The 61,394-nt window shown below is 42.6% G+C and overlaps 1 protein-coding gene across 1 annotated transcript; it reads left to right on the forward strand.

The window, feature by feature from the left end:
* The first annotated feature begins 15,043 nt into the window (after window positions 1-15,043).
* On the forward strand, window positions 15,044-58,640 carry smad3a (SMAD family member 3a). The gene is made up of 8 exons (XM_054732313.2): window positions 15,044-15,472; window positions 47,706-47,899; window positions 48,004-48,138; window positions 48,585-48,707; window positions 49,525-49,737; window positions 49,823-49,960; window positions 56,161-56,305; window positions 58,295-58,640. Exons 1-8 carry the CDS (start codon window positions 15,270-15,272, stop codon window positions 58,416-58,418), a joined length of 1,275 nt encoding a protein of 424 aa, XP_054588288.1. The 5' UTR covers window positions 15,044-15,269; the 3' UTR covers window positions 58,419-58,640.
* The last annotated feature ends 2,754 nt before the right edge of the window (window positions 58,641-61,394 follow it).

Genomic DNA, 61,394 nt, shown 5'->3' on the forward strand with positions numbered 1-61,394 from the left:
AGCTACTTCTACCCTCTCTCTCAAAATGTCAAAATATGACAGATCCAGGGTAAAGTTTTTGAGCTATAGTTTTTTTGACACAACTTGTGAAGTAGAAATCTCCCTTTCAGTGACAAACAACTAAAACAAAACCAGTAATCTTCACCCAAAGCCTGCCTTTCTTGTCTAAATATCTTTACAAATGTTTAAACACCAAAGTTGTAAATTACAGAAAAAGAAAAAAAAAACATTATTAACTAATGAACACATGTTAGCGTCGCGCTTAGGAAGTATGAGATTCAGCTGCTGTTGCAGACTAAATAAAAATGGTACTTTTCTACTAACATAAACTGAATTAGTTGTCATTTGGTGCAGAAAATGTTTAAAATGTAAACATATATGATAGGAGATATGAGATGTTAGTAACCTTAAATGTCTTATTTTTTTTAATGAGGGGAACACAGCACATATCAGTATCTGTTTATATTGGGATCAAAAATTAACAATCGATGAAAGTCAATATCGAGAATCCTTGTGAGTAAGTGCAGACACAAACAAAATAAGACTATTTATCCCACACTTCAGTTTCATCTTACTCAAAGTGTCTTGCCACACAATGATTGTAACATCCTACCAATCTGCAAAATCAGATTTGTCTTGTCTTTAAATGGTGAGTTTTTTGGACTACCATTAGCTTGTTTGGACCTAAAGCACACATCCACTTTATAAAGGACACAACTATACAGTTATTTACACAAATATTACCACTGTCAGTCACATTTACTGACATATTCCTGAGGCCCATCCGGGTTTATTATGTTGGTGTAAATCGTGTAATTATGATGCAGCTTAGCTGCTCATAGGTGTTATAAAACTGAGGTTTCTGCTGCCATCCTGTGGAAACACATGAGAAATTTAGACATATTTAAGTTTGAGTAGAAATATGTTGACGCAGAGAGAATGAATGAATTACTTTTCGTGCAACAGTCTGAAACTGCTTCACAAGTGTGTCAAAATACATATTTGCTTCTGTTTTCCTGTGATCTCCCAACTCTTCTGCTTTGTCAGACTTTTGAGAATTTTCAGCTTTTTGCCACTTTTTATTATTTAAATATTTTGCACTCATCTAATTTATAAGAAACTTTCATTGACTAATTTTAGACAATGAGAAGTGAATTCTTGAGTTTTTTTAGAATTAGGAGCAGCGTTATCTGATACTATGACAGAAAGGGGTGGAATAAAGGAAGATGCGTTGTTCAAATATGAACATCTCATTTCCATTAGGCGGATCACTCAGGCCTCGTTATGATGAGCCTCAGCTCTTAGAGTCTGATAACAACTCCAACGACAACAACACGTTCCCCTCAGTCACTTTGTTCAAGCTAAAAATGACAACTGTAGCTCAGGGACATTATTTGCATGCTGTCAAAGAGAGTGTGTGTGAATGAGGTTTAGGAGGATGAGTGATTATATCAGACACAAAGGAAAGCAATGGTGTGTGACCAAACACTCATTCTGCTCTCTGAAACTGAAGGGTTTGGTTGTCATGAAAAAGCTAATGGAGGACGAGTGTAAAAGATATATTGTGCAATTAACAATAAAATACCATTTTCGTCTTCTTAAAACTGTGCACTTCAGCAGACTGGATCATAAAAATGTGATTTGGGATATAATTTATGTCAAGTGGTTGGTGTCTCATAGGTTGATGAGGTCGTTGATCTCTTTCTCAAGAAAAAAAGGACTCAGAACAAGAACGGTCCCTGTTTGAACCTCTACATGAGTTTTCCTTTTTCTTTCATGTTTGCTTGTTAGAGTTTAGAATTTGTCCTTAGGGATTTTCAGTGTTCTAGAATGTATTTGTTCTTCTCCACTTCAATGACCTGTAAACTGTGCGTGGATGTGTATAAATGTCACATTTCATAGATATGAAGTCATCCTGTTCGTTTTAGTAAAATCATCTGTGTGTGTGTGTGTGTGTGTGTGTGTGTGTGTGTGTGTGTGTGTGTGTGTGTGTGTGTGTGTGTGTGTGTGTGTGTGTGTGTGTGTGTGTGTGTGTTTTCATCCTAGTTTAGAGCCCAGTGAAAGACTGTGAATGGTTCAAACTCCCTGGAAAGAGGTTGGGGAAAGCAGATGAATTTGTTCCACCTTTTAATTTATCATCTAGAGGAATTTAAACAGATTTGCAATGAGGCAACATCACCTCTAGGTGGCGAAATCTAACTGTGATCTTATTTCCTCACTTGTGATCTTATTTCCTCACTTTGAAACCTAAACTTGTAAAATATGTTAAAAGTCACTCAAATGCAAAAATAAATAAATAAATAGAAATAAAAATCTATGGGAATTTATTTGTATCTACTGAGGTGCCAAAATACAATTTTTATGAATGCAAATGAGCAAATTACTTGCACTGGAGTTTCAGTGACATCAAAAATCACTTAGTTTATTTTTATTAAATAATATATTCAATTTGAATAATAATAATAATAATTATTATTATTATTATTATTATTATTATTATTATTAATCTTTCTGGCTCATATAAACTCAAGATGATGATGAAAATTGTCTATAAAAATGTTCAATTGAATGACTAAACACGTTTGGTGTATGTATGATATTTTCCGAATCTCATACAGCAGTGTGTGCTTATGTTTTACAGGAAACAAAGAAGATGTTGCAACCATTTTTCTGGGGATTGCATTGATCATGTGAAAACCTTTCTTATTCTTGCTCCTTGTGTATTTATTGTGTAACTCTGCTCATCAGTCACAAGTGAGTCTTCTATTGTAATGTTATGTCATGTTAGGGTTTAGGCTGCACTTTCACAGTCACCCCAAAGACTGCTTCAGATCAACGGCTGTGATACAAGAACTGCCACTGATCTGGATGAACACTTGTGTGTCATGCAATCCATCATTCATTGGTTCCACCTTACTTAGTTACATGTTAGCATGAAAATGACCAACGATTGGATAATGGAATGTCTTATCCATCTGAGATCATAATCTGTAACTGCTTTGTGAAACAAGAACTTTATTTTGACAAGGTTTGACAGCACCAATTAGTTCATGTTGTCCTCAGTGGTGCCCCCAAGGGGTGGCCAGGGGGGACCATGGCCACCCTTAGAAAACCCCAACCCTAACCCCAGGAAATACCACCACCCACCCCCCTCAACACAAAACCATGCATTCATCTTAATCAAGACATAAATGTTAACACCTTTTATTATAATTTGATATGTAATATTTTGAACCTGTTTAACCCTAATGCCCCCCAATTGGGGGCCTCTACAGTTTCATGTCCCAAACATTTACAACTGTCCACATTCTCCAAACACAACTAAAACCACAATCAAACAGCCCAGATGGGAAACAAGGCCATTATAAATTGTAACAAATTAAGATATAATGATATTTGAACTTTGTTTTAGAAGAGCATCTGACCTGCATCTCTGGTGTCTGCTGGAAAAGAAAACCTTGAACAAATTTAGTTGAGGACCCCTGGAATGAATAAAACAATTGACTAAATTTCCTGAATGGAATTTGAACTCACAACCTCCATCCTGTCAGCTCTTTCACACAGGGCAGCTCTTCTAAAATAAAGTTCAAGTTTTATTTTATTTTAATGTATCAATAACCAAAAATTGCTTTGTTTACAATCCAAACTGTTTTGATTGTAGATGTTGCTGTGTTCGGGGAATGCAAACACTCTGACACAGGGGCGCCGTAAAGTGGTGAAAGATTAGGAAGATTCTAAGGGCCCACAGCTGTCAGGAGCCCAAAAATGTTTCAAAGTTGAATTAAAAAAATTAAGATTTAAAATCACAAGTACTTTACTTTACAGTATTTTTTCCTCATTTAAGACATTAAACAAACAATCTTTTAGTCTTTATGAAATGTATATTTATTCAGAGGTCCCTACTTTATTTCGACTAACTAATTTGAACCCAACCCCCCCCCCCCCCCCCCCCACCCACACACACACACACACACACACACACCACCACCACCACCACCACCACCACGGCATAAAATGGTACAGTCCACCTGGCCGGTGGGCGCGTAGCAAGCGGCTAGCTCTTGCAGCAGTCACTCAGACAGCAGAGTGCGTCAAGGCTGCAGTAAAAATATGTCTGCAAAAATAAAGTCTGGGTCACAGAAAAGGAAAGAAAGAAAGGTGAAAGAGGACAGGCAGAAGAGAGGGCATCAGGATGTCAAACAGTTTTTCTCAAAGAAAGGTGGGTTTAGTCAGTGAGTGGTTAAATTCAACCTGTTTGCTAGCTCTGATATACACAGTGAGAGGAACTATGTTTCATCTAATTATGGTAAATGGGTTGTTGTCCTTGTCCCTACCAGAATCAGCAGCTGATGATAGATATGTCAGCAGGTCTCCCCTCACAACCCAATGAACCTCAAGAAGGTGAGCGATGTAGCGTGTTAGCTAGCAGCCTCATTTAAGGGGGTCTGTGGGAATCACTTTAGGCTCTCTTCTCTATCAGTACTATTACAAAGGAATATAAAAAGGCTATTTTTGGTGATGAACACATTGCTTTTCCACATAAGGATAATTATATATATCAATCAGTAAAGATGTATAGATTGTTTTGGATGCTGGGCAGGTTGAAGCATTGTTATTTAGTCTGTTAATGTACGTAACATAAATTACTGTGAGATTATTACTGTGAAGCACCTTTTTGAAGGCACCATACAAGAAAAAAAAACCTCATCATCTACTAAATACCTTGAAATGAAATGTTTTGAATCTGACTTAATTATGGGAGGTTTTTCAAGATGTAATTTGTTTATATAGCTTTTAGATTACAAACCAAAATCAGTAATTTCCAAATAATTCATCAGAGAGCAAAAATGAAACAAAAGCTATTAATAATTGTAATAAATAAACTTAATATAACATTGAACACAATAAAATATTAAATCTAGTATTGATCGTTATCGAGCATTATTAATGATATCACTGTAAATAATAAATCTTGCTGTGTACAATCAAGTCTGAATATATTTTTAGCTGTTTTTTTTTTGTTGTTGAGAAAAATGGGTTTCTACAGATTCGTAAATTTTTATGTAACCCTATCTGACTCCGGTTTGAACTGTGTGCTTATTCATTTTGTGTCTGAAGCCATGGAGACTTAATAAAGAAGTCACCTTGTGAGCAGTGAATCCTTAATTTTTGTCAGTCACACAGAAATACTTGATTTCAAGAGGAAAGACAGCTGAAAATGAAGTTATGTAAAGCTTTGACACAACATGGAAATTTAATTAGATATCCAAATTTGAAATTTATCATCAAATAAAATCTTAGAATAAATAAACACATTTTAAGGGAGTGATAGGGAAAAGGAGATCAACACCTTTCAGCATGTGCATTTCCTGCTTTTTCCAGCAGTGATATTGCTAATTCTGTTGAAGGAAATTCACTGTTTAATGAGAGACAGCTGGTGAAAATGACATGTAAATAAGTAAGAATGCATGTAGACCTACATAATTAAGAAAAACTGAAACACTAATATAAAGTATATATATATATATGTATATATTTTCTCCCTTTGAATCTGGGAGGGTGGAACCCCAGCTCCAGCTGTGGACGAGCCCCCAGGGGGCCCAACTTGATATTTTTTCATGGGGCCCAAAATCTCTGGCAGCCCCCCTGCTCTGACACTTGGGACTTGAAACTCCAAACGCCCTCAATTGGGAGGCGCCAGGGCCCAAAGCAAAAAGACCTAGGGCCTAAATCCCAATTTACATGTAAATATACATTTAAAATATGTATGTATATTACTGAGACTCAACATAAAAAAACTGTAAAAACCTCAATAGTTTTGGACAAATTAAACAATTTTAAAATTCTTAAAACATTTTTTTAATCAATAACCAAAATAGACCCAAACACATAGTGAGGGTCTGCTGGGAACACCTGGCAGAAGAACCTGTCAAGACGGTCTTCAACTCCCACCTCCGGCAGAGCTTTGACCGCATCCCGAGAGCAGTGGGGGACATTGACTCCGAGTGGGCCTTGTTCCACTCTGTGATTGTTGAGGCGGCTGTTGCTAGCTGTGGTTGCTAGGTGACCTGTGCCAGTCGTGGTGGCAACCCCCGTACCTGCTGGTGGACACCAGAGGTTCTGGGAGCCGTCAGGCTGAAGAAGGAGGCCTACAGGGCGTGGCTGGTCTGTGAGTCTCCGGAGGCAGCAGACATGTACCGGATAGCCAAGCGGGGTGCAACAGTGGTAGATGCCAAGGCAAAATCTCGGGCATGGGAGGAGTTTGGTGAGGCCATGGAGAAAGACTATCGATCAGCTCCAAAGAGGTTCTGGCAAACTGTCTGGCGCCTCAGGAGAGGAAGGCAGCAACTCGCTCACACTGTTTACAGTGGGGATGGGGAGCTGCTGACGTCAACTGGGGCTATAGTCGGACGGTGGAAGGAATACTTTTAGGAGCTCCTCAATCCCACCTACTTGCATTCCGACGAGGAACCAGAGCCGGGAGACCTGGGGATGAACTGTCCAATCTCGGGGGCAGAAGTTGCTGAGGCAGTCAAACAACTACACAGCGGCGGAGCCCCAGGGGCGGATGAGATTCGTCCTGGGTATCTCAAGGCTATGGATGTTGTAGGGCTGTCGTGGTTGACACATCTCTGCAACATTGCGTGGTCATCGGGGCCAGTTCCTGTGGAGTGGCAGGCCGGGGAGGTGGTCCCCATCTTTAAGAATGGTGACCTGAGGGTGTGTTCCTACTATAGGGGGATCACACTCCTCAGCCTCCCTGGAAAGGTCTACTCCAAGGTACTGGAGAGGAGGGTCTGATCGATAGTTGAATCTGAGATTGAGGAGGAGCAATGTGGTTTTCGTCCTGGCCATGGAACTGTGGACCAGCTCTATACCCTTGCAAGGGTGATGGAAGGGGCATGGGAGTTTGCCCAACCAATCCACATGTGTTTTGTGGATTTGGAGAAGGCTTATGACCGTGTCCCCAGGGGCACCCTGTGGGGAACGCTCCAGGAGTATGGGGTGGGTGGCTTTCTGTTAAGGGCCATTCAGTCCCCTTACCAGAGGAGCGTGAGTTTGGTCCGCATAGCCGGTAGTAAGTCGGACCTGTTCCCAGTGAGGGTTGGACTCTACCAGGGCTGCCCTTTGTCACCGGTTCTGTTCATTACCTTTATGGACAGAATTTCTAGGTGCAGCCGTGGTGTGGAGTGTGTCGAGTTTGGTGGCAGGAGAATCTCGTCTCTGCTTTTGCGGATGATGTGGTCCTCCTAGCTTCATCCAGCTCTGACCTTCAGCTCTTGCTGGGTAGGTTCGCAGCCGAGTGTGAAGCAGCTGGGATGATGATTAGCACCTCCAAATCTGAGACCATGGTTCTCGACCGGAAAAGTGTGGCTTGCCAATTCCGGGTCGGGAGAGAGGCCCTACCTCAAGTGGAGGAGTTTAAGTATCTCAGAGTCTTGTTCACGAGTGAGGGTAGGAGGGATCGGGAGTTCGACAGGCGGATTGGTTCAGCGTCTGCAGTGATGCGGACGCTGAGCTGATCTGTTGTGGTGAAGAGGGAGCTGAGCAAGAAAGCCAGGCTCTCGATTTACTGGTCGATCTACGTCCCAATCCTCACCTTTGGTCATGAGCTTTGGGTAATGACCGAAAGAACGAGATTGCCGATACAAGTGGCCAAAATGAGTTTCCTCCGTAGGGTGGCCGGGCTCAGCCTTAGAGATAGGGTGAGGAGCTCGGACATTCGGGAGGGACTCAGAGTAGAACCGCTGCTCCTCCAGATCGAAAGGAGTCAGTTGAGGTGGTTTGGGCATCTGGTCAGGATGCCTCCTGGACGCCTCCCCGGGAGGTGTTTTGGGCATGTCCTGCCGGCAGGTGGCCTCCGGGTCGGCCCAAGACACGTTGGAGAGGTTACATCTCCAATCTGGTCCGGGAACGTCTTGGGGTCCTGCCGGAGGAGCTGGTGGAGGTGGCTGGGGAGAGGATGGTCTGGAGCTCCCTAGTTGGGATGCTGCCCCCGCGATCCGGACCCGGATAAGCAGAGGAAGACGACGACAGTTTGAAATTTTGTCTTTTCTTTCAAATGTTTATGTTTCTAAAATTGGAGGTAAATGTGTTGGATGCATAGCCTTATTAAGACGGAGCACTGCACAGTTGCAGGCTACGCTCTCCCAGAGTTGCCACAGGGACCAGGTTTCCATTGGCCCCACCTGGCCCCCACTATGAATTTTTTCTGGTAGCACCACTGAGTCTGAGTGAGCGTGTGCAGTTAAATGATTCCAACTAACATTGCTTCATAGTTGCAGACCCCAGCTCAATATCCTGTGTTTTATCAATGAGATTAGACAGGAACGCTAACAACAGGAAATTAGCTCCCACAGGGATTGACCAACCATAGTTTAGTGACTCATAGGAAAATCAGACTCTGCTGTAAACTAAACCTAGACTTTTATAACATGGGAATGTCAGGCTATCACTGGGATTATTATCATTCCAAAGTGAGTCGTTATTCCAGATAAGATTAACTGTAAATTGAAAGACGATGTTCCATTTGACCAAACGAGTAAAAACAAACCACTGGCTGAGCTGTGAGTCATGTGTTGGTCCACCCGTTTGGACTCATGCTGCATCAGGGAGAAGTGGCATCTGCAGACTCACACACCACTGCTGAGTAATAAACACCCGCAGCAACGACACACAATAACCCTTGTTATGTTTAAGGTGGTAATCTTGATTTAGTTGGTTTACTGGTATCCATTGCCTTTGTTCAGCTCCTGTTACTTTTCCTGGCTTGTCCTGTCTCTGTGACACGTTTAGTCACTTTTATCTTGTTCCTAGAATACCTGTTACTCAACACTCACCTGTGTGCACTGACTTAATCACTCCTCACATATACGCTCCTTGGTTTTCATTGTTCACTGTCAGGTCTTCTGTTCATGCTCGGTCAGTCAGAAATGTTTTTCCTCCTTCAAATGATTTTTTCTTTGTTCCAGTTGGTAAATTTTATAGTTGAAATAAAAATCTTTCTAATCTGCCTGCACTGTGGACCTTTAGTTTTAACATATAAACCTTCAGTGTATAAATGGATCCTGAGGTATTATTGCACCTTATTTTATTATTGCATTTTATTTATCATTTAGAGTACATGTGTTGCCTAAATGTAATTATAAATAATCCACTTCCCTTAAAGGTGGACTTTTCAGGGTTTCGTTCCCGACCCTTTTTCATTTGTGCTGTTTTGCTGTGCTATACCATTTACAATTGTTCACTGATGTACCTTTTTGCTGATTTTCAGATTTCCACAACTTTATATCTCACGGTTTGAGCCACAAATGTGTTTTAATGTAGGAAATACAGGTTGTTGGATACCCTTTTCCAACAGTAGTAAGACAAAACTGAAGTTTTTATTTGTGCCCAATCTCTCACTTCGAGTAACTTAGTTCACTTTCCTCTGACCTTAAACCCATGACAGAAAATTTGGGGGAGACTTATGGTTGCTATCTCTTATTAGACCCATGTTTCTAACATGTACCTTTTATTTCACTTAAAAACTTTTCTGCTTCAGAGTAGAAAATTGTCACATGTGATTTTCAAGTTTTTATTATAACTTTAATCATAATTTCCTGAGTAAAACTTCTCTGTATCACCTGAGTGGATCCTCCAGGCGCTCCATGTTACACCTCTGCTGATCCTTCCTTTACGCCCGGTTTAATTGTTCAGTGCAGAGTTCAGTTTGAGATTATCATCCTGACGTTTAAAGTTCTGAACAGGGATGATTCTTCATACATTTTTATCTACTCCAACTCTGTATGACCACCAAGACCCTGAGGCGTGCTGATGGAACGATATTTCCTTCTCTTTTTAAACTCATGACTCATCCATTTTCACTCTCTGAACTCAGTTAACTTATTTGTCTTTTATTTGATTGCACTTGAGCTTATTTTGCTATGGTGAGTTCTTTTTTTATATCTGGAAGAGGCCTTTGTCTTTATGCTTTTTTACTATTGTTATTTTTAATTATGGGGGTGTGTTGTAAAAATAAATGAACATCCCTATTTATATAATCAAAACAACACAAAAACACTCAAACATGTACCTACTGATTTATTTTGGTTTAGATTAAAATGTTTAAATTGAAGTTATCTTTGACAGTTTCTCATTTCCCCTGCAGACTGTCATTTATGTTTCTTTTTAAAATCTGCGCTGTTTGACTTAATCTAAATGAATGAGAAAAATTCATGAGCACATAGTCAGATTATGTTTGGATGCACTCGTAGGTTGTTTATATCTTATTTTGCATCTATGTCAACATTTTTTGATGATGTGGGGTTTTTGCATGCATCAGAAAAAAGGTTTTCTCCAGAAAGTCATCTGTTTTTCTGATGAATGTTTGCGAATGTGGTCATGTCCACCATTTGTTGGCTTGAGCTTGTGCAGGTGTCTCTATGTACTTTGCTGTTTGACAGGCAATTGCACTCAGAAGAAAACTAACTTTCTTCCTGTTATTCATAGAGCAGAGCGTTGTGCAACGGCCTGAAGTTTCAAAAGATTTGTCAGCGTGGACTCAAGCAGAGAAGCGTTTCCTGTGCTCAAGTGGATTCTCTGACATGAGCATTGGTCAAGCACACACACTAATTTCAAGGAGGATCATATATAATATATATGATAATAATATATTATAATAAAATAAATATATTATATGGATTCAAAAATATTTGTGAAAGGGGAGCATGCAAAAGCAATAGAGCCAGAAGGAAGGACAAACTGTCATTTACAGAATACTGAAGTGAAAAAGGAGGGGTTTTGTGTGTGTGTGTGTGTGTGGGGGGGGGGGGGGGGGGGGTGCGTGTGTGTGTGTGTGTGTGTGTGTGTGTGTGTGTGTGTGTGTGTGTGTGTGTGTGTGTGGGTGTGTTGAAGTCAAAGACCGATATGATGAGGAGCCTCTGGCACACTATGTACTCCAACATGGCTGGAGGAGCTTTCAGGAGCTGCTGAGCGATTGATGGCAGTCTCAGAGAGAAAACCCAGTGTTCTGTCATTTAAGCAGCTCTGTGAAAACACTTTTACACACTCGTCAGCAGTTTGCCCTGAGCTCCTGTCACTCACAAACACCTACAGTTCAAGCTCAGGCAAATACATTCACATTTCTATTTATACACAAACGTGAGAAGAAAAAGATTTCTTACCTTTGACTTTTATTTTTAGCGATGACATGCTGATTTACTTCAGAATGTTTAAACTAGAGTTTTTGTGACACCTGAAATTTATCACTTAGTGAGAGAAAACACATGTGAATGTTTGTGCTTCTGCTTATTTATTTTTTTACACATTATTTTGTCATTTAAATTAAATTATTGTCATGTTTAGACTGAAAGCTCATAGCCTCAAGGAATTTTTCGGGAAATAAACTGGATGTTGTCACAGAGCAGGATGTTTTTGATACTTTTCAATCACAAGGCAGATATGAATGGTTATCTGTGGTTGTTTTTATGCAAAATGTTGGAAAATGGAGATACAAGATTTGTGTCGGGTGATGACAAAGTTCCTAATTGTGGTAGAAAATAAACTAAAGGAAAATTAGGAATGTTATGATTAATATCTAGATTTTGCTTTCATTTAAATTCCATTTCACCGCACACATTTTGACTTGCAGGGCTAGAGAAAACACAGGTGTGTTAACGAGGACCACATGAGAAGTTCTGCTCGTTAGCAGCCCTCATTAACACACTTGTGTTTCACTATTGTTGTTGTTTAACCATTAAACCTCATACCAAGCAGCTTTCATGTGGATTCGTAGTCGACTTTTTGTTTTTTTTGGAGGTGTGGTTGACTGAAAAAACAGTTTTCAATTTTTATTTTTGATTATAATCGAACACTCTGTTTCTCATGCAGGCTGAATATGAAAACAGTCTCCTACACCTATCTCCTGCGTTAGCTTCTGATAGAAAATGCTAGGATTTGAAAGTCCTCACATATCTATGTCACACTCTGTGGTCTCGCCCATCTTGGCTCGTGCCCGCCCACAGGAAGGCTTTTTTTTTTTTTGCAGTGAGGAGAGAGAGCCGAAAGTGTCATGGTGATAGTGACTTTGCAAATTTGCAGAAAATGTTTTATTAGCCAATCAGAAGTGAGGTGTGTGCATATCATTAATAATAATGAGTAATCCTGCAGTTTTCAGCCCACCTGTTCACCAGCAATCTTCTGCATCTCAGAACAGGATTATCATAGTTTTTTAATTTTTAATTATTGATTTATTTCCCCGTTTCGTGAGAAAATTTGAACTGTCTTATCATCGAAAATGTTAAAACACATCTATTGTGTATTATAAAGCATGTGTGTTCACATATGTGGACATTAAGTTCTTGCACTATATTTTATTCTTTTCAACTTTTTAAAATTCACTTGACATTGACTTTAAGTTATTTTTCCCTTTCTTTTTTCAGAAGTTAGTCAAATATTAAATTAATTTATTCATTTAGTTTTGTTTTTTTTAATATTGTGTTTTTTCTTGTTGTTCATAGTTATGAGAGTGAACTAATCTGTAATGGCAAGGATTGTTTTTTCTCTTAAATCCCACAAAATACAAATTCGGGTCCTGAGAGGATAATTTTTATTTGGCTTTTAAAAAAGTTAAATTTTTTTTTTCAATGTACATTTCATTCAATTTATTAATTGCTAAAAAATGTTTAATCGTTTCACGGAGTGGAGTTCTGTAAGAGGTATCTCTAAAAATACTTTAACATCAGTTTGAAGATAATTAGGGTAAAAAATTGCAATGGATTATGTGTGATTGGTTCAAAACAAGCATGTTTTGTTTTTGCTGTAAAGCGGTCGTCTGTTTCCTTATCACATCTATCCAGCATGCTGGAGTTTTTATTTCTCTGTGACCTTTATTCTCTATTGGGACAAACACACATGCACACACTCCCACCCACCCACACACACACACACACACACACACAGGACTAAGTCCCCTGAGGTTCAAACTGGCACAATATCATTATCATCCATTGGATTGTGCGTGGTCACTGCTCATTCAGCCTTCCTGACGTGCCTTTTATGCTCAGTAATTCTTCTCACAGCCGCCCCCATCCTCCAGTTCCCTTAAACTCTGCCCCTCTCCCCCTCTTCTGCAGCCCATTTGTGACCCTTCCCCCCACCCTGCACCCCTATATCGCCTTGTCTGGATCTACACTCCTCCAAAACAACCCAGCTGGCCGGTCGTGTCCCTGGGGGTGTAAACAGGTGTCGAGAGGGCCGCTGGGCCTTTGTATATGACACATGGCAGCACGCTCCTCCAGGCTTCTGTTGCAACCTGCCAACACAGCACAGACAGAGAGAGTGGTGTGTATTCAGCTGGAGACTAGATTTATACTGCAGATGAGGGGCTGCTGGGGATTTGTGGTGCAAAATGTCCTACTTTTAAATCTTGTGTGAAATTATTATTTAACTTAGCTTTTTGGTTTTTTTTGGGGGGGGGGGGGGGCACTGAACTTTAATTCTTTAACACGACAAAGCAAAAATAACGTTAAAACAATGAGTTTATTTTTCCTAACTCAGCACATGTAGAGTGAACTTCTTTTGGCTGATATAAAAATAAACACTGGTCAACCAGAATAGATGAAAGGAAAGGCATTTGTCCTGCTGGACCTTAAGTATTTTTAGCACAAACTAAGCTCTGTGTGCTGTGGAGAGGGGCTGCTGGACACAAGTCAGTGCTCCTGTACACGCATACCAAAACCACAAGTCAATGCTACTATTTTAATAAGGCTATGATCTGAAAGCAGAGGCAATTGATCCGCATGCCTGATGATCACAAGTCCCATTTGTGCTCTTGGTACAGACATTATTCCTCTTTTCTGAGTGATAAAAACCCACAGAGGACCACCTTCTTCGTTGAAATGCATTTATGGCTACCCACTATCACTGTCTGAGCTCAGCTCTACTCCACACTCAGTCGTACATCTGGCACTTGACTCTTTGACATTCAGTGCATGAAGGAGGGGGTGTTTATGCATATGAGAGTGTGTGCATGTGCTTGACTATAGCTGTAATTTAAAGGCTGAACCAAGCAATAAACTAAATTGCCACCTTGAGGAGTAGCAGCACTCATCTGAAGGCCTAACAAGCCGAGGCAAGAAAGTGTGCAAACTCATGCATGCGTGCAGCTACTTCTATTACCTTCTGTCTTACAGCAGCTCCAGTGTTATTCAGTCGTGTGAAGGTAGAACAACCCAGAGAGCATTACTGGAAAGTTCTGTGTTAGAGATCTCAAGCCCCAGGTGTTTACACAACAAACACACACTGGACATATTTTACACTACACCTTAACCTTTAGACACTTGAGCATATGACGATTTCTAAAAACATAACATATGAGCAAAAAATGAATGTATTCTCCTGGTAAATCAGAAAAAAATGTTAGTGTTGAGTGGGAAGAAACAAAAATGTGATATTACAGTTTGAACTGTGTTACATAAAGTTAACTGAGATAAAGTCATTTAAATAAACATCAAAGCTTCTTTGTTCCTCTGAAGAAAAAAACATACATTTTTAAGTGCACTAGTGTGGACAAAAAATAAATAAACTGGTTGGTGTTACATAACTGAATCAAGTGCTGCGTATGACCGCTTTTATAGACCGCAGCAGTTTGCTAGCATGAGGAGAGGCAGTGATTGTGCAACATCAGCACGGCCCCTTTGGCCAGCTGCTGTGACAGAGCTGCTACAGGTCTGCAGCAGTCTGAAGCCTGAATAGAGTCTGAGCAGCAACTCCTGCATTTGCATCTGATGCAGACTTCAAGCAGATTTCAGCCGGCGGACTACACACCGCGGAGGGTTCTGAACTTCACAAAACTTTGCGCTTCGAGGATTAGAACAGTCAATAAAACACACCACTAGCGTTACTCCTTTATTTTTTAACGTTTTATTCATAGTTTTAAATCGTATTTTAATTCAGGTTGGAGTTATTTAAATAACATTTGCTTGAGTAGGTGCAGACGGACTAGTTGGTCTTGCGGAGCAGCACTAAATCCACAGCACCAAAGAATACCGGTGCACAATCCGCCGTTTACCTCCTCGAGCCAGGGTAAACGAGTTCGCTAAAACTGAGAAGTTTGGCCCTGGGATGCTCCTGTGTAGCTCTAGATAAAAAACAATAACTTTTTAGCGAAGACTTGCTCTCTTCGTCACTGCGTAGACCGCCACAAAGGTAGTCGTTTTCGTATAACGTCCAGAAGAAAAAAAACCCAGCAGACTTCTCGAGACAGGACGGACTTGACTGAACTCAAGATGTCAATTTTGCCTTTCACTCCCCCCATCGTCAAAAGACTTTTGGGCTGGAAGAAGGGAGAGCAGAACGGCCAGGAGGAGAAGTGGTGCGAAAAGGCGGTGAAAAGTCTAGTGAAGAAGCTGAAGAAGACGGGACAGCTGGATGAACTGGAGAAAGCCATCACCACGCAGAATATCAACACAAAATGCATCACCATACCGAGGTAAGGAGAGCTAGCAGGTTGGTTTGATGCTGACCGTAAAGTTAGCATCTCACGCGCTGTTTTATCCGTTTATTACAGCTTTATAACAAATTATACCAATCTGCCACTGCTTTTACTGTCTATTGCACGTTAAAGGCACCACTTCTTGTGTGAGAAGCAAATATTTCCAGATATTTTCTCGCGTTAATATTTCAAACTCAGTTATTTAGCGTTTATTAAACATCAAAGTTTTAGCTAAGGAAACAGTTCACCAGCTAATCTGTAAATTACGGCTCAAATGTATTATTGTCTGTTATCTATGTGTCATCATATTGCTATTTTGCACTTCAAGTGAATTGAAACAACTCCTAGCAGCTTGGTATGACCCAGATTATGTTGTCAAAAACACGTTTTAAGCATAACGAGCCAATAGCACACATGCAATGTGCACTGGTAGTTATATAACTTGGCCTTAATCTGGAACGTTTTCTAGCGTTGTTAGTGCGTAGGCGAGTCTAGATGGGCTCTCTATCTTCTCTCAATGCCTCTATACAGACATATATCAGCATTTTTATTTAATACAAGTAAATCCACTGCAGGTTACTATGTGTAACAGGTGCTTTCATAGCGTGGGCAGAATTGGAGGCAATGCAACAGCAAACACGAGAAAATATGTAAAAAAAAAACGCAAATAAAGGTGTTTATCATTTGACAAAATATATTAGAGACAAAAATGCTCTCATGGGATGAAAAGTTAACATTTAACACTCTAAATTAATTAATTCAAACGATCTCCTTGGAACAGTAAATAATTCAGCTGTGTTTGGTTTTCAGTGGTCAGATGAATAAATTATGAATAGTGGTTTGGCTTATTGATTTCATTTTTTTTCTCTGCAAGGAGGAGGGAAACATAGCTGTCAGCTGGATTAATAAATGCCATTTTTAGCTCTGACAATTCTAAAGGCTGTATTATTTAACCATCAGTGTGTGCACTTTGGGATGAAACAGTGCTTCACGATTACTGATGGCAACTTTTTCATTAGGTAACAAGTTGGTATTCACTGAACCAAGCAGGAGTAATGTGCAAACGGCCAAGAAGCAAACCGCTAATGAAAAATGCTTAAAAATTTTAAAAGATTTTACCATCTTAAGGTGGCAACGTGTAGTTTCCTGGTGCCAGGGGGCAGTACATACATTTCAGGGTAGTTTTACACCATATTGCTGTGACTGTCGCTAGTTAAAAAAAAAAAACATTACCGTAAATGTTGTTACCTGTGGAACAGAAAGCATGCAACCTTGGCGTGTCTCCTCAAACTTTGATTGTTCTTCAGGTATTTCCATAGAGAGAATGCAATGCAGATGCTAATTTTCTGGTGCTGTACTTTCCAGAGCTGCTCAGGGGTCCTGCGCTTGCCAATGATGTAGTGGTGGGCAGTATAAACTATATAAGGTAGAAACGATATAAAATTGGGTAATGATAGAGTTTTTGGCTCTATCATGGTAACACATGGTGTCAATAAATGTGCACTCTCCCTGACATTGGGACAACAGAATGGCAGTGACTGCAAGTATGGAGAGGGCAGAGGAGGAGGAGCATTCTACTTTTTGGACGTCTTTATTCTGCTGCAATATATTTGCCAAATGTGGATTTTTAAAAGCATGTCATTTTGACATATATTAACAGAGGAAAAAATACATCGCAATAAATATTGTTATTGCACATGCTTCAGATTATATCAGAATATATATTTTAGGCCATATTGCCCAGCCCTACGTCATCATACTACGAAAATACCGTTCAGCCAAATATATATTGCATCTCTTTTTCAATTCTGTTCTCTCACATAGGTTTTGGAAAAAGTTTAGCAGTTTTGTTATTAAATTATTGTTTCTCACTGCCAAGATATTTTTGAATGTGGTAACGTAACTTCTGTAGGTTGTACGCTTAGCCAATCATCTAGTGTGATATCATCGACAGGCACAAGCTTGCGAGCCCTCCAGAAGGAAACTTGGCATCTAATATGGCGTCCTCCAAAGATTTTTGACCTGCACACAATGCAGTTTACACTCAATTTTTATGGTTATATGGTACAATGCTGCCAATATTTTTCAACAACTGGACATCATTTAATTTATTTTCAACATTGTTTTGATGGATATTTACAGAGATTAATGGTATAAACTACACATTGCCTCTTTAAAGTAACTGATAATTGTATTTATTGTTGTTTGTAGCATCCTTTCTTTATATTTGTTAATCTGAGGGAGTTATTAATCTAGTTTTGACTTTTGTTCCAAGCAGTCACTTGATTTATTGCCAGCAAATTGGACACATTATACATTAGTCAAAATGATTATGAACTGTATCTGTAAATCAAAGTATTCTAAACATCAGAATCACTTTTAACTCCTCTGCACGTGTGATCTTGTAACTAATTTATTCTGGCCCCGCATCATCACAAGTTCAGCTTTTTTTTTTTTTTTTTTGTGCTGGCGCTGCTGTAATAAGTGAATTTCCCTACTGTGGGATCCACAAAGTCTATTCTATTCTATTTATTCACAGTGATTCTTCACAACTATTTCATATTGTTAGACCTTCAGTCTATTTTCTTGTGTTTTTTAATTATTGGTAAATAAGAAGCCCAAATCTTTTCTTATGACTTGCATGTGTGTGTCATTCAGATTTAATAGCATACTGTGTCAGATGAAATCTGAATCCCTAACAGGGCACTCCCACATTCTTATTGGCCACAAGTGTACATATAAAGCTACCACAAACCTGTGCCAGCATTCAGAGCTGAGCTCATCCAAAACGTTAAATAATGTCCGCTCTGGTCAAGGTTTAATATTTCCTACCACTAATGCGAGAGTGCATTAAAATGACCCCAGATCAGATCTGGCTGTCAGTGTGGTCCAGCAGTGTCCCTGGAGAGATGCTGTTTCTATTAATTCCCCAAGCTCTGGCTTGCTGACAGCAGCTGCCTGCATGTCCTGGCCTGTCTATGGGGAGGTCATCTCCAATATCTCTGAAGTGAACTTCTTATGAGGCTCAGTGCTGCTGCTTTTGATGCTGGTTTGCAGTGATGCTGAGTGCGGAAGGAAGCTGAGGCCTGGGTATTGATTGGGTCAATAGCTGCGTCAGGTTGTGGGATGGCAGAGCGTATCATGTATCGATATAGAGTACCACAATTAGAAAAGGAGGAAAAAAGACAACTTAAAGGGACGATAACTAGGAGATTTTAGAAAATCTCATAAAGGTTTCTCAAAAGTATAACCTTAGGATAATTTGAATACTTAGATCTAGCTTTGGTATCATTAATTTAAGAAGTACATTTTGTGTGTGTGTGTTGTGACTACTGATGATGCTGGTTTGTTTGTGTTTGGACTGATTTACTCAGAGCCCCCATCCAAAAAACTAAATAAATAGACATTTGTCACAGTCCTACATTGCAGTTTGAAGCTGAAACAAAATGTGTCTGTTGTTGACTAACTCTTGGAAAGGGCGGTTTCTGTACTTGCCTTTCAGGTCATTATGGTTTTGACAATGAGCATGTTTGCTTTTTATAGAACATAATAAGAAGAATTGAAAGCTGAGGCTGTATCCCAGTTTCAAGACTTAGTCACTCAACAACAAGCAATTTTGGCGTTGTGGTGTTGACCTAACTGTCCTCAGTTTCTTTCCCTTATGAAATCATTTCCTCTTCCTCTGAGCTGCAAACTTTGGTTGGTAACAAACACTGATTTGTGTAAAGTGTTACTCTACAGGGATCTAGGAGTATCTGATGGTTTTGGGCTGGACATGATGTGTGGTAGCTTGTAGTACTTGAGTGAAAGAAGATGACTAACAGATGCCTTTTCCTTCTACTGTTGTAAAAACCTAAACCTTTATTTATTAGCAGATGCAAATGTGAACCAAAGTGGAAAATATGAATAGAATTGCTAGAAGGGAAGTGCAGATCTGTTTGACCAATCAACAAACCCACATAATTGGACACAGAAGGCTGATGTTTGGTTCTGTTTGTTTCTTTTATCAATGGCCATGATTGTTTCCTCTGTTTAACCAAAATGAGGAGGCCAGTATAACCTCAGGGTAGTATCTTTTAAACCAAACTTCAACGCATTTTTTATATTTGTCTAATGAGTGATTGTAACCAAAACTCCACGACCTTTCCATAACCCCATCCTTTCTCATGCCTTAATATGCTTTTGCTTTCCTAATAAGTGGCTGATTAAGTGGATATTAGTAACTGACTTAGACTCAAACAAGGATTTATTTACAATCAACATATGCAGTTTTATTATTAAAATAAAGTTAGGATTAAAGGGGACTCTAAAGAAGTTTGAAGTTTTTATGCTCGCGATCGCCACTCAGGCCTAACGCGTAACTGCTGCTTCAAAAGTAAGCTCGTGCATGAGGTACACATGCTGTACGTGCACACTCCTTAACGAAAATAACAGCTGAGACAGTCCTTGTGTGTGTGTGTGTGTGTGTGTGTGTGTGTGTGTGTGTGTGTGTGTGTGTGTGTGTGTGTGTGTGTGTGTGTGTGTGTGTGTGTGTGTGTTTGGCCCGGAAGACAGAAGAGCACAGCAAATTAATAAAAATAACGTGCCTCTGTCTCTGCAGCTGCACTTTCTCGTCAGCCGGCCGAACGTGCAGTGTGTGTGTGTGTGTGTGTGTGTGTGTGTGTGTGGCCCAGAGGACAGAGGACAGGAGAACACGCAGCTAATTAATTAAATAATGTGGTTCTGTGCCTTTCTCTTCAGCACAGCCGACAAAGGTTTATGATGGGTCAGTCCTCCTGCATGCTCAGATCATTCCCGTCCCTTGCTTGAAAAATAGTTCCAAAATGAAAGTTGAACCCACATCTTTTTTATCCATGAATTCAATGCCTTTCGGTGAGTCTCAAATAAAAATCTGGGCATCTTATTACTGTAAAAAATATATCATTAATGTAAAAAAGAAACTCCAAATAACAAATTATGTTCACACCTGGAATCGAACCCAGGTCTTCTGCATGAAAGTCAGACATCTTACTAGGTGAGCTAAAATGTTTATAACCTTGATAACAGCTGAAACAACGTCAATCCAAAGAACGGTTCTGAGCGAAAAGGGCTATTTTGTTGCTAATTTGCGGGAAATATCTAGAAGAAAGTTCTACAGAAAGTAGCTAAGGGTCCTCAGAAATGTAGCTAGGTTTGTCACTAGGCGTTGGGAACAGCGACAAAGTCGCTGAGTTGGCACTGCCTCTCTCTCTGCTGCTAAAGCTACAGATAGCAAATGCTACGGGCTATGCCTGAGTGTGAACGTGCATGAAGCAGCCTGTTTGATCTCTCTTTTTCTGTGATTTTACAGAAACACAGGCAATCACAGTAAAAATGTCAGTGCTCATTCTACAGGGCCAGGGCATTGCAGGAGAATGTATGAAGAAGAAATTTGTTATTTCTATACATGTTTTTGACTGTCAAACTTCCTTAGAGTCCCTTTCACTAAAATTCTTATTCCTGATCTTTATAATATTTTAATAGCAGAAAAAGTATTTGAACAATTTAGATTTGATATGAACTAGTAGGGATGTGTATTAGTGAAATTCTGGCCATAAGATATATCACAATACAGGGGGGATGATGCGATATATCACGATATATTGCGATACATTCAGCCAGACAATGTTAGCAATTTTCTTTAGACTAAATTTATTGTAGGAAAATTATATAAACAGTACAAACTGACACGTAACATGTTTAACATGAAGTATCTGCACCATAATTGAGGGGTTTACATTTCAGTGGTGCAAAAAAAAAACATTGCACACTTCTGCCAACTAGCGGTCGACCTTTGAATTGCCCCAAAAGAAAAGACACAAATGTTTGCATGTCAATTCTTCCAAAATTTTTATACATGGCTTTTCAATATCAATAAAATATTGATATTCTGTTCCTCACTTCTGATTACCTTCAATGGTGTCTGTTTGTTGCAACCACCAGGTACAAAAACTAACTTGTTTTTATTTGACAATTTTTCTGTCCTGCCTGTTTATTATCTTCCTGCATCTCCTCTCAATCCTAAAGAAAAACTGCTACCTGGGTTCATATATATTCACCTTATGAGTTACCTTTGAACTGCAGTTCTAAAAGATCTACCGACCGCAAAAACTGCGGAGTGCGAGCTGCTCGCCGGCCGCATCAGTGAGGTGCGTCACCGAGGACAAAACAGGTGATGCGCCCCGCTCCTCAGCAGTGAAAAGCATCAGGCACAAATGAGACAGAAAACATAAAAGGAAATGATCCGACATGAACGATCGCGTGTTAAATTAGTTTTTGAGGCGGCAACACCTAATTTGATAATACTGTGGCCGTGCTCAGGATGCAGATGTCTGGAGCGCGTCAAAAATCAGAGCTTTGCATGCGCAAGCTGGTTAAGGTTAGGATGGGGGTGAGGGAATGTTAAATTGCAAGAGGGTAAAGGTCACAATTTGGTTAAATGTCCGTTTTACGGCGGGTGTCAGTACCGACGCTCTGGCACAGCGTGTTGCCTCCCGACGCGCAGGAGCTTGCCACCTGCTGACAGCAGGCTGCTGTCTTTTCCGAGGACTGCATCTTGCCGGTCATTATCACGTGACAGCAACTAGTCGATGACAGGCATAAAAAGTCACTATAGAGCGGTGAAGTAGACTAGTGACTAGTTCATACAACCCCTACTGCTCCCCAGAGTGTTCTGAAGCATAATCAGCACGTTCTCTTTGAACTTGATATCAAATTTTCGCCTCCTCTTCGTCTCCGCACCTGCCATGGTTAAAGTTACCCTCGCGGTCTATCACTGGCAAATCAAAAGTGAGACGGATGACACAACCGCCCCCCGTTCTTGCTTGTTACCACATTCCACCCGGCCACAATAAAAAAAAACGGCCATTATTTACCTCCGCCGACTCCGACACCAGCCAAAATGTGATACCCGGCTGTTAATTGAATACAGGCCAATATTTGAGGATTTGCGGTAAATAATTTTACATTAAATATAAATATATAATTAAAAAGTGCCTATGGGACATTTGATACACTCTAGCTCTCAACTCTGTGTGTGTTTGTGTGTGTGTGTGTGTGTGTGTGTGTGTGTGTGCGCGCGCGCGCGCGTGTGTGTGTGTGTGTGTGTGTGTGTGTGTGTGTGTGTGTGTGTGTGTGTGTGTGTGTTAGCAGACAGCTGTACCAGTGTTTCTAAAGCTCAGACTGGTAAAGAACAGGCACTAAAGTTAAAGTTTGACAAGAATAGATACATTTTTATGCATTTAATCTACTGATTTATGTATATAATTTCTCAAGACAGCTTGAAGTGAGTTAACTTGTAAATATTTAATAGGAGGATAAGACACTTCGTATTAATTCAAGAAGAGAGTCAAGTTTATAAAAAGCAAAAAAATTATTTTCTAAGCAATTAAAACATGACAACTCGGGAACTTTATGTGATGAATGGATCTAAGTGGATGGAATGTGAGGTGTGATGATGTGTGAATGTGAGGTTATCAGAACCTTCGTATTTGAAGAAACTGAGTTCTGTGTGGGAGTGAATTTGGTCTGCATTAAACTAACAAATTTGGTTCTTATCAAAAACTCATTAGATGCAATCTGTCGAGTCTACTCTCGAAGACTCCCGTGGTAGATCTGGAATGTGTTGAGATCTGGGGACCCCAGAGGTACCAAAGTCTGTAGAAGAAGCCGTAGTGCCGACTAGACTGGTCTCGAGATGTCTTCAGGTCACGACAGTTGTTACTTGCGTCTTAGGAATAACTCTTACCCCCAAATTCCACTACCTCCGGTCCGCCCCCGCCTTCCGCAGCCGCTCGCTTCCGAACTCAATTTTTCTTGGTACCCGCTCTACAACGGCTCCGCTCCGGTGCGGAGACCTGAGGTGGGCAAACAAGCATGCGCGGGATTTTCGAGATCTTGCGATACATTCCGAGCAATAAACACGGAAGTTAGATCCTAACACCCATTGTGTGGGAGAAGCATCGGCATGAACTGTTTAATCTGCCCATCATTTGTGTTGAGACATCAGCAGTGTTTGGATCAACAAAGTGTGGCTACTTTGATAGTGGAAACTGTATTTATGGCTTACTTTTGTGCATTTAAACTTCAGCCGCCATTGATAGTTGTTAAAAGTTGTTAAACCTGTGCAGATGAAACAAAAAACGCCTTTTGTTTATTGATTTATTGTGAAAAACGGAAGTTGTGCTTGCTCCTTTTCCTGTTGGGCGGTTGTGATTTCTGTCCATTTACTGCGGAGGTGCTCCGGTGTCCGGCGAAAATAGGATTGATTCTATTTTTGCCGGAACAGAGGGCAGCGCACTGCGCCGCACTGCCGGAGCACGGCCGCAGTAGTGGAATTACTCTGATTGACTACAACGGGACCGATTTTGCTCCGGCGTTCGTGTCGGAGCGGAGCGGAGGTAGTGGAATTTGGGGGTTAAGGAGTTGAAGTTGGTTGAGCTTTGTTCTGAAGGAACCATTTGTGGTCACCTGTAGCATGCAACAGGTTTTTGACAGCTTGTCAAAAGGTGCTCTTAGTTAAAGAGGGTTTGCTTCGGATGGCCGCTCCGAAGAACTCACAAGAACTAGAACTGACTCACAGTGAAGTGAGCTCTGTTTTAATGATCGTCATATTTTGATTTACTAACAAGTCAGAATTTGACATGTAAAAAGGGTTTTTATCAACAAACCTCAGAAAACACATCTCATGTCAGATACAGGAGTTCTGATTGGTGGAACAGAAAGCAATGTGTCAGGATATTAGTTTAACCTTTGTCATCGTCATGTGTCTGAGTGTGTGAGCTGTCAGAAGATAGTGATTCACTTGTTAAATCTAAAATTACTGATCATAACATAATAATATTCATTTCAACCACAGTAATTTAAGCACAGATAACCGTATTTTCCAGAGTATAAGTCGCTCCTGAGTATAAGTCACACCAGCCATAAAATGTATAATGAAGAAGAAAAAAAAAACATATATAAGTCGCATTTTTGGGGGAAATTTTATTATTTTTCTTACAAAGTCTGAGACCAAGCATTTCACATTGCAAGACAAGTACCGGTAACAATAACAGAACAGACAATCAGCTCATTCCTAGTCCGGAGCTGGCCCGCAGCAGCGCGGTATACATAATTTGGTATATAAGTCACTTTGGTATATAAGTCGCAGGACCAGCCAGACTATGAAAAAAAGTATGACTTACAGTCTGGAAAATACGGTAATCAAAACATTGTTATTATTCTTCAACCATTATTGTTCATTCAACCATATGATTATTTACTCATCTTGTTCATTATATGATTGAATTTTGAAAGTTCATCTGTCTTGTGCTGTAAAAAAAAACCAGTCTTAGATAAGAGTGAGCTTGGAGGGACCTTGGCGAAGCAACAGTATCTTTCTTGCAGATTAAAGCACCAGAGACTTATGTCTCCAAATGACACGATACAGAAGAGGTTACCTGTAGATGGAAAAAACTTTAGGTTACTGTCGTAACCCTGGTTCTCTGCATAACATGAGTGAGATGTCTCACTATGGGATATGCCCCTCCGCAGATTCCTCAGAAGCACTTATCTCAATACGCCAATCCTGATTGGCTAGTGACCAATCAGTACGCGTCACCTGCTACTGTAGGTAGCAAGTGTCCCAATGCATGCGTCATTCAAGAAAAACACCTCTTCTCACTTCGCCCAGCAAGAAGGGTTGTCTGGTGAGACATCTCACTCATGTTACTCAGAGAACCGGGGTTACGATAGTAACCTAAAGTTCTCTTTCTTAACATTCATTTCGATGTCTCACTATGGGATATGGAGACTCCCGTATTGCCAGACAGCTAATCCAATGATCGCCAACCTACAGGGGTATGTCTTGGCCTGCTGAGGACCCCACACCCAGAATCGGGTGGGTCATAGAAGGGACCGAGACGTCAAGCTTATAGAAGCGTGCAAATGCAAGTGGAGAAGCCCAACTTGCTGCAGCACAAATCTCCTGGACAGACAGCCCTCGAAAAAGGGCCCAAGAAGCAGTCAAGCCCCTAGTGGAATGGGCCCTGAGCCCTGAGCCCTACAGGTGCCTGAATGCCCTGACAGGAGTAAACTAGAGAAATAGCCTCCACAATCCAGTGGGAAAGCCATTGCTTTGTGATGGGTTTTCCCTTACAAGGTCCTCCCCATGACACAAATAGCTGGTCCCCACTGCGAAAGTTCCCTGTCCGAGTAACATACTCCTTGAGCGTGTGAATCGGACACAGCTTGTGCAACCACTCGTCCTCAGGAGAGGAGAAGGGTGGTGGGTAGAAAGCTGTGAGGAGAATAGGAGAAAGGGAGCCCACCACCTTAGGCACAAAGGCAGGGTTGGGCTTCAGGGACATCCTCATGTCACCTGGTGCAACCTGGGTGCATGATTGGTGCACAGAGAGAGCCTGTAAGTCACTGACTCGCTTTGTAGATGCCAAAGCCAGGAGTAGCACCACCTTAAAAGACAGGATCTTAAGGTCCAGGCCGTCCATAGGCTCAAATGGAGGTCCGGAGAGGACCTTCAGCACCAAGGACAGATCCCATGAGGGCACCAGGGGTTGAGACACAGGGAGAGGCCTGCATGCACCCCTCAGAAAGCTACACTCCAGGGGGTGTTGACTTGCTAATTTCTTCCCAAAACCCAAGTGTCGGGCGGAAATGGCTGCTAGGTACACTTTAATGGTGGAAAAAGTCTTCCTCCCATCCAGCAATTCTTGCAGGTAAGACAGAATGACATTCACTGGGCACTGGGAGGTGAAATATCCCTGCCCTGGCACCAGGCTTCAAACACCCTCCATTTACAGTCATATAGGGACCTAGTGGAGGGGGCCCTAGCATTCTGAATGGATCAAATGACCACCTGGGACAGCTCTGCTGACCCTAACCCGCACCTGTCAGGGGCCAGGCCCACAGGGTCAGTCGTTCTGGATGAGGATGGAAGATTGAGCCTCCAGCTTGGGACACTAGGTCCCTGCGAGGCAGCAGTTTCCAAGGTTGGCCCCCCAGGAGCTGGAAAATGTCCACCAACCAATGCATGGCTTGCCAGTATGGGGCCACCAGAATGAGTGTGTGGCGCTGAGCTCGTACCCTCAGCGAGGTGGGTGGTGAAATGTTAGTGAAAAACAATGTAAGTGCTTGTGACGTTTGTTTTGAGCCGGCACAGCTGGTTGCACGTCCTGGTCCCACCCTGAACTGATCAGGAACTCTGCGGGGAGGGTCCCGTGGGGGTGGGGGGGGGGGTGGGGGGGGGGCACCATGGTAACACCGAACAGGTGGAGCCGGGTAACTGCCAGCTGCAACATCGGGAGGGAAAGAACTCCGTCAGGATGCTCTTTTCTTGGGTTGCCACAGTGGTGGAGCGGTTTGGGTGCAAGACCTCTGTGGCCAAACTGGTTGAGGCGCTGAACCCAAAGGAGCTGGTTGAACTGCTTGAGGCTTTGGGTGCTTCGGGATCTGGAACTGAGGCGGGGCTCGGGCAGCTGCCTGAGGAAAAGTCGGCCGAGCTGGTGGAGCAGGTGAAGGCTTCCGGGTAAGGCAGAGTTGAAGGGCTTCATATTCTTTTTTGTTTTTTGCCTCACACCGTTGTTGCATTGATGCCAGTGCAGAGCCAAAAATGCCTTCAGGCACAATTGGCATGTCCAAAATGTCCTCCTTCTCTCTATCAGAGAGGTGGGTGAGGTTCAGCCATCGTGCACGTTCCTGAAGCACCATCATGCTCATGGCTTTACCCGTGGCCTGGACCGCGCAGCGCTGCACCCGCAGGCAGATGTCGGTCAGCACGGTGATTTCCTCCCACGCCTCCAGGTCCAGTTTTGTATTCATGTCTTCACAGAGCTCGGCTTGGTATGCTGAGAGCATGGAGGAGACATTCAAAGCTCGAACCTGGAGGGCGGCAGCCTTGTACGCCCTCTCGTTCAGTGCCGACTGGAAGCGGTCCGCCTTTGCAGGGAGAGCGGGAGGTCTGGAGGAAGTTGCCGAGAGCTGTGGGTGCAGGTGGGCTGCAACCAGCGGTTCCATAGGCGGCATGCATAGCATGCCAGCCTTATTCATACCCTCGAAGTCCAGCGAGGAGGCTCCTTGGACAGGAGACCTGGAGCTGAAAGGGTGCTTGTCCCAGGATGATCTAACCTCTTCGAGGAACTCTGGGAAGGCAGGCAGGAGAGGCTTTGACACCCTTTTGGCCTGTGACAGCTTGTTTCCCTCGTAGCAGGATCTGACAGCTTCAGTGACCACGGTGGGCCAGGTGATGTTGAGCCTGGTCACAGCGCGTCGGCAGACTGACTGCAAATCCAGGTGGGCGCCGGAGAAACCCCTCCATCCCTGGGAGAGGACGAAAAGCTAGGCATAGAAGCCTGAGCGAGGGGGAGTAAAACGTTATCATCCTCGTCCTCCTCTGAAATGAGGAGTTCCGAGGTGTCCTCGTTGTCTCTGTAGTCCAACTCCAACACGTCCTCGACGGGGTGGCTCTGAATGGCCAGTTCGAGCTGGAAGCCCCAGCTGGGCTCAGCACACGGTTCCGGCTCCAGGAGGGCATGTTTGTCGACATCCCTAGGCGATGGCCCAGGGGCCGGCAGGCATGGGTCCTTCCCTGACAGGCTAGCTTGGTGCGCTAGCCGCCAGCGACGGCTCTTCAGGGTAAAGCAAGCACAGCTCTTGCATGACCCGGGAACTTCTAATGCTAGCTGGGCGTTTTCCAGCCCGAGGCAGCCCGAGCAGAACTTGTGTGGGTCTTTGCTCGAGATTTCGACTCCCGTACAGGAGAAGAATGCAGTTTATAAAACTGGAGCTAACATGTGAAGCTGAAAAGCAGCTGAGAGTTTAAGACTGTCTCCAAAGTTGACAACAAGCTAGCCGATTATCGGCGGTTCTTACGCCTCGTTTTCTCTTTCACTCAGCTAAGTTTTATTTCATATTTTACTTAAATTCACATTAAATACACAGCTGTAGGGGTTTGAAACGTTAAAGAGAAGCCTTACCTTTTACTCAGAGTTAAATACTCAGTGTTTTGGATTAGGATCCTTCACCGGTGTCGGTACAGGATCTGCTCGGGTGCAGGATTGGCTCGGGGTCCTTCGACTGCTGATGACGTCACATTACTGCATATCTACTCAGCTTTCACACATACGTTTAGGAAAGACATCAGCAGTTTTGTTACTAAATTCTTGTTTGTTAACAAAAATGTTTTCTTTATAATTGTAATTTGTTAATAAAACGCCATATTATCTTTGTTTTGTAAAGAATGTGAAACTGCATAAAACCAACATCGGACTGACAAAATATAGAACAGTTCTTATATGTGAAGCCATATCTGTTTGTATTAATGTGGAGCTCGTCTGTATATTTCCTTAGTTGTTATCTAAATACATTCTTTGACTCAAAATATTGCTTGGTGTCTTTCAATAAAGTTTTTAGATTTAATTTTGCCCCATTTCATCAACATCAAGAGCTTTTGAGGGTCACCGTTTATCATTTGCTTATATTTTACATTTCATTTAGATATTCAAACATATTTTCCCCAAAAAGTGTTGATTTTTGGACTACAGGACTACAACTACTTTGACGTCATCAGCAGTTGAAGGACCCCGAGCCGATCCTGCACCCGAGCAGATCCTGTACGGACACCGGCTTCCAGCAGCAGCGGGCTGCCCACGGAGGTGCCTGACTTTATATCGGCTCTACCAAAGAGGCTTATCGACCAATGCCGATGATGAAAAATGCTAAATATCGGCCAGATTAATCAGCCAACCGATAAATCGGTCAACTCCTAATTGTGATAATAAAAGCCCGACAATATTAGCAAATTTTAAGACACACCCAGCTTTACTGCAAGATCTCGTTCTATCAGAATGAAGGTGGTAAAAACTGCAGCCACCTAGCAGTCAGAGTTTGAATTGGACCACATAAAAGAAAAACAGTCAACATTTGCATGTAATTTCTCAATAACACAACATATGTTTCAGTGTATCGATATTTTCTTACATCCCAGAGTGAGATGGTTGCAGGTTTGAATCCCCACTGCAGCTTTTCTGTGCAGAGTTAAGCCTGGTTCATGCTTCTCCGTCAGCTCCGCAAGGGACAGACACGCACGGATTGACGGAAGCATTTTGCTCTCATACTTCTCCGTCTCCTGGAGAGTGTTGCAAAGCAATTGCCCGGCAGGACAACAGAGGGCGTAGCGCTGTTCTGTGGTATCCTGTCATGTATCCGGTCCAAGATAGTGTGTTTATATTGTGTTTTTTGTGTATATAAGAGACTTTTAACACGGACATATTTGTCTCTCATTCTCCCACCTCATCATGCGCTCCCCACCTCTAAACCCACGTTTCCTGTCATTTCCGTCCGCAAAAAAACGCTTGCTGCGCATCTTTTCACTCCTCCAGTCACGGGAGAATTAAACGTTCATATTTTTAGAGTTTTTTCGAGAGGTATTCTTCAAGCTTCTCCGTGTCTGCCGCTAGTTATCTTCGGCTCTCTGCAATGGCGGCGCTGTAAACAACGGCAGCGTCCCGACCAATCACAAGCTTGCGTAATCCGTCTCGTTCGACAGATGTTTAAAAAAGTGGGCTCGACTCCGTACGTACTTGCGTGCCTGCCGGAGCCCTGCGCAAGGACGGATAATGGCGTTGCGTGTCTCCGCACTGACGCAGACGGAGAAGCATAAATCAGGCTTTAGCGTGTTCTCCCCATGCACATGTGGATTTTCTCTCCAGTCTCCTCACACAAACAAAAAACATGCATGCTAGTTTGATTTGCAACCCCACATTGTCCTATTGAGTGAATGAGTCAGTAAGCGAGTGAGTGTGTGTGGTTGGTTTGTTGTTTACTCTTGCGCTGCTCCAAGTTGCAAATTGAGCACACCTCGACACAGTGTTGCGATCTGCGTCCATAACAAATTTTTTGCAATTTCTAACAACTTTTCAGACCCACTTCATGACATTTCCCCTAAAAGTTCCTAGTGAACAACCTAGCAACATTTTTAAAGTCCCTCAGCTACTTTCTGTAGAACTTTATTGTCGATATTCTCTGCAGGTTAGCATAAACACTCAGCCTGCGCTTCAGACCGTCCTTCCTGACATTAGGAAAGGGAATGATGTGCACATGTGCAGCATAATTACCTTACATCAACTGACCAATCCTAACCCTCCTCTGTAAATGTCAATCGCTCAAAAAACTTGTTTTACCAGCTAAATAAGTTCAAGATACAGAAAGCCATTTCTGAACTGGAGTTATATTTTTTCAGAGCTGCAAACTCTCACGAGATGAACGTGAGACACACATTTGACTGTCTTTCCTCTCCACACCTCCAATTTCTCTGCTGATAAATAATAATAGTTCATCCATCTGAGCTACATGTTGCACCGCGCTACTGTACACATACCCCTACAGCTACGCCGCACAGAATCACACAATTATTATGCAGTAGGTTATGAAAGTTTATATTTATCTTTTTTATATTACAAATGTTTGCACTGTATGGCTCTTGTTATTGGTATTTGGAGTATTTTTGTTATCAACGTTAATTAACAATCATGTTAAATAATCATGATTATTATTTTTGCAGTAATTAAACAGCCCTAGTCCAGCGTGTCCCCTCCATTCGCCCAATGACTGCTGGAGATAGACATCAGTGAGGAAAAGTGGTTCAGAATGAGGGGGGCCATGTCTGCCATCAATTGATGTTTCTATGATCCAAACAAATCCTGAAATATTGTTTTATTGATGGTAATAAAGACGTATTACAGAAAGCATCTGTCTCACTGAAGAGGATGTTTTATCTGTCTCGTTTGTGTTCATTTTCAGGGGCTTTGATACTGATTCAAAAGAGCAGACTGAGAGAAAGTGTGCAAGTAATTATGGGGGAATGCGAAGTGTTGAAGAGGAGTTGGGGACTCCCAGTGTTGTGTCTGGCGTCTGGAGGGGACGGCTTATTGTCATAATGGAAGAATGTGCTTTTAAGATGAGACATTTGGGGTCAACAGATGAAGACATGAAAATATAGTGGAAAGAACCTGAGAGGAAGTAACTGAAATATGAGTATGAAAGAGAAAGGAGAACCAGAAAGCCAAGTGTTCAGATCAAGGGAGAAAATAGAGCAAATTGTTTTGGCAAGAGGGAGTGTCCCGGATCCCCGAGCTTATCAGAGATAGACTGTGGTTAGTGCGGTTTGCGTGTGAAAAATTAAGATGCTAATAGCTGAGATAGAACTGGCTTGTTTTCTGCTAGACAGCAAGTCTACATGAAAAGGAGTGTGTGACTATATTTAAATACATACGTTAGCTATTGTAACAAAGAAGCGTTGCATGTACCTGCACTACTTCATACTCCAAATGCTTGAGTCAGATGCCTATAAGCTATTAAGACTGTAAAGCAGGCTTTCTTCTCCAGTACAAACTGCCTTTATTTTATGTTTAAATGACAACCTTGTGATTTAAAAAAAGTATTTTTCTTTATTGGTTCTATAATATATATGAATGTAAAGACACTTTAGCAGATAAAGATATTCATCTTGATTCTGATATTGTCTTTATTTTTTTCATTTAACTATGCATCCTTACATACTGTCAGATGTTTAAAATCCCCACTCTCGTCTTTCACCTGACTGAGCAGACCTAACATCAGGTATCACACCTGAGTCATCCTAGACAGCGTAGTTCAACATGGACACGCTGCAAGACAGGTCACAGAGAGTTTATGTGTGTAGTCTGTCTGTGTGTGTGGTTTGCTGCACTAATGACCATAATCAGTTGCCCTTTCCAGTTGGGTTCAGGATTCCTGCCACTGTTTTATTTGCTCTACAGACAGTGGGTGGATGCTATGAGTCAATGTATACATAAACATTTTGTATGTGTTTAAAGATTGTTCTACAATGGTTTAATGTAATCTACAGCATCCCTATATACCGGCTACTGCTCAGCCGTATTTTTTAGAGGAAGTCAGACAGTACTCATAAAATTGTGAAATTGTATTTCTTGCTGATTCTTGAGGTAATTAAAGTTGGCAGATTTATTAGTTTGATCTTCAAATGTCTGATAAAATAGCTTTTTTAGGACATATTTTATGTTTAAATTGTATCATTTATTAAAAGGAAATCACACTTTAGGACACTGTTCTTGCTCCAGTGTGTGTGTGTGTGTGTGTGTGTGTGTGTGTGTGTGTGTGTGTGTGTGTGTGTGTGTGTGTGTGTGTGTGTGCGTGGTTTAGTCACCTCAGAGGAATGCTCTTTTTGCCTGCTGGGGCTTTGAGGAGGGCGTGGGCTGCTGTTTGGTTTGTGGCTTGAAACCATGGGTGGAGGGGTAACAGACATCTCTGCCTCGACTTGGCCCTGGCTGTCTCACTATCTGCGGGGGAGTGCACATGCACGAGGCAGAGGCACACACACACACACACACACACACACACACACACACACACACACACACACACCCACACACACACACACACAGTCACAAAATCACACACAGAAACATTAACCAGACAACAAATGTGCCTTTGTGCTCCACTGGCTGCCGCTGCCACTACTGCACCCTTGACTACAGCTGGATCTGTGTCGCAGAAACAATTTAACATACATAAACTGAGGTTTAAAATGGGGAAGGGGAGTTTGTTATTAGAAGAACTGAAAGTATTATTGAAAAAACTGAGCAATTAATACACTAGAAGGCTATCAAAGGGCAATTTCATTGAGAAATTGTTCTTTAGATGTTATTTGTGAAATACGTTCAGTTATCTCTCTAAGTTTCACATTCAGGTCGAACATTAAGTATTCTTCTACCCCTATTTCCTGAATTAGATGCTGATAGAAAATAGACGAGTAAATGCTCAAGTCAGATAAAACGACACAGACCTATGTCACACTGTCATTTGCATTAAGGGACTTACCCACCTTGGCTCGCAACCGGGACAGGCTTTGTTGATTTATCATCTCGGCCAGTAGAAGTTAACCGTTAGCCTTAACAACTCCACCACATGGCAGAACTCCTCCAGGCTTGTGTTATTTGGAGAGATAAAATATCAATGTTGTAAGGAATAGAACGATGTTACTGTTAGCCAATCAGACGGGAGATATCTGTATATCAGGAAATAATAATGAGTAAGTCTCCAAATCCTGGCATGTTCTGATGCCCACTTCTCCTTTCTGAAACAGGGAGGATTTCCAGTAGCAGTGAAAATTAACCTAGAAGTTAAATGTTGACTTGAAAAAGCTAAAGTTATTTATTGTAGAATTCCTTCACACTTGAGCAGCCATATTTGATCATGGGTTAATTTACTAGAGTGCTGGGAACCCCTGTGCACTCGGGGCTTCACCCATGGTTTTTAAATCTCTCAGGCTGGTGAAGTAGAAATTATTCTCAAAGGTTGTTTTTTAAAAGTGAATGTGTTGGCGTTGCTTTAATCCATGTGATCAGTAATAATTAGAGTAGATAAAGACTGTTTTCTACTAGTAACATTATTTGGTAAAAAGGCTATTCAAGAACTTAGTACCTTTCCTGGCTAAAACCTGCTTGATCTTCATTCAGTGAAGTAAAATTAACATTTTCTTATTAATTTTTTCTTCCTTCACATTTTTAAATCAAATATTTTCCTTTTCCCCTTTTTTTATTACAATATATATTTATATAGAAAAGGAAGCTGGGTTAAGACACAGTTAGGAATTAATGATCAAATGAATCATCTGACGTCTGAGCGGTGAACAGGTAAGCGAACATTCCTTACATGGGAAGTCCCGCTCTCACATCAAGAAGGGTATAGCTGCAGACCTGCAGAGTCACACCTGCAACAGCGAATCTGCGGTTCTCCAGGTCTGCGGCCTGATCACATCTTCCTCGTTCCTCACTGACCCTGGATGTAAACATTCGCTCCTTTATCTCTGATCAGCAGACAACTGCTTCGACACATTTCGCGACTGAATTATAGTAACACATAGACAGTCACTAGTCTCAACAAAAATATAGTAGACCAACAGAATTGTAAAGAAAATTATCAGAACATTTTAGGAGTGTTACTTTCGCTTTAAGATACGTTGTTTGACTGTTTATAGTGAGAACATGGAGCATTTTCCCAACTGTTCATCTGACTACTTTCATAAACTGATGTTAAAAGCGAAACATCTTTCTGTCTGATGTGGTCACTGCTGCACAAATGTTACTATATTAGGAATTTAGCTTACCTCGACTTTATAAATTTTCAGGTGCGCAGTTCAATAAAACAAGCACTGCATGCGAGCAGCAGCAGTGAGGTCAGAGACGATCTCTTAAAAATATCCGTGTGATGGACTCCGTAGTTTTTTTTAACAAGTTAAAAGAAGAGGCAAACGTGTTTTCCCAAATGCTGCATCAGTCCAAGCAAGGCACTTATCTTCTATTTTAGTAGCAGAGCAAGGCTGCTTTGTTGTGTGCATCAGTGAAATAGGAGTACCCGGAAACAGGCCAGCATGGAGGAGAGACTGCTACCACAAAAACAGCTCTCCTAATGTCTGAAAGAAGCTCCTTTATGAAGGGAGAAACTACCGGTGATTTTCTACATCTGCGGTAGAGACGAAGCAGCGCATTTCACCCCGGAAGTTGTTGTCCGTTGCCGGTAGACGAAGGCGGGCAAAACAGGAAAGGAATCTAGTAGCGGACGGACATTGTTCCGTGCCTTTGGTATTTGGAGGAGATTTTAGTGAAGGCGGAGAAGAGGGCGAACTAGAGGAAAAACAGGCAGATTCCTCCTCTATTTACAAACTCCTTTAACAAGTGGGTGTGGTGTGTCGACTACCGGATCTGACGTCAACTAATTTTTAGAATCAAGCCGTCGACGTCATTGACGCTTCGCTACAGCTCTAGTTTCGCCTTTTTGAATTTCAAGCTGTGAATAAATGTCAGAATTTATTTTTATGAGTCATTTTTTCTAATTAATTAATCAAAATTAACGTGTAGAAGTCCCAGCCCTAATATTACCAGTCAAAAGTTTTAGAATGGCCCAATTTTTACTGTTATAATTGCAGTTTAGGTCATTCAAGTCCAATGAATAGCTTGAAATGGCACAAAGTTAAGTGGTGAACTGCCAGAGGTAAAAAAAAAGAGGTGAGATTACTCAAAACTGAAAAATAATGTACATTTCAGAATTATATAAAAAGGCCTTTTTCAGGGAACACAGCTGTTCTGCAGCAATGGAGGTTAATGAAGCCTTGAAAGCTGTTGCTACTAATTCCTACAGGTGTTCCAACTTTTCTCGATTACTCACAACCCCTTCTGTCTGCATAAAACCAGTGTTGGAACATACCCTCGTTAGCATAAGTTGAACAGTATTGTACTGCTCATAATAGTGTGTTACTACAAAAATGGCGAGAAAAGGCAGTTAACAATGGAAAAAAGACAGACCATCATAACACTTAAAAATGTCGGTCTTTCCTACAGAGAAATTGCAAAGAAAGTCAAAGACGGTGAGTACAGTTTCCTTCACCATCCAAAGGCACTCAGAAACTGGGGTAAACTCTGACAGCAAGAGGTCTGGCAGACCCAAAGCCACAAGGGCACCAGAGGACAAGTTTCTGAGAGTTAACAGCTTGCGTGATAGGCAGCTCACAGGACAACAGCTTCAAGCACAGCTTAATAGTGGTCATAGTAAGCAAGTCTCGCTTCAACTGTGAAGAGAAGACTTTGAGCTGCAGGTTTGGCAGGATGAGTTGCAGCTAGAAAGCCACTGCTAAGACATCAGAATAAGAGAAAGAGGCTTGCCTGGGCCATGAAACACCCCCATTGAACTACTGAAGACTGGAAGAAGGTATTATGGAGTGATGAGTCCACATTTGAAATCTTTAGTTCATCACGCAGGATCTTTGTATGCCGTTGAGTAGGTGAAAGGATGGTTCCACAGTATGTGGCATCAACTGTCAAACTTGGAGGAGGAAGTGTGATGGTCTGGGGCTGTTTTGCTGGATCCAGGGTCAGTGACTTGTACAGAGTAAGAGGCACCCTGAACCAAAACAGCTACCAAGAGGCCATAGAAGAGGCTATATTGATGAGTCAAAGGTTTAGAATACATTTTGGTCTATAAATTTATTCCATGATTACTTTTTAACTCCAATTACTTATTTGTACTATGCTTTTATTTCAGAGTGCAATGTGACATAAACTCATTCACTGCCAGCCGGTCCCTCATCAGAAAGCCCTTCGCTGCCAGTGTTTTTCAGCATTTTTACTGTTGTTTTAAGAGTCACACAACGTTGCGCTTGATGTAAATGCCAAAACTACCAAAACAAGAGGAGACTCACTTCTTGCATCAGGAAGAATCCGTGCCTTTCGAGCGTTATCCGTTCCTTCATAATCTGTTGTCGAGTTGTGATCGGCAGAAGCTTTTCCGGTTCGCACTTCACTTTTTTTACAGCAGTGGCCCAAAACGATACTTCCTGATCATGTGACATGTGATGTACGCGGGTGAAGGTCAGCTTTAGAGCTGGGATGTTTGTTCTCACTGTGGATGGTGGCTAGCTCTGATGCCCACACGGTAAAAAATGCAAATGATGACTTTAGTCTGCATTGGCAGTGAATGAGTTAAACGGCATAATTTCCAATAAAGAAACTGGAAAAATTGGGGCATCCTGAAACGTTTGACTGGTAGTATATATATGTATATATATATATATATATATATATATATATATATATATATATATATATATATATATATATTAGGGCTGTACGATATTAGGAAAACCTGCGATATTCGATAACAGTGCTTAATATTGCAATATCGATATTACTCACAATAAATGAACAAATACTAAAGTATGCAGTGTTGATGTCGTCTGGCGTGTGACGTCTGCTCTGGGTTCAAAGCAAACAAAAACTAATGCATGAATTCCATTACAACATAACATTTTTATTGAAAAAATATGCAGCTGCACCTGCTACTGTATTAGCAGCAAAAGAACAAGCTGCATGCATGCAGTTTCTCAGTGACTTTAAAACATCACCTCCACCATAAAACTTTTTCTGATGCTCCAAATACAGAAAAACATCCCTTACCAGGGTTTTTGAATTAATAAAAAAATCAGAAAATAAGTTTAAATTTTAAATAATAGTTAACATCACTTAAATTCAACAGCAAATTATCTCATTGCTACTGAAGATTTTCTCCACTTATGTGGTTATGATATAAGGCAGTTGCTGTAATTGGGAAGTGAACTGTGCTGGGCCAAACTAGGAGAACATTAAGATTTTCTGAGGGAAAGAGAAAAACAATTGTCCACCTTTCAGAAGAGGAACTGGCAAAAAAAACTACATGGAAAATATGTGAAAACGTTTGTTTTTAACCCCAAATTGAACAAGTTTACCTTGATCTTAAAAAGCAGCTCAGATGATGAAACTGCAACTATGATTCTGATAACAAGCTAACAAATTGAACTAGCTCCTCTAAGATAACCGGCTAGCAGAGCTTCTGACTGACAGTTTATGTGCAGCAGCAAATCAACTATCCTGATTAACAAGGTTATAAAAGCTCATGAATGAAAAATCACTTTGATGTGTGGGGGAACTTTTCCAGGCCCTCTTTAGCAGGGTGGGACTGGGAGGAGAGTGCTGTAGCCTTTTAGCTGGAAGCTAACCGGAGCCTGGGGCTAACGTCACCACCCGGTGGAACACTAGCGACATGAAGGTGGGTTGGTTCACTGGCACGTGTCGGAGTCAGCCCGGTTATTATCAGCTGCTTAACGACATCGAGCCGACTCACGTTCACGTTTGAAAGCAGCGCTGATTCCGGAAACCTCAGCACAATGTGCGTTCATTAATCTGAGCCAGCATGACGAACAAGGGAAGCGAGCAGCAGCGGAAAGCGGGGGCGGAGCGGAGATAGTGGAATTTTGGGGTAAGGGTCTACGTAGGGGGCGGGCGTATTACGTGAACGGACCCATCTGATTGGCCGCATATCAGAGGGGCTACATTTGATTGGTCAAATAATACTTCCACGTAAAAAACATAGCTGGTTTACAAAAAGTTGATGTATGACACAGATGGAAATGTTTGAACCAAACATTTATCGCCGTTTTTGACGTGCTTTGCGATGGGCCTATCGCACGTCCTGTTATCGCGATGACGATAATTTTTCGATATATTGTGCAGCCCTAATATATATATATATATTTATTTATATATATATATATATATATATATATATATATATATATATATATATATATATATATATATATGTGTGTGTGTGTGTGTGTGTGTGTGTGTGTGTGTGTGTGTGTGTGTGTGTGTGTGTGTGTATTCCGTCATCCCGTGGGACTGTGTGGCCAGTGCAGGGACTGGGAATCTTGTTAAAGCTAGAGACCAATGTCCAGGAATCAGTCACAAAGCTGAAGCTGCACCACTGCTAAAAAATCTACTAAGGCCCGGAACCAGTTGCAAAGCGGAACACACAAATCAATCGTCAAAACGATTGCTGCACGGCACAAGCCTTCTTGACTGTTCGCAGTGCTTCGCAGCTGATGTGACCGAGAGTGTAGGTTAACAAGGGCGCTGATTAGAAGCGCTCGTCGTTCAACGGCGCTTTGCGGCGCATCGTCTTGCTTCCGTGTCTGGTGTGTTCCAGGTGTAAGGCATTCATGCAGATGAACAAGCAGAATGTTCTGGAATGGCCATCTCAGTCTCTAGACATGAATAGTACTGAAAATCTCTGTGGTGTGAGTTAAAGAGAGCTGTCCATGTTCAGACGCATCAGACCTGAATGAGTTATGGATGTTTGTAAAGAACAATGGTCCAAAATACCTTCAACCAGAATCCAGACTCTCATTGGAAGCAATAAGAAGCATTCAGAGGCTGTTATTTCTGTAGAAGAAGGATCTACTAAATATTGAGTTAATTTCTTTTTTGCACATGCCTAAATTTGTTAAAACTATTATTGCACACTTTTTATCCTATAAACTTAGTTTTACTTCTCAAACATCACTGTGTGTCTCTTATATGGCATATTTAACTTAAATGTTTTATCATAACAACCAGGGATTTATACAGGGAAATTATGAAGAGGCTACCCAAACTTTCGCATTCCAGTTTATATCAGATGTTATGTTAACTGGTTTAATACATGAATAAAAGTCATTTTGCACATCTGTAGTTGTTATAGATGTGCTACAATAGATAACATTCATTTTTTAGACATACTGTTTTACTATGATTTCTTGTGTATGCATCTGATTTGTTACCTTATAGCACAGGGTGTTGTTTGTTTAGATACCAATAGATTAAACATTAATTACACTGGATTAGTAGGTCTGATGGTCCTTCCAACTGCAGAAATAAACCTTCACTAGCTTGTGAATATCCATTTAGTCATTTATTATTTTCATAAAGAGAAATTCTGCTCAGCTCGTTGAGTATCAGCAGTGAAACGAATGGCTCCCTCCTCTGCCTCTCCATCAGTTTCCAAGTCTAGACTGTTATTTGTAGTCTAGGCTCGCTGATCGTGTGTCTGCTGGTTTTGTATTTCACATTAGGTCCTTCTTCACTGGTCCCTGTACGCCATGATATCACCGATGTGCCACAGTTAGACTTTTTTCTCACAGTTTACAGTCATTCCCACCCCCAACTCTACCGTTGTCCAAAAAGAAAAAGTCTAATGGCTTTTCCAGAGAGAGTGGGTGATGCCTGTGGAATACGTTTCTCTGCATGAACCTCACTGCTGTTCACAAACTAACATTTTTGCACTTTTTGTTAATATGTTGGCCAAATTATAGCAAATATAAAACCATGCATTCAAATATTAAATTAAGACATGCTTGTATATAGGTCCAGCTCTAAAATACAAGATGAAACCTTGATCTAATTTTTTTTAAAAGTTAGATAATTTTCAGTAGGGTTGCAACATTGAGAAATTTTGGTTGTATGATTATAGTCTGAGGAAGACTCACGGTTTCATGATTACCATGATTATTTTACGTGAATTGATTTCACAACTGTATGAGCATATACATATATGAATAGAAAAAGCATTCTATAAAGTATTTGATCCCCTAGAAGACATTTGTTGCTGCTTTTCAGAGATACTTCTTAAAACAAATATATTTGTTAAATCTAAGTAATCTTTGTTGTTTTTAAATAATAGTACAAAACTTTAAAATGGATATTCCAGTCTTATTTAGTTCTTTATTGTACACAGAGTAATAAGGTTTAGCTGTTACCATTGCTGACATGTTTCGACGTTCACTTCCGCCTTCGCTGGATGTTGATGGCGTCACTTCCTTTTATCCGCAGGCAGCAGAGGACAATATTGCCTTCTCCTGCTGATTGCAGGGGGTCCCTACAATTTTTCTCTGTGCTGAGGTTGCGAGGTTACCAAGAATATATTTTTAAAAATTACATTTATAAAATGTAACACACCCAGTCGTGTAATCAAGGCTCTGTGGGAGTTACAACACCGTATATCTGTGTAAAGGTTGTAATTAATCATGTTTGATGTGTGTATGGGGGTTGGCGTGTCATGACTCATTTTGGACAAAGTAAGAGGGGTCCTTGTCTAAAAAATGTTGGGAACCACTAGTCTTGATTATGGTCAGGTCTAGTACTCTGAAGGATTAATAAACAACACTCCAGTTATATTACTAACTAATAATTCTTGGCCCAAAACACCTGAACCAAGGCTATCATGTGGAAAATGAAAATGTGGTTGATGTAACAGGTGTTTTATTCCTATCAAGAGTGAAACCTGTCTTATCACTCAAACACAACTAAACAAAAGCACAAACCGGTGACACGTGTGTTCAACATAATTCAGAATGACTCCTGAAATACCTGTAACTTAGACTGGTTGAGTAGTTGTGTGTCCAACCCAGAGAGTGATAGCTGCCTTTTCTCCATAGTGAATGTTTAATTTTTTTTATTTTTATGTGAGGTTATTGAAGAGCAGCAGCCTTCTGCTAATATGTCATTGCAGTTCTTTTGGTAATGGCTCGACTGGCTGGCCAAAGATGTTATGGAAACACCAAAGACCATTTCAAGCTTCCACCCCCACTCTTTTTCTTTCCTCCGTAGTAGAAGCTGAGCATGAGGACGATGAGACAGACGGGGGACAGGGAAGGGGGTCTCGTGGGGGGAGCTGATTCAGACACTCTGATCTGCCCTGAGCTGTTCAGACATATTGTCCAGGTGCACCCGTCCTCCTTTGTCCACCACCTACTATCTTTGCTTATTATACAGATACAATGACTTGTGGTTCTCATGGGTTTTTTTTTTTTTGCATATAGAAAAACAAATTCTGAAAAACAAAGTTTTTACTACGACCATTGCTGTCCTGTTTTTGAGTGGTTAAAATGTCATTTGTGTGTGAGGTTTGGCAGAGTTGTAAAAACTCTGTCGTGTGTGTGTGTGTGTGTGTGTGTGTGTGTGTGTGTGTGTGTGTGTGTGTGTGTGTGTGTGTGTGTGTGTGTGTGTGTGTGTGTGTGTGTGTGTGTGTGTGTGTGTGTGTGTGTGTGTGTGTGTGTTGAGCTTTCTTCAGGCAATGGCCAGTCTGAACACACACACACTTAACATATATGTCCCCGAGCCTTGGCTGCCACCCCTCTCCTACCCCCTCCCCAGATTAGTAGGACTCAATCTGCTCTGTCTGCAGTCTGTTCAGGGGTTCAGTCAGTAAAACACTTATCTAAAATGTATGTCTACCGGTCATTTCACTTTATCATATTCACATTAAAACTGTTCCCTCAGACAGCTCAGTGCAGCTGAAGTAAAGCTGTATCACAATATGCTTGTGTGTGTGTGTGTGTGTGTGTGTGTGTGTGTGTGTGTGTGTGTGTGTGTGTGTGTGTGTGTGTGTGTGTGTGTGTGTGTGTGTGTGTGTGTGTGTGTGTGTGTGTATGTGTGTGTGTATGTGTGTGTGTGTGCATTTCCTACCATCCACACATACAGTATTGGCTGGCTGTAATGTCAGCTTCTGGTCATGAAGCATTATGGCAGTGACACACTTTTCTCTTTAATTAATAAAATCTATATTAATTGGTCCCTTTCCCTTTTTGGGAGTCGATTTTGCTTTCGCTCTAATAACGGTAACTCCAGCTCTTGCTTCTCGCTCTCAGAAAGAAAATCAAGATGTTGTTATGATAAAATGATAGCAGTGTGTTACTATGCTCCTGTTTTATTTCTTTATAGATGGGCACCGTCATTAATACAGAACTGTCTTTTTGCTTTATTGATTTGCCTGTTTTTTATTATTTGTCTGTGGAACTTATTTTAGTCCTTGGTGTAGTGCATCACCCCTCCCCCATACTTTGTCTGGTGGACTTTCAAACACATATTTCCATAAACAAGTCATCATATCTAGTTGTGTTAATAAACAGCTTTTTGGAAGGTTTCACGTATAATCTTTCAAATTTGAATTTTTGGAAACTCCTGTGGGGTTGATTGGAATTGGAGTTTGCAAAACAAGTGTTTTAAGGTCTATAAATACTTCATATAGCCTCTCCCAGCTTCTATAAGACAAGAGGTTGAACACATGTTGGAAATGTTGCCCCAAAGCTTTCATCAAATACAGAAACAAGTGATTGAATTATGAATTCAGTCACATTTAAGGTTTAGTTCAAAAATAAAGGACCCGCTAAAGCTCTCTAGAAATATTTAAAAGATTAAACATTCAGCTGTTAATGGTATTGCCTTAGCTATTTAAACATATGTTGTACATGATTTCCGTGTACTTTCATCTAACTACATTACTTGGTTCTTTTTTAACACAGCAAAAAGTTGTTTTTACCTTGTTTTTCTGACGTTTCGACTAACACTGTAGCCTTCGTCAGAGCTTTGCCGCTGCTGGTGGTATCACTTCCGTTTTTGTTTATCAGCGGCAGCAGAGGACAATGTCACCCTCTGCTGCCTGTGCTCTCCTTGCTGATGACACAGTCCCATGCATTATCCAATGTGTAGACCCCATCATCTCTGTTCATGGTTGTGTGTCCACATCTCCTTATTTCTATTGCTTCCTTAATCTGTCTTTTGTATTTTTGTTGTTCTTTGTTTATGATTCTTCTTCCTTCCCAGTCAGTATGATTTTCCCTTGTGCAGGGGTCTGTTACAGGAAGTAGCTTGAACCATTGACAGGATGCAGTTTAAAGGTTCTTCTCATCACTGAGAGGTTTCTCAGTTTACATCACATCTCTGTAGTGCTGCAGTATGCTGCTCTCTCACAGAGATGTTTTATTGATTAGGCCGAAAATTTAAAAAAATCTTTACAAAAAACACACCGACAGCGTGGCTCATTTTCCTGTGCTTATTTGAGCTGATGCTGTACGGTCGGCCCATGGGTTCCCGGAAGAATGAGAAAATGAATGCAAGTCAACGGGGATAAAAGAGCTATTTTCTAGTCCACTTTGCCTTACGCCCTGGATCACACTTACAGTATGTTGTACTTCAATTTAAATGAAAACTAATGATGGGTGTTTCGACCACGCCAGACACGTACTTTGAGATTTATTAGCTTGTAAAAGTTTGTAATTAGCGTGACTACAATCCAGACGTTGGCACGTCACATTTATGTCACCTCACATATATGACGTCACCACTGAATCTCTTCCCCCTAGCGTAGCTGCTACTTGCCAAATGGCCATATTTACAGTGGTTTTATGCCTTCTGAAGGAAGGATTTTAAGTTTGCTGAACTTACAGCCACATTCCCTCAGTTTTACTCCATTTGTGGTTCCATTACATCACTTTCGTGAAGCGCAAGTGATGTAAGCGTGACGCGAACTACCCAGTGCGAGTAATCATCCAGCGCTGAGTTGTGTCTGCCAGTTCCTTAAATCCTCCTGGTGGCTGATTACAGATCTAGGTCACCTGGACCTGCTTTCCAGATACGCCCACCTGCAGGGTAACAGATTTTGGGAAAAAATGGATCAGGGAACAGGAATAACACACAGACCATGACATGGGCGCCCTGACTCTGTGTCTTTGTGGCGGTCCCATCTTGGGGTAAAGGGACATAATGAAACCCGAAGTGTGTTGCTTTTGTCTATTTTATTCAGTAATTTGCTTTTGGTTGCTGTCACTCCAGATATCCTATTTCACACAGTTGGAAAGGTTAACAGGGTTTTCAATGCTGTTGTGACTATTTGGGGGTATTCTTTCATGAATTTAATCAAAAAAACTAACAGAGATGTCTCAAATATTTTTTGAATGCTGCATCATTTGCAATCTTCAAAAGTTGATCTTATTCTTCTTGCACAGAGTGACTAGATTTGGATATGATATACATTTGGACACATGCAGGCCTTTTGATTCTACTGGCCAATAACGACCACCCATGAAGGCTGTCAGAGTCTATTTTGGACGAAAGCAGCGGCTGCTGCAGTAGCGTTGTGACTCTCAAAGACTCTCTTGGTCAGCTTGCTTCTCACACCAAACCCTCTGTCGGGAATCTTGGTGTGACCTTTGACCCAGCTCTCACCCTGGATTTTCATGTCAGTCCTCTTGTTCACTCTTCCTTCTTCTATCTCAGGAACATTGCTAAGCTGAGTCCCGTTTTGTCCCGCTCTGAACTTGAGACAGTTATCCACACCTTCATCTCCTCATGCTTAGACTACTGTAAATCTCTTTTCACGTGTCTGAGCAGAACCTCCCTGAACCGTCTACAGGTGGTTCAGAATGCCTGTGCTCGGCTTCTGACCAAGTCCTCCAAATACACCCACATCACCCCGCTTCTCCTCCAGCTTCACTGGCTGCCAGTCAACTTCAGGGTTCATTTCAAGATCCTGGTTCTGGTCTATAGGGCCTTACATGGACAAGCACCGTCATACATTGGTGATCTTCTTAGTCCCTACACCCTCAGCAGGTCCCTGAGGTTCAGTGATCAAAGCTGGTTGTGCAGCATCAGGCTAAAGATCAAAGGTGACAGATCATTTGCTGCTGTGGCCCCCAGACTCTGGAACTCTCTCCCCCTGAGCCTGAGATAAGTGGACTCAGTGGTCTCCTTTAAAAAGCAGCTGAAACTCACCTATTCAAGCTTGCTTTCGTGTGACCTTCATCTCCACCCTGTCCTTATTCTTCTCTAATTTCTTACATTTGTTCTCAGATTGTTGAAGCTGTGGCTGAAGTATCCTTGTGTGAGATGATGCTCTGATGAGTATCTTCTCTTGATTGATGTTGTTACCTCCACGATGTAGGTACATTAAATGGTAAATGGTAAATGGCATGTATTTGATATAGTGCCTTCTAGAGTCCTGGAACCCCCCAAGGCACTTTACAACACAATCAGTCATTCACCCATTCACACACACATTTAATTGTAATGTTTAACATGTCTACACACCTGCAATGTGTCGGGAAGTTAATTGCCATCAGGTATTATTACTTAAATAAAATTAAATTTCTCCTTTCTGGTTTAGTCTATCTTATTTTAGTACCAGTGCAGTGGTTTGTTCTGGACCTAGAGGTATGACATAAACACATGTTCCAATCTAAAGAGAAGCTTGGTGGGACCCAAACAGCCTGTGTAGGCACTGTCATTAATCAATGACTCTGTCAGCTCACATAATCCCAATAAAGACCCATTAATCCCCAGAGCCTTAACACACATACCAGCTACATTAGATCAGCTTCTTCTGACAGTTTTTCTATCATATTAAAGTGAGAGAGAATTGAATACTATGAGTCATTAAATACCACCTCCTGTTGTGTTTTTGTACTTTCTGTAGTTGCCAACAGGAGCTGTGCTCCAGCGTGTTATTGCATTATCTAATACTACTGAGATTTTCTGAGCCAAATAAAGAGAAATTATGGTTATTATGATCATTAAACTCTACATCTGTTTCCCTGGTGTTAGCATGGCTGTTACACCTTACAAAGACTTTTCAGCACTACAACTTCAGGTAATTAATTGATTGATTGCTGATTGCATTTATTAGTTGTTTGGAGGACTAACTAATCACATTTGAAGCAATGTTTTAAGGTAACTTCCAGAGTTCTGATCTGATGTTGCAAACAATTCTAGCCAGTACAAGATGATGAAATCTGGTGAAAGGAAATAGTCCCAATAACCAGCCCAAGACGTGTAAACTGCAAATGAAAAGGGATACGGGGGCCACACCACAGGTTAGGTTCAAACACTAACAAATGTACCTGGAACATCATTTCCACTTAAAAAATAAAGTTAGTGACAATTAACATCAATTTCTCAGCTAATAGGTCATTTTTGTTCTGTTGTGGGGCCAACACATTTATGCCTGTTGTTGAACATTTAACTGAAAGACAGCCACAAACCCTTTCACTGGTGTTGTCTATGATTTAACACCAGCATTACTAGGAACCCGTCGTATGGGAGATGGAAAAACGTCTGGTGTTGTGGTTTCATAAATATGTTGTCACTGCTATCATTGGTGTGATAAACAGAGCAAATCAGGCACACACTCAAGAGAGAGAAAAACAAACTGATCATATTTGGATGTAAAAACACGACGTATGCATAAACAGACTTGTGCTGCTTTACTCTAGATTATCGGAACATATTAACATGTCATATTTTATTAGTCTATGGAATACAACCTGTTACATGTACTGTGGCTGACCTTGATCCTGCATAACCGAGCTCGCAGTAAATGATCTTGTTTTATTTAGAATTGACATCTGTCCTGCTAAAAGCCTTTAGTTAAAGCTTTTGCTCCTTAGCCTGTCTGTCTGCATCAGGGAGTGGGTGAGACACAGAGACAGGAGGGGCAAGTGTGGTTGCATATCATGATCATGTGTTTGTTTGTTTGTTTATATTTTTAATTTATTTTCAGTTATGGGTCATTGTGCTCCACGATACAAAGCTACAACCCCATTATGTCAATCAGCAACGTTAAATAACCGCGCTTGACTCTCTGCTGCTGACCTAGATCCTCCTACAAACAGCATTGTTTATTAGTGAAACGTCACATCATCATCACAAGTCAGTGGGCTGAGAGTTGGTGCTCATCAACAGGAAGTTGTTGCTGAGGTCTAATTTATCACACCAGCTGGTAAAGTTCGGTGTGCCAAATTGTAGGAAATGATCTTGTGTGTTTTTTACAAATCAAAGGTGCTCTTTCATGAAGTGATTTGGTTGTTTTCAGCCTTTTTATCTGCACAAATAAGATGCTAAGTTTCCTGACAAAATGTTTACACAACGTTCAACAAAACACTTATCTGTCTAGACGGTGAATGAAAACATGCTAAGTCCACGTAAGGCACCAGTGCAGCCCTGACACTGACAGACCTTATGACTGGTTGCATCTGCAGGTCTTTGGATGGCCGTCTGCAGGTCTCCCACAGGAAGGGTCTGCCTCATGTCATCTACTGTCGGCTGTGGCGCTGGCCCGACCTTCAGTCTCACCACGAGCTGAGAGCGGTGGAGCTGTGCGAGTATGCCTTCCACACAAAGAAAGATGAAGTATGTGTCAACCCATACCATTACCAGAGAGTGGAGACACCAGGTACAACAGCTGCTGCTAACACAGCTGTTTTTAGCTAAATGTCTTAGAATTGGTTTACTGTTGTTTGTTTTCTCTAAAATGATGTCTTGATGTCCCTGTTTTAGTTCTTCCACCGGTGCTGGTGCCCAGACACACTGAAATCCCCAGTGAGTTCCCTCCCCTGGATGACTACAGCCATTCAATCCCTGAAAATACCAATTTCCCTGCTGGCATTGAGCCCCAGAGCAACTACATACCAGGTACCGGCACACTTAGAGCCAGTTCACAGTCTGTCGAAACAAGCTAGTAAGATTTTACAGCTGAGATAAACGGAGCTGGTGCTGAAATTCTTTTCCTCTCAAAAATGAGAAAATGGTCAGAGCTTTTCTGATCTTCTCTGCTTAAATAGAGTCGACTTTTTCCACAATAAAAGAGACAAAAATTAAAAAGAAATCAAATCTCTGGACAGACTTTATTTTAGAAGATATATGCCCATAAGGCTGTTGAGTGATGGATGAAGAAAGCTTTTAAAAAAGGTTAAACTGTCTTAAATGTGTCTGGTTGCAGCAGACCTTGCTATGTCTTGATCATTTGGTGTGTGTGTGTGTGTGTGTGTGTGTGTGTGTGTGTGTGTGTGTGTGTGTGTGTGTGTGTGTGTGTGTGTATCTGAGTGTCTCGACCTCACGTGTGTTTTCACATGTCTCAGAAACACCTCCACCAGGATACCTCAGCGAGGATGGAGAGACTAGTGATCACCAGATGACCCACATGGACACAAGCTCTCCAAACCTGTCTCCGAACCCCGTCTCACCCACACACAGTAACTTAGGTAAGACCCGGGAGTCTGTAAGTGTCTGCTCTTCTTCTTCACCTGCAGACAAATTGGATCCCCCCAGTGGGAATTCTCTGTTTGGTTTAACTCTGTTTCTGCAAGAGGAAACAAGATGATGAAAGAAGTCTTTGTCCTTCACGCCCACCGTGTGAGCTGTAAAACAGGCCAAGACACCATTCAGTTCGCAGTAACATCAATAAAAATATCCTATGTTTGTTCTGTCAGGATGAGAAAACACCGGGGGGAACTTAGCTGGAATGCTGCTGGTATAAATAGGAAAACAACACCAGTTTCACTTGGCAGAACTGTCCAGTTTCCCCTCAACTTCAACACAAAATGTTGCAGTTGAGAAGGAAGAGTAAATAAGCAGAACTCGTGGAAAAACTGGTCTTAATGTTACCGTTTTGGCCTGAGTTTCCACCAGTGAGAATCTGCATTTCATATTTTATTTAAAGCTTGAAGGGAACAGTTTCTGGGTCTGACGTTTTGTTACACAAGCTTTCACTAAATGTTTTCTTCATTTGGGAAGGTTTTTCTGCAGCCCCCTTTCTCGTCATGTTTCGTTTATTTTGTCTCTTGTCTGTTATCATTGTATCTCTAGTTTCTCTCTTGTGTTTTTTGTTTTCTGCCATTCGTTTCTTCTATTTTCATCCTCTTGTTATTCTAGGATCCCTGACTCCAGTTCCTCCTCTGTTTATCTTACTTCCAACATGACAGGCCAAACAGATCTGCTCATCTCAGTCCTTTCAGAGACCAGCTACTGTCCTTTTCTGTTATCTGTTGGAGCCAAACTAACAGCACCTTTCCCTCACAGATCTCCAGCCAGTAACATACTGTGAGCCAGCGTTCTGGTGCTCCATTTCCTACTACGAGCTGAACCAGCGAGTAGGGGAGACCTTCCACGCCTCACAGCCCTCGTTGACGGTGGATGGCTTCACAGACCCCTCAAACTCTGAGCGTTTCTGCCTCGGATTGTTGTCCAACGTCAACCGCAATGCAGCAGTGGAGTTAACACGCAGACACATCGGTGGGCATCAGCTCTGATTATAACAGATAAAACTGTCTGGTTAACGTCTCTGTGACATCCGTGCTTCTGCGTTTCTCTCTCTCAGGGCGTGGTGTGCGGCTGTACTACATCGGAGGAGAAGTGTTTGCAGAGTGTCTCAGTGATAGCGCTATCTTCGTCCAGAGCCCCAACTGTAATCAGCGTTATGGTTGGCACCCCGCCACTGTCTGCAAGATCCCCCCAGGTGTGTGTCCAGCTGATGGAGTCAGCAGAATCCTTTATAGACTGTGATGAGTTGGGAAAAGATACAGATGAGAGCGTAGAGTGATGGATGGAAACTGGGTTGGTAGCTTGATCCCCAGCTGTGTTGGAAACTATGTAGTGTGTATTCAGTTGTCCATGCATTTATTACTTCCTATTGTAATTCAGTGCTCTTTGGTATCTCCTCCTCCACCCTCGCTTGACTTCAGCTTGTGCAGAACGTAGCAGCTCGTTTCTTGACTGGCACCAGGCAGCGAGAACACATCACACCAGTTTTAGCAAATCTCCATTGGCTCCCCATCCATCTCCGTATAGAGTTTAAGATCCTGGTTTTTGTATTTAAATCCCTCAATAACTTAGCACCTAGCTACTTGTCTGAGCTCATTCACCCGTATGTCCCTACAAGATCCCTCCGATCAGCCGACCAGCACCTCCTACATGTCCCTAGCTCTCGCTGTAAATCCCGCGAGGAGCTCGCCTTTTCGGTTTGTGCACCGAAGCTCTGGAACCACTTGCCCCTCCTGATCAGACTCTCTTTCCCTTTTTAAGTCTCGTTTAAAAACTCACTTTTATTCGTTGGCTTTTAATTCAGTCTAACTTATTCTCTTTCTCCTTTTCTTTTCGAGTTGGATTACTCGATTTTAATGGTTTTAGTTTTTATTTTTGATTGTTTTTATTGTGTGTTTTTGTTCAGCACTTTGGTCGGCTCTCATGCGGTGTTTAAATGTGCTATACAAATAAACTTGGTATGGTATGTAGTGTGTATGGTCAGGAACCTTTTGTGAGAATTAGGTGTTATTAGATGTCTAGATGAATTAAAACTGAGTTATTCTCAGCTGCTGTGCTGCTTATATATCATCTTATCTGTGACATCACCTCTGTCATCATCAACTCAAGGATATCTCCTCTGACTCATCTCTCCTCTCATTAAAAACACAGACATGAGCTCTTTATTTACCAAAGGAGATGTTTGCTCAGGTCCATGTTGGAGTTTGTAGGTTCTTACGCGAATGTTTCATCTCCTAAGTTACTTTCAAATAAGCAGTCTTCTACAGACCGGTTCACACGGCAGGGTACTTCTTGACCCAATTCTCCCCTTCTGAAGATCCCACGGCAGATTACTGTGATGGCTCTGAAGATAATCTTATCGGATATCCTTGGCACTTGTTTAATTTTGGTGGTGGTGGTGGTGGGGGGGGGGGGGGATGGGGGGGGGGAGAAGAAAATATAATTTCTATAGCGCCTCTCAAGATAAAAATCACAAGGTGCTTCACAAAAACAAAAAATGTAAAAAATATGGAAAATGATTAAAAATATATTTTAAATGAGCAAAAATAGACAATTGTGATTAAAAAAAGGTTAAGAAAGAGAGAGAGTAACTAAGAGCATAAAGAGAGAGTGGTGAAGAAGGTCATACAAAAGCCAGCTTGAACAAGTGAGTCTTCAGCTGCTTTTTGAAGGAGACCACTGAATCCCCTGATCTCAGGCTCAGGGGGAGAGAGTTCCAGAGTCTGGGGGCCACAGCAGCAAATGATCTGTCACCTTTGGTCTTTAGCCTGGTGCTGCACAACCAGTAGGCTTTGACCACTGGACCTCAGGGACCTGCTGGGGGTGTAGGGACAAAGAAGATCACCAATGTATGATGGTGCTTGTCCATGTAAGGCCCTATAGACCAGAACCAGGATCTTGAAATGAACCCTGAAGTTGACTGGCAGCCAGTGAAGCTGGAGGAGAAGCGGGGTGATGTGGGTGTATTTGGAGAACTTGGTCAGAAGCCGAGCACAGGCATTCTGAACCACCTGTAGATGGTTCAGGGAAGTTCTGCTCAGACACGTGAAAAGAGAGTTACAGTAGTCTAAGAGTGAGGAGATGAAGGTGTGGATAACTGTCTCAAGTTCAGAGCGGGACAGAATGGGACTCAGCTTAGCAATGTTCCTGAGATGGAAGAAGGAAGAGCGAACAAGAGAACTGACATGAGAGTCCAGGGTGAGAGCTGGGTCAAAGGTCACTCCAAGATTCCTGGCAGAGGGTTTGGTGTGAGAAGCAAGCTGACCAAGAGAGTCTCTGACTTTGGGAACCAGCTTGTCTTGGGCACAGATGAGGATCTCAGTCTTATCTTCATTCAGCTGTGGAAAGCTCCCAGCCATCCAGGTTTTGATAGAGTCTAAGCAGGTGTGTAACAGCTGCAGCTTAGACATCTCATGGGGCTTAAAGGAGATGTACATCTTCGTCTTCGTCTTCCTCCGCTTATCCGGGTCCGGGTCGCGGGGGCAGCATCCCAATTAGGGAGCTCCAGGCCGTCCTCTCCCCGGCCTTGTCCACCAGCTCCTCCGGCAGGACCCCAAGGCGTTCCCGGACCAGATTGGAGATGTAACCTCTCCAACGTGTCCTGGGTCGACCCGGGGGCCTTCTGCCGGCAGGACATGCCCGAAACACCTCCCCGGGGAGGCGTCCAGGAGGCATCCTGACCAGATGCCCAAACCACCTCAACTGGCTCCTTTCGATCCGGATGAGCAGCGGTTCTACTCCGAATCCCTCCCGAATGTCCGAGCTCCGCACCCTATCTCTAAGGCTGAGCCCGGCCACCCTACGGAGGAAACTCATTTCGGCCGCTTGTATCGGCGATCTCGTTCTTTCGGTCATTACCCAAAGCTCATGACCATAGGTGAGGATTGGGACGTAGATCGACCGGTAAATCGAGAGCCTGGCTTTCTGGCTCAGCTCCCTCTTCCCCACGACAGATCGGCTCAGCGTCCGCATCACTGCAGACGCCGAACCAATCCGCCTGTCGATCTCCCGATCCCTCCTACCCTCACTCGTGAACAAGACCCCGAGATACTTAAACTCCTCCACTTGAGGTAGGACCTCTCCCCCGACCCGGAGGTGGCAAGCCACCCTTTTCCGGTCGAGAACCATGGTCTCAGATTTGGAGGTGCTGATCCTCATCCCAGCCGCTTCACATTCGGCCGCGAACCTACCCAGCAAGAGCTGAAGGTCAGAGCTGGATGAAGCTAGGAGGACCACATCATCCGCAAAAAGCAGAGACGAGATTCTCCTGCCACCAAACTCGACACACTCCACACCACGGCTGCGTCTAGAAATTCTGTCCATAAAAGTGATGAACAGAACCGGTGACAAAGGGCAGCCCTGGCGGAGTCCAACCCTCACTGGGAACAGGTCCGACTTACTACCGGCTATGCGGACCAAACTCACGCTCCTCTGGTAAAGGGACTGAATGGCCCTTAACAGAAAGCCACCCACCCCATACTCCTGGAGCGTCCCCCACAGGGTGCCCCTGGGGACACGGTCATAAGCCTTCTCCAAATCCACAAAGCACATGTGGATTGGTTGGGCAAACTCCCATGCCCCCTCCATCACCCTTGCAAGGGTATAGAGCTGGTCCACAGTTCCACGGCCAGGACGAAAACCACATTGCTCCTCCTCTATCTGAGATTCAACTATCGATCAGACCCTCCTCTCCAGTACCTTGGCGTAGACCTTTCCAGGGAGGCTGAGGAGTGTGATCCCCCTATAGTTGGAACACACCCTCAGGTCACCCTTCTTAAAGATGGGGACCACCACCCCGGTCTGCCACTCCCTAGGAACTGCCCCCGATGACCACGCAATGTTGTAGAGACGTGTCAACCATGACAGCCCTACAACATCCATAGCCTTGAGATACCCAGGACGAACCTCATCCGCCCCCGGGGCTCCGCCGCTGTGTAGTTGTTTGACTACCTCAGCAACTTCTGCCACCGAGATCGGACAGTCCATCCCCAGGCCTCCCAGCTCTGGTTCCTCCTCGGAATGCGCATTGGTGGGATTGAGGAGCTCCTCAAAGTATTCCTTCCACCGTCCGACTATAGCCTCAGTTGACGTCAGCAGCTCCCCATCCCCACCGTAAATAGTGTGAGCGAGTTGCTGCCTTCCTCTCCTGAGGCGCCGGACAGTTTGCCAGAACCTCTTTGGAGCCGATCGATAGTCTTTCTCCATGGCCTCACCAAACTCCTCCCACGCCCGAGATTTTGCCTCGGCAACTGCCACTGCTGCACCCCGCTTGGCTATCCGGTACCTGTCTGCTGCCTCCGGAGACCCACAGACCAGCCACGCCCTGTAGGCCTCCTTCTTCAGCCTGACGGCTCCCCGAACCTCTGGTGTCCACCAGCGGGTACGGGGGTTGCCACCACGACTGGCACCGGCCACCTAGCGACCACAGCTAGCAACAGCCGCCTCGACAATCGCAGAGTGGAACAAGGCCCACTCGGACTCAATGTCCCCCACTGCTCTCGGGACGTGGTCAAAGCTCTGCCGGAGGTGGGAGTTGAAGACCGTCTTGACAGGTTCTTCTGCCAGGCGTTCCCAGCAGACCCTCACTATGCGTTTGGGTCTGCCAGGTCTACGCGGCATGTTCCCTTGCCATCTGATCCAACTCACCACCAGGTGGTGATCAGTTGACAGCTCCGCCCCTCTCTTCACTCGGGTGTCCAAAACATACGGCTGCAGGTCAGATGAAACGACTACAAAATCTATCATCGACCTGTGACCTAGGCTGCCCTGGTACCAAGTGTACCGGTGGGCATCCTTATGTTCGAACATGGTGTTCGTTATGGCCAAACTGCGGCTTGCACAGAAGTCCAATAACAAAACACCGCTCGAGTTCAGATTAGGTGGGCCGTTCCTCCCAATCACACCCCTCCAGGTCAAGCTGTCATTGCCCACGTGAGCATTGAAGTCCCCCAGCAGGACAATGGAGTCCCCTGATGGAGCACTATCTAGCACTCGTCCCAGGGACTCCAAAAAGGGTGGGTACTCTGAACTGATATTTGGCCCATAAGCACAAACAACAGTCAGGACCCGTTCCCCGACCCGAAGGCGCAAGGAAGCTACCCTCTTGTCCCCCGGGGTAAACCCCAACACACAGGCAGAGAGTCTCGGGGCTAACAAAAAGCCAACCCCAGCCCTCCGCCTCTCACCCGGAGCAACTCTAGCAAAGTAGAGTGTCCAACCCCTCTCCAGGTCTCGGGTTCCAGAGCCAATGCAATGTGTCGAGGTGAGTCCGACTATATCTAGCCGGTACCGCTCAACCTCTGCCACAAGCTCCGGCTCCTTCCCCGCCAGCGAGGTGACGTTCCATGTCCCAAAAACTAGTTTTCTTGTCCGGGGATTGGACCGCCAAGGCTCCCGCCTTGGTCTGCCACCCGATTCACATTGCACCGGACCCTTCATGTTCCTCCTGCGGGTGGTGGGTCCACAGTTGGACGAGCCCATGTATCCGGTTCGGGCTGGGCCCGGCCGGGCCCCATGGGCGAAAGCCCGGCCACCAGGCGCTCGCTCACGGGCCCCAACCCCAGGCCTGGCTCCAGGGTGGGACCCCGGTAACCCTCCGGGCCGGGTACTCCGACTCTTCGTTTTAACCGCCATGAAAGATCCTTCGAAGGAGATGTACAGTTGGATGTAATCTGCAGAAAGATGGTAGGAGATTCCTTTGAAGGAGCTCTTGATGTGCTGAAGAGGAAGCAGATAGAGGACGAGTAGAGGCCCCAACACAGAACCTTGTGGGACACCATGGGTAAGAGAGGTGGTGGAGGACCTAAACTTAGAGACGGCCACAGAAAAGGAGCGCTCAGAGAGATAAGAGGAGAACCACTCCAGAGCAGATCCTGATAGGCCTACCCAGTCTCAGCCTCTCCAGTAGCAGGTGATGGTCAACAGTGTCAAAGGCTGCAGTCAGGTCCAGCAGGACCAAAACAGTCCCCTGCATCACTGTGGGTCAGAAGGTCATTAGAGACCCTAAGAAGAGCGGTTTCAGTAGAATGAGCTCTACGAAAACTTGACTGGAAGCTATCATAGATGTTATGTTCATCAAGAGCAGCTGTGAGTTGTTTAGCCACAACCTTTTCCAAGATCTTGGAGATGAACGGAAGTTTAGAGATGGGCATGTCCCTGTCAGCCTCTGGGGGCCTGCATAATGGCATTGTGTATCTCAATCGCTGAGCTGATGGAGAAGAATCAGGCTTCAGAAGTTCTCTAGTTCTCACTGCTCCAGTCTTAAACCAGATAGTGAACCTGTTGGATTGTCTTGGTCTGATATCAGCGTATCTGGAGAACCCAGAGGACAAACCGGTGTGCTGCCTGTATAATGTTGTGTCTACTTTATGTTTCTCCTTGCTCTGCTACCTTTAGGATGTAACCTCAAGATCTTCAACAACCAGGAATTTGCTGCCCTGCTAGCACAGTCAGTCAACCAGGGCTTTGAGGCTGTTTACCAGCTTACCAGGATGTGCACCATCCGCATGAGCTTCGTCAAGGGCTGGGGAGCTGAATACAGGTGAACCGTTCAGATTCTTCATGATTCTTGTTCCTCACCCTACAGCTGAGATGATTTCCTACTTTTGGATTGGTTCTTATTTTCTATGACAACCGAGTAGAACTGGTGCTTGTCTTGGGTTTGAATCCTGTCCAGAACAAACTCCATTATGGGGGCTCTGCCAATCCAGCACTGCACGCTCGATTTAGGTTCCTGCTCCTGCCAAATAGAAAAGAAGTTACAAAAACAACAACTTTTAATTGTGCAGATTTCACTAGAAGAGTGGAAAGTTTCACACAAAGGAGAAAACTACTCAGAGCAAGTCTAGTTTACATAATGTTAAGGGCCTAATCTCTAGCCTGTTTATTACACATCAGTCTGATGTTTTTCAGGTTACCTCTAACCACCGGTAGTTGATCTACATCCCACATTTGTTTTGTTGGAATCTGGTCCTTGAGTCACTGTTTAGTTTTGAATAAATATTAAGCCCTCACTTATTAGCTGTGCCATTGTGTAGAGATTACTGATCAAAGATGGACTCCCCACAGCATGGGTCTACACGTAAAAAGAGACAATAGAAGCACGCTCTGAGTCACAGAGCTCAGCCACCTCCACTCACACTCTGGTGAATCCTCAGGATGACGTCATGTAGCCCTCGTCAACAGAAACAGGCCCAGACTATTTCTAAACAAACACACATGTGCTGTGTCAGAAGAGACGTCAGACTTTCCCTCTTCGACTCTGAGATTTCCACATGGGTTGACTCACTGATAGTAAGAAAGGAGGAGACAGAGCAGAGGGCTGGCTCCATGCACTAGTTTCACAAACGAAAGACCTTTGTGCTGCGAGGAGCAGTCTACCAGATGCTGGCATGTGGAGGAACCAGGATTCACCTTTTCCAGCTCTGTTCCTAACCCTTTTGTTCCTTCTTAAATGTTCTTTACAGAACAAGTGTAGAAAGGAACACACATAAAAAACTACCAAGTTCAAACCTAAAAAAGGCAAATGCTACACCTACAAATATACCAAACACCAATGAAAGCAAAACTAAAGCAAAGCAACAGGAAGAGGATACGGTGACGCTTTTAGCAGCGACCATCTCAGCTAGCAGGTGTTGTTTAGAATCAAACAGCAGCTGCTGAGTGAAAACAGAAGCTGGTGTGATGTTTGCAGAACATCGAATCTTTTCACAAACCTGAGCCACTTCCTCCTGTGATGAATGGTAGTGTTACTGCTCACTGCTGACGCCATCATCTAAAACCTTTTTATTCCACTTTTAGCATCAAACTGGAAACACTGGTTTCATCTCATCAGTCACAGACTGTTTTCTCAGAGTAAGAAATCAGGACAAAGGCAGATCATGTAATGATCAAATAAGCTTCTTTTTTTTACTCTGCTGCATTTTAAAATATGATCTTAATTAAATGAATTTTTTAAAGTGTAAAACGGATCAATAATTGGTAAATAAACATGAACAACAGCAGCTATAAACATGAACACAAAACAGAATGATTCTTTATTTGCTGAATGAAAGCTCCTTAGATTTAGTCTTTTATGAACATTAGCTTAGGAAGAACAAGATCTGCTCTGTAGATTGGGGATTCTGTTGCTTAGCAACAGTAGATAAACACACCAGAAGAATGGGAACATTTATAAACAGGAAATTATCTCTTTTCATGAAGCTTTTCTCTCTGCCAGATGCACACAGATGAACCTCAACATGCACGTATCACATGTGATCATCATCTGATCCCAGTTCTGTTGCACCGGGACCATCAGCAGCACGAGTGTAGCGTGGCGTCAGCAGTGTTACTGTGTGATGTAGAAGTATAGATGTCGAGTTCCTGAATCCTGATTGTGTCAGTCCGCTCTCTCTCTCTAAACATCTGGCTGTCCCCTCTCTCCATCTGTTTCCTGTGTGTGTGTGTGTGTGTGTGTGTGTGTGTGTGTGTGTGTGTGTGTGTGTGTGTGTGTGCGTGCGTGCGTGCGTGCGTGCGTGCGTGTTTGCAGGAGGCAGACAGTGACCAGCACCCCCTGCTGGATCGAGCTGCACCTGAACGGCCCGCTGCAGTGGCTCGACAAGGTGCTCACACAGATGGGCTCCCCGAACATCCACTGCTCCAGCGTCTCCTAGGGCAGCATCTCCTCGCCCCGCCCACCCTCCTGTGCACCTCGTCTCCTCATCAGAGACACGAAACTTAAACTAAAAGATGACAGACTCTTCATTCAGCCACTCTTTATCGCCCACAAACACACACTTGCCATCAGAAGCACTTTTCACAGTTTGTGGCAAAAGGGGACAAGTGCATTAAAGTCGGACCGTGTTAGTAAAACCTGATGCTAGTTTTAATCTCTGAGGGCCAGAGAGGCTTTAGACTTACGGAGTTCTTATTTTATTTGCTCTTTGATTGAAAACTGTTTATGGTTTTGATCATCTGTACAGATTTTAAGATCAATTAGAAAAAAGAAAGAAATATGTGGATTGTGTTAGTCCCACATTTCTGAATCTTAAAACATTTCAGTTGACTTTTTTAGTATTTGGTCATCTGACGTTTTGGTGCAGATGTGAATCAGTTAGCCAGACCGAAAGTGATGCCTATAATAAAAGGAGACGGTTATGTTTACAGGAATATTTTTAGCTCTCGTTTCTTCAGCTTGTTAAACAGGAATGTTCATCTTCAAACGGGATCAGATTACAGACGAGCTGAAACATTCAAACCCGTCTAAAGAAACTGTCAAAGTTTGTGACACCGGTTTGACAGTAGATGAGAAGCAGCTGGTAGTAAACTTTAAAACTTTACTCAAGTATTTAGAAACAGCTAAACTTGCTGGAAGTAGCTGCATGAATGTTGAACTCTGGTTGAAAGTTGATATTCCGGTCTAAGGAGGTTGGGAAAACTCATCAAAGTTTAAATGAGAGAATTATGCATTAAAATCAGGAAGCTTTGCCACTTTTCAACCCAGTTTTGCTGCATTTTATGTTGTAATGAATAAATGCTTTTAAACTTGAACACATCTCACATACTTTAATGTCCTTCAGACTTCTAGAGCTGAGCAGACTTATGTGAACACGTAATGTGTGAAAACTGCAGGAAGGAGCGAGACTTAAGAGCAGCTTCTAACTGGTCTTATTTTAGCCACACTGACTTTTCACATAGGACTCAAGAGGGAAAACCGCTGGAAATAAAAACATCATTAAGTGATGAATCATAGTTCAGACTTTCAGGTGTGTGTTTTTTATAGCAGTCAGTTTTGTCCAGGCGGTGTGACCTGAGCGAACACACCACTGGCTGCTTTGGAGGCCAATTCTCTACTTGCTAACCGATTTCATCAAAGCTTCTGACAAAGGGAAACATGTAGATAAATAGAAGCATGTAAATATCAGTAGTGTCTTAAAATGTGTCCTTTTTTAATTTTCAGGTCTCTACGTTTAACACACAGATGTGTGTTTATTTGTGACCAGTATTAAATGAATGGGTTACGAGGCAGAAAAGTTTTTAAAAAGTTTCTAGTTTCCTGTGAAGCGCCCACTCAGGTGGAAGTGGATCAGTTTCCTTCTGTAACACTAGACAATAATGCCAGCCGGTCGGTGCTAATCTAACATGTTAGGGGCTAAAAGGAAACAGCAAAGATGTTTATGTTCATAGAATTTTATGAAATGTTAAAAAAGTGACGTGTGAACCTGAAAACTGAAGTGTGAGATTGTTTCAGAACCAGTAGCATCTACCAGTCTGGAACAAACCAGCGTGCCGTGTCCCTGATTCTGTTGGGATCTTAAACATGTTTAATGTATTTACCCAGTTGGGAAAAGGGTTTTTTATACACTCAAAAACATTGTTTGCTTTATCTTCCCGTGTTTAATAGGTGACTGTAATAATGAGCTGTGATTTACGCTCTCCTGCTCTGAATTGGTTTTTAGATATTTTATTTCCCTGCCTTTATTATACGGTTGTGATGCTTTGTATTATTGTGTTCAATAAATAAAAATGTAAAAGTTGTGGTGAAACCAGAGGTGATGAGTCTGTTTTTATTTCAGGTTTTAATTTTGTCACAAACTCCTTCTATTTGCTTGGTTTCGTAGCTCATGAAGCTGCTTTTCTTTAGCATTTACCATAACACATAACAGGCATATTTTAGGTATTTGTGGTGGTTTGGTTCCCTCCAACAGTAATTAACAGCCTAGAGCAGACAGCACTGTAAGAACTCATTTAATCCGTGGCTGCTGTGACAGACAGGATGCAGCTCTGAGCATAAAGACTGCCTTTGTTGTGATGCCCTTCAGGTAAAGACACCGCCAGACACCATTATAGTCTGAGCTAGTTTGAAGGAAACGATCAGTTGATGCAGTTTAAAAAAGGAATATGGAAACACTTCTATGTCTTTATGTTGTTAGAGTTGATAAAGCAGCCTCCAACGTCAGACATGCCTTCAATTATTAACCCTGGGTACTGGGGTCAACCACCAGGCAAACATAAATCTTTAAATGCAAACTAGAGCTGCTTCAAAAAGACTGTCTAAAAAGCCCTGGCTGCTGAAATATGAAGTGATGCAGCTGTAAACATTTATCCAGGTGTAACTGAAATCAGCTGAACAGAATGCCCTGCAAGACTTAATCTTCTCAGCTAACATGAAGTTCTAAACTTCTATGAGAGGAACAGGTCCGGGTTTTAGTCCCAAAATTTAAAGTTCCACACATCTAGGTGACTTTTAAAAAAAGAAAAGGAGAGAATCTATGTATGTAGTATGTATGACTGGAGCATGCCACTGGTTTACAGTCAGAATTGAGAGAGAAATGATCGCTTTAAACAAACATGGGGTTCATTTATCTCCTAGATAACATCAGTATTAATGGTCTGTTTGCTACATTCTTCTTAGACTTGGGTTTGTTTGAGACCAGATTCAGCTCAACACCGCCATCTGTTGACTAAAATATTACTGACATGCTTTTCATTTGACAGTTTCTAAATGAGATTTCTATCCATCCATTTTCTTTGGCTGCTTGGAGCCTGGAGAGTGAAGACATCCGTGGCGTCCGTGGTCATCGGGGCAGTAATCCCCAGACTGGAGGAGTGGCTAAAGTAGATCCCGGGAAAAACATCAGACATCTCAG

This window comes from Nothobranchius furzeri, chromosome 9 (assembly GCF_043380555.1).
Source record: "Nothobranchius furzeri strain GRZ-AD chromosome 9, NfurGRZ-RIMD1, whole genome shotgun sequence".
NCBI classification, from domain to species: Eukaryota; Metazoa; Chordata; class Actinopteri; order Cyprinodontiformes; family Nothobranchiidae; genus Nothobranchius; species Nothobranchius furzeri.

What these genes read in the sequence shown, in the direction of transcription:
- smad3a (XM_054732313.2), top strand. Translation starts at nt 15,270, where the DNA reads ATGTCAATTTTGCCTTTCACTCCCCCCATCGTCAAAAGACTTTTGGGC. An exon ending in CCAGAGAGTGGAGACACCAG is followed by an intron (nt 47,900 to 48,003) that starts GTACAACAGCTG and finishes TCCCTGTTTTAG; the next exon opens with TTCTTCCACCGGTGCTGGTG. An exon ending in ACCCACACACAGTAACTTAG is followed by an intron (nt 48,708 to 49,524) that starts GTAAGACCCGGG and finishes TTTCCCTCACAG; the next exon opens with ATCTCCAGCCAGTAACATAC.